This window comes from Nelumbo lutea, chromosome 1 (genome assembly GCF_056320005.1).
Source record: "Nelumbo lutea isolate HS-2025 chromosome 1, American lotus-T2T, whole genome shotgun sequence".
NCBI classification, from domain to species: domain Eukaryota; kingdom Viridiplantae; phylum Streptophyta; class Magnoliopsida; order Proteales; family Nelumbonaceae; genus Nelumbo; species Nelumbo lutea.
In genome coordinates, this window is record NC_142684.1 from 59,077,386 (window position 1) to 59,136,391 (window position 59,006).

Sequence of the window (59,006 nt, forward strand, 5' to 3'; positions counted from 1 at the left end):
GAGTGGTAGTTTGGAGAGCTCGGCGACGCCTTGTTGCTTCTTAGCTAGCTCGGCGTTGGTGCTGCTGTCCTCGGTATTACTGAGCTCGATGGGCCTAGGGAAATGCCTGGACAGCTGTCGGTAGATGCGAACAGAGGGACCTTGTCCCAGGTCGTCGGCCAGCACTTCGAACCGGTTTTTTGCGAGTGGAGGTCCGAACTGCGAACACTGAGTTGATATGGGCCTAACCGGATGGGAAGCCCCTGACCTAACTGCAGGCCGCAAAACGGGGGTAGGGGGTCTTTCCTTTCTTCCATGAGATGATACCGAGGTCTCTCCTCGACGGGAAGGAAGTTCGCTTCGGCGGTGAGGTTTGGTTGGCTATGCAGCTGAATGCCGAGGAGGGAGTGAAGGAAACTGTTGATAATAGTGGTATTGGGAAACCTGGTGCAACACTTGCTGCTGGTGAAACTGGAGTTGCTGGAACTGTTGCATCTGAGCCTGCATGGATCGCATGCACTGCATCAGATCCTCAAGCTGATCTTGGCTGGCCACTGGAGGGAGGATGGTGGGTTCAGTGAAGGTTGTTCCGACTGTAGAGGGAAGTGGAACAGTCACGGGTGCCATCATCTGAGGCACATTTAAACTAGGAGCCCCATCCGCAAAGAGGGGGACGGTGAACTGTCTGATGCAGACGATGGGTAACTGGGGTTGTTCCTCAAGGGTGTTTCGGCGCCCAGCATTGCTAGAGGAAGCCATGGGTGTCGGTGATGCTGATGAGTTCTTTGGAGAAAGTTGCACATAATTTAAAGGAAGTCCTTTTGAAGCATTCCCACAAACGACGCCAAATGATGCTACATGATCTGGGCACTCCTAGCTGGCTGAAACTTGGCTCTTAGCTGTGACAGACGACACTTGAGATAAAGAGGAACGTGAAGGGTTCCCAAGGAGCTCTCCCAGCGGGAACACTCCGATGGCTAAGTTAGAATTTTGAGGAGAACTCAAGGAAAACACAGAGAGAGTTAAGAGTGCTGAAAGTGCTAACTTCAATACCTTTGCTTTGCGAGGGTCGGGGTCCTCTTATACCGGAGCTCAGTCACGTCAGGCGTAACCGCCACTGCCCTAGCCGTTACTGCCAGGGCTGAGATGGCGGGTGCAGGTTGTTGCTGCAGGGTACGGACCCGTCAGGCGTGCCATGCTTTTCAGAGATGACAGGCATGACGCCGCCTAGCGAGAGACGTGGGTGCTGCCACCAAATCCGGCAGGTACGGATGTCAGGCGGATCTTCCCTACAGGTTGCCGAGCTACTTTGCACCGAACTGCCTGGGGCTGAGTTACCTTGCTCCAAGGTGCCGAGGTACCCCGAGGTGCTCACACTGGAGGCGAACCTTAAGCAAGTAAGAACAGGAGTGTCGACAGTGCTGTCCCGAGGTACTTCTCCCTTGGGACACTTAGCCAAAATCTGGGGTGCTCCCTTCTTAGGAAGGGAGAGTTCAGAGCCCCTTAGGAGGAGCTCAGGTCTCAGGGGGAGCTCGGGCCCCTTTGCACGGAGGGAGCTCGGGGCGCTCCACCCTTAGGCTTGGGGTGAGCTGGGCCTTGCCTCTCGGCGAGTTGTCACACTCGCCGAGCCGTTCAACCGGGCCTCGAAAGCTTGTAATGCCGAATTGTCACTTATGCCAGGTCATGCCCACGTGTCCCCATGCTACGAGGTTGGGCCAAATCACCCTACATTAAGAATCATAGAACAAGAAGCATAAGCCAAACCCAAAATGACAAGGATCGGATGGTGGAGATGACAGAATCAATGATGAAAATGATAGTGATAGTTCAGGACCCAAAAGCCTCAATGTTTACTTGAAAAAGCATAATGAAGGCCAACTTAGTGCTTATTAGGAGTTCGAGCTCGAACCTTATAAAATAATCTCAAACTTGATACTATTCGGCTCGACTCCGCTCGAATCCACCCCTATATAAAACTTAGGCGATACCACAATAGTTTGTGCCACCCTTTTCAGCCAAAGAGGTTTGTCTATATGGTCATATGGATGTAAGTTGAGATAGACAAGCTCCCCAACCTGGAATTCCACCACTTTGTATCTTTTATCATAATTGGCTTTCATCCATGATTTTGCTCGCATAAGCTTGGCATTGCGATTTTTGATGATAGTATCCCTTTGAGATAGTTGTTGATATAGTGCCTCTACTACTGTTGAGCTTGGCTAGCTCATAAAACAATATTGATGGTGGGTCACGTCCATACAAGGCTTTAATAGGAGTCATGCCCGTTGCACTATGAAATGCAGATTTGTACCAAAATTCTGCACATGGCATTCACTAAGCCCATGTCTTTGGATTTAACTACAAGAAATATGACATTTAACTACGGACAAAACCATGGCTAAAGGTGAAAAAAATCGTAGCTATAGACTTATAGCTATGGTTTAGCTACGGACAGAAAACCGTAGCCTATGTTTGTGTGGCTATAGTCTACAGTTATGGTCAATTAATCCGTGGATACCGTAGCTATGGTATTTGTTCATAGCTAAAGGGTGAACACAAACTATATAAGCCTTTAGCCACGGGTTAAACCGTAGCTAAAAGATGCATATACCTACAGTTTTTAAATTGTTTGTAGTTTACATACCCAAATCTATAACCACAGATTTTTATAAAACCGTAACTATAATTCTTCTATTTATACCTACGGTTTGCTACAAAACCATAGCTAAATATACTAACCTATAACGACGGTTTTTTTACTAAAACCAAAGTTAAGTACTCTAACCTATAGCTACGGTTTCTTGACAAACTGTGGCTAAAAGATGCAATAAATGCTCACAATTTCTTGGAAAACCATAGCTAATTGTTTTCAATCTATATAAAAACTGTGACTATATTGCAAATAAAATAGTAAAATAATGACAATTAGGACTGTCATGGTGCCACCTTAAAGCAGCACCTATTTTATTCATACATCACATAAAAACTATATAATAACTTCTAGCAAATACTTATATTATTGTAATAATTCAATATGTGCCATATAATTTGAATACATCCATTGTTCTACCAAAAAAATACATCCATTGTTTAAAATGTATTACAAATGTCAAGTTTCCCTCAATACATATTAAAGTCTACATGACTTTCAAAAAAAATAGAGAAATTTTAAATATAAAAGAATTATCCATTGTCTTCAGCTATGCTTTAAGAATCACTTGGTGCATCTTTAACCTTCAAAGAAAAAAAAAAAAAAAAGAAGAATGATTACTTTGATGATCTAATTAAATATGCAATATACAATGAAAAAATGTGAAGAAAGATAGGTAACAAAATCCACTAGTATTTTGTTTAATGCAAGATAAATTTTGACATAAACTATCTCAGAATATTTCAGGAGTAATGCTTTCTTATCTATCTTTCAAGCATCTTTCATTTTCAAATTGGTTTTCAACGAATTATTCTTTTCATTGATTGTGAAGTCATCACTACTTGCAATTAGGAAGTGCTCTACACATGAGGGAATAATTTTAAACATAATCCCACTATTCAAAAGAGCAAGCACAAGAATAAAAGGAATTAAGAATAAAGCCATATGTTTCAGCTGAGTCACATATGTTTCTTCATACAGTTCTCACACAGAGGAAAAAAATAAAAAACTGAGAATGAAAAGATACAACCAATAACATCATGAAGTAAGCTTAATAACAATTGAGGTAAATCTCGTCACAGTTAATGCTTCTATTTGAGTATATCTGCAACTCAAAACTTACTTTATAATTTCCTACGGATCCCTCAATATTTGTTTACTCCTTGTAGATTTTTGTTTTCGGTAAAACAATTAATTCTCAAACTTGATTTTTATTTATGGCTTCACACCATATCATGTGCTTCCATAACATCTTCAAAGACAATAGAATCATTAAAAATCAAGAAAATCAGCATATAAGGGATTATTTATTTAAATGTAATAGTCCATTAATCCTTATGAGGGGAATATTTTCCTTAAAATCACTCTCTTTTTGAATTTGTACAAGAATGACCATGACTAGGACATCCAAAATAGTCCATCCTCCCTGATGTTTATTTTCTAGGGACACAACATCTTTCACTCTCCATTAATACAATAGTCTCATCAAAATGTGTAACCTTTGTTGATTTCACTATATGATTAGTATATAAAGGTACACTCAATTCTATTGTTATCGAACTTGCTTCTTTGTTGGAAAAATAAATAAATAAATAAACAGGTTGGAGATATATTCTCCATTATTTCTCTTCAAGAGATTTTATTTTTCTCCTTGGCATTTTATTTTGTATTTTATCTAATCAGATTTTTCTTTAATCAAGTACACATATGCAAGTCTAGAATAACCATTGATAAACACCATAGTATACACCCTTTCCCCATGAGTTTTTTCATTCAAATAGCCACACTCATTTGAAAGGATAATAGATAATGATTCTTTTGATATCTTTCCTTTCTTAAAAAGGGGTTTAATTAATTTTCGCTAAGACATGGTTCACAAGATTAATAATGCATTCCCATTTTGGGCATTCAATTATTATAACTTATTCTTTCTATTTTATATTTATATGCAAGAGTCCCAATAGGCATTTTCATCTATATCACAAATACAATGAGCATCTACTTTATTAATAAACAAAATATTTATTCCCACTATCCTTGTCCAACATGAACTAATATGGATGGTAATTTCCCTCTTAGTTTTTCTTCGTATTTTAAACTGCAAGATTATGATTTATACTCCTAATTTTACACTTCTAAGGAGTAAAATGTATCTTTATGATCTAGGAACTAAAGAGTGATTTTCCAAATAAGGACTAATCAATAGATGTCTGAATAGTTCAGGAACTATGTTGCAGTTATAGCACAATTGAGCATCACTCAACAAATTTTCAAAAGGTCATGTATTAATACTAATAAAAAAAGGTTCACAAAGGCGGGACGAGTTCAGGACTCGGCATAAACCTATGATGAGCTTTGAGTCTGTACAAGCTTGCAATGAACTCAAAGCCTAAAACAAGCTTGCGATGAGCTCGAGACCATTGCAAACCTACAATAGACCCAAAGCCATAATACTAAAGACAATATCAGAGCCATCACAAACATGCGATGAGCATAAAGTCATTGCGAGGTTGCAATGAGCACGAGCCACCGTGAGTCTGCAATGTGCTCAAGTCCATTGCAGGCTAGAAGCGAACAAAGAAACACGTGCTTCACCAACACCGTACATGACAAAATGCCTAGTAGGGTTAGAAAATACATGTAAAATTAGTATCGATGTCATCTGTGCCACGTCAGTCTAAGAGGTTCACAAAAGAAAATAGCATATGTGTATTATAAGAATCCTCAAGCGAAAGGAAACCTCGTCCTTGGGATATCTCATAAGACACATAACGAAACCCTAGCAGTGCTCCCTAACAACCGACACCAAATCAAAGATTCCTTTTTCTAATGGGAATTAAACACTTTTAACTCCTTCCTTTCAGGACTTCGGGATCTCTCCTTATAAATATAGGTCTAACTCATAACGAGAACATCATTCTATCATTCCATCATTCTACCATCTCAGAGTCCTTCAAGGAAACCCCGTACATAGTCTTACCACCACACTCACAGGAAGGATCCAATAATGTGGGCCTAGCAACCCAAACATTTTTTATTAATTATAAAATAGGCTCTTGAAATTTGCAAGTACCAAATAGTTTTAAGTAGAAAGTTCACTAGATGTCTCTACAACTTCTTGGGTTTCATGGAATTAGGTAACCATGGCAAAAATAGATCCAATTTTTCATTTCTTTATTCAATTCAACACCATGTTTTTCCCTTTGAGACAACAGACTAATTTCAATCCAAAACACTAGGCCTTTGTGAAGTTGATCAAATAGGTGAAAATGATTTTGAAGTTTGTTTTTCCTGCTTTTCATTGTGCCTAAAAAGAAATTGCCATGATTTATGGTCCATTTGGTTCGTAGTTGGAATCAGAATCAGAATCGGAATCGAAATCCTTCGGAATCGGAATTGGAATGGTCAATTCCCATAATCTGTTTGGTTCAGATAGGAATGAGAATGAGAATTAAAATCAGTAAGAATGGAATTTCATTCCCAAGGGAGGGGCAAGGAATGGCCATTCCGATTCCGATTCCAGACTCTTATTCCTACAAACCAAACGGACTCTTAGTATTGAAAACAAATAACCATGATTTGTTGGTGACTCTTGACAGATCAAATTGAAAGCAGAATATTATTCACCAATAGTCAGAGCACGAACAAGATCCATCAGTGAAGTGGTGGAAACGATTGCAATCTCTGATGATCATCAATCTATTGTAGTACTTAGAGACCATCTTCATAAAGACATGGCAGTCATCACAAATACGAAGATTTTTTACAATACGAATAGGAGTTCCAGGATCGGTGCTTAAAAGTCCAAAAGCAACAGCCAACTTCTCGCTGTGATGCACAAGTGCTTGCTCCTTTTCATTGACATCCACATCATGCAGTGCAGAAGATGTCCTTGGGAAATACCCTTCACTCTTCAGTCTTGCAATCATACCATCCAACATGTCATAAATCTCTTTGCAGCGGGGATGAGCTCTATCCCCTGCAAAGAATTCATAGGCAACGCTATCCACCTCTATTGAGCTACATCCAGGCTTTTTAGTTACCCCCCTATGTCTCATTATCTTTCGCATCTTTGCAGCTTCGTCCCACTTACCAGCCTTAGAGTATATATTTGATAGAAGGACATAATTTGCACAACTTTGAGGCTCCAATTCTAAAAGATGAAGTGCTGCTTCTTCTGCTAATTTGAGATTTCCATGTATCCTGCAAGAACTAAGGAGAGTAGCCCACACCACCGGATGTGGCTCCATGGGCATGTTCTTGATGACTTGATGTGCTTCCTCTAAATGGCCAGCACGACCTAAGAGATCAACCACACACCCAAAATGTTCCACTCTCGGTGTCAACCCAAATTCTTCATTCATCAATGCAAAATATTTCATTCCAGTGTCCACCAAACCTACATGACTACAAGCCTTCAACAGCCCCACAAATGTGACATTGTTAGGCTTGATCCTCCTGCTTCTCATATAGCTGAAAACCTCAAATGCTTCCTTCGCCTTTCCATGCATAGCCAGTACCTCGATCATTGTGCTACACAAGAAGGTATCCTTCTCTACCGAACTACTGAAAATCCGCTTTGCATCCTCCACACTCCCACATTTACCGTACATGTCGATCAATGCAGTGTTTACATAAACATCCATCTTGATTCGGCTCCTACGTATATAAGCATGCACCCATCGTCCCTGATCTAAAGCTCCCAAATGTGCACAAGCCGGAAGTATTGCGACAACTGTGACTTCGTTGGGTTTAATGTCTGACAGCAGCATCATTCGAAACAACCCCAACGCTTTCGAGAACTGTCGACTGTGCACGTAACAAGTTATCAGCACATTCCAGGACACCACGTTTCTCTTGGGCATTTCATCGAAAAGTCTCCTCGCGGCCTCACATTTACCAAGCTTTGCGTAACCCGAGATCATTGCGTTCCAAGAGATAATATCTCTCCCCGGCATTTCGTCAAACAGGCATTGGGCGGTTTCCAAATCATCACATTTGTTATACATGTCGAGCAGAGTATTCCACGACGAGACATTACGCACGGGCATTGCATCAAAAAGCTCCCTCGCCCTAGTAAACTCCCCACACTTAACGTAGCCGGCAATCATTGTGTTCCAACAGATAATATCTCTATCGCTAATTCTGTCAAATATCAGGCGCCCGTGGTTGGAGAAACCACAAGCGCAGTACATATCGATGAGTGCAGTCCGAACGATGACCCTCAAATCAAAACCCGTTTTAATAACAAGACCGTGCAATTCTTTACCTATCCCGATCTTCCTTAAACTGGAAACCGATCTCAGGACAACAGGAAACGTGAAAGAATCGCAGGTGACGGAACGGACACGCATCATGGAGTAGAGGCGGAGCGCTTCGTCATGGTCTCCGGTTTCAGAGTATCGTTTGATCATGGCGTTGTAGAAGAAGAGTTTCGGCTGATCAATTGCGTCAAAGATTCGACGAGCATAGTGCATGGAATCTGAAAGGGAGCAGCACAATAGGAGCTGCCCAACGACGAGATCGTTTCGAGTGAGACCGGTTTTGATGATGTGTGCATGGAGGGCTCTGAGTTGAGGGGGTGTTCTTGGGGATTTGAGACAAGACAACGTCCATTCCTCCGTGGACTTTAGGGTCGACCATGAATTCCAACTTTGAGGTAGGGAAGTGAATATGGTTGAAGGGGCCAATGCATTGGCCATTTCAGTTAATAGTTATCACCTGCGGCGGATTTCAGCTCATTCAATCCCTCCTCCTCCACAAGGCCCATTCGTTACCATCGCTCTCAGTCTCAGATGAGATAACTACAAAACGAAAAACAAAATGGATTTCCTGCTCGAATGGGAATTGTTTAGAGAAGAGAAAATACTAAACGATCATCGCTGATGGGGGCGATGGGTGGTTTGGTCCCGAATGCTATCATCAATTACAGAACGAACAGTGCTCCAACATAACAGTTAGAAAAGATTCTCACGATAGGTGCGTTCGGAATCCGATACAATATGGCACGAACAGTGTTCCGACTTCCTGCTCTTTCCCTTTTTCCATTTCGAGCATCCGGAATTCTGGATAAATTGTTCTAGGGTAAATTGATGAAACCTCCCCTGAAGCTTCTCTTTATTTCTGATACATCCCATGACATTCGATAATTTCAACCACCTCCCCTGAATTTTGCGACTGATTATGAAAGTGATTTATTATCCAAATTTATCTTTTATATCAATCACTCCAACGTAAAACTATAACTTTAAATTCTCTTTTTTAGTATTATTGTTTTTTTAGAAATAAATCTTAATACTAATTGCATAATTATTTTGGATATTTTTATCCTTTCTCAGTGGATTATAACAAAAGGTCTATTTGTAATTATGTCAAAAGTTTAAGAGAGATAATTGCAATTACCAAACTTTAAAGAAGGTTTCATAAAAGGTTAAAAACTTCAAGGGAGATAAATACAAATATCCTTGCAGCCAATTAAGGGATGGCTCAATTGATATGTTAATTGGTTCGTTCCACGGCCCTCATACTATTAAAATGGTCTAGGTTGACTTAACAACAACAAAGCCTTGTTATTGACCCTCGTGATTAATGAATAAATTCTGTAATTTTTTGTTTTTTAATAAGTTTATTTATTTGAGAATGACAAGAGCTTAAAAAAGCACATTAAAATCTATAAGTGAAACATCTTTCAAGTAAAATAGTGGATTTGAGACTCTTTCAAGACATTGTTCATTGTCTTCTTCAAAAGGGTAATTTTTTATTTTTGAAATATTACAAATCGCATATGACATCATGTGAGTTAGATAACTAACAAACTACAAATCGCAGGTACTAAATTTATAATTTTCGGGAGTTAAAGTACTACAATGGCATGTTTTGAAGTTTGGGTACTAAAGTGAAGCAGTCCCAAAGTACAAGGTAGTAATCTAGAATTTACCCTTAATAATAATAATAATAATAATAATAATAATAATAATAATAATATATAAACAGTTGTATGCGTCAAAATTCATATGAAATAAAATTGGACAAATTAGTGAAACTAGGTTAACAAAAAAAAAAGGAAAAGACTATTTTATCCATCATTTTTCTTTAAATTTTCAAAGATTATTTTATATTTTGTATCTTTCTTATCTCTTTGAATTCCAGAAAAACAAAAGAGAAGCAACAGAAAAAACCCTAGATCAGTAGAAAAAATGTAGCACCAACAACCAAATTTCGATTCCAACACCATCCTACTTCTTTATTTATTGTTCATTTTTCCCATCAACAACAACCGTGAAACTCAAAAAGAAAACTTCAACAAATTCGGATTTTGGCTGTTTCATATAGATCCAACACCAAAACAAGCAACTAACACGAATAACCACCGAAACCAACTACTCCAACTTCAACCAAAAATCCTCCCCATTTCTACCTCTTTGCCATTCACACGGCCCCACAAATCCTATTTACAATGTTATACATCAAAGCGAAGAGAGTTTTTTCTGTAATTTCCGAAACAGAAAAGAAGATCGAAAGAACTAGGAAAAGGGAAAAGAATGCGAAACAAAAGAGAAAGGGAGTGAAAGGCGAAAACAATTGATTCTTAACCCAAAAAGTTGAACAGTTTTCTAGTTGGTGATCAAAACAAATCATCATTTTCAGTTCTAAAACGTGTTTATTGCTAAGTGAGAATTAAAAAGGCATGGTATGCCCCTCTATGGAATTGCTCTGTTTACTCTTTGGGTGACAATTTCGGCCCCGGATTTATTTGAATTTGTACAAAGTACAAACAACATTGTTTTCCATGGGTTTAGAGTTTCCATACCCACAATTGCTAAGTGAGAATTAAATGGTTAGAGACTTTCCACAGCCACTATTTAGGTTTGAAAATTTGAAGAATAATGAAGGGAAAAATCCACACAAAAGAGTAACTTTGGGTTTTAAAAAAATTATATGGCGTGTGGGGTCACATGTGAATGGATTGTGATAGAATGCTAAGGGTAAGGGAGGATTTAGTTAATTGTCAAAAATCTTAGGGGTACTTAAATCAATTTCCAAACAGTAGGGGTGAGTAAGTCAATTTCCTAAAACTTAGGAGTAGTTCAAAAAAATTTGCCCAATAAAATTTTAAGATTTTTTTTTTAATTTCATGTTTATCTTGTTAATTTATTTTAACTTTCTCATTAATTTTTCAATCTTTCTAAAAAAATTGTGCTGCCCATAGCCTAGATTGCGGCCTAACACGACATAAACCTACTTGCACTTAGGGGTGTTAATGGACAAGTTTTGTGTTGGACTCCGTCCAAATCAAAATCCATTTGGATGGATTGGACGGACCAATAAGACATATTGAATTTGGATGGATTGGATAGACCAATATGACATATTGGATTGGACCTAATCCGTCCATAATGAATTTATATTGGATTGAACCAATATCTGGTCCATCGATAGAAGATAATGATGGAGCGCAATCCAGTCAGTCCTAGTTGTCAACGATCTTGCCTCTGACTAGAGCAAGAGGTGCCTGAAATGGGGAAAAAAGCGAGTAGTCTCCGGGGAGGAACCCGGGGAGAGTGCTCCAAAGCTCAAGTTAGTATTTTCGCAAAGGCAAGATAAAAAACTAGATGGCACAAAGTTATCACATACCTCCATTCTTGGGGGGAAGAGGGACTTTTATAACCACTTCACGCACTCATTCCCAAGCTCCTATCAGGTTGGGTATCATTACCTCTGCACTTCTGTTAGTTCGGGTGTCGTCACCTCTGATGGGGCAGACAACCACCACAACTCTCTTTGTCGGAGCCGTCTCTGTAACTAGAGGTGGCGGTGGCAGGTGGCCGTTGAAGTGCGACTGTCAAGCGTCAAATCCTAAGTCAGTCAAGCGCGCCGCCTCAGGTACGGTTGTTCAGTTCGGCAGCCTGGAGACGAAGTGCTGGAGTGGTATGCAAGGTGAAGTTTTGAATTCGGATAGAAGTGTGGCCCAAACTGCCCTGGGGTGGGCCAGTTCGGGATGTTGCCCTTTGCGCTCCTCATAAGGCTCGGGGTCAGAGGGAGAGTTCGGGCTCCTTTTGGGGAGTTCGGACCGCTAGTTCCTCCTCTCGAAGCTCACGCCTTAAGCGCACTGCCGTGCCGAGCTGTCGCTCCTGCCAAGTCACCCTCGGTTGCTTCCACATGTTGGGTGGCCAAGAGGTCGGGCCAAATCTTCCTCCATCAATTACCCCCCACTCCTCGCGCTAAGGGTCTTGCCCTATCGCGGGGAGTTCGCGAGGTAACGGGTGGATTTGATCCGTACTTCAAACCGGCTGGCTAATGGCATGAAGTGTAAATCAAGAGATTCCTGGATTCCTCGAGTGCCAAAAAGTCAGAAAATGCACCAATCCGTCTTTAAATGTTGGGAGACGTGATGGCGGGCATTATTTCAAATTCAAAAAACACGCCACTGCTGCCTTCAATGCTGGGAGACGTGCGCCGGTGCCACTTCAGTTTCCAAAGGCGTGCGACCAATCATGTCTCAGTCTTAGGAGGCGTGCGGTTAGCTTGATCGTGAGCCATTGGATTTGCTTCGATCAGAGTCATCGGTTTTCGGTCACTGTGGGTATAAATAGTGAGGGACCCCCAATCGCTTTCCATCGCCATTCTCCTGCGTTCGCTTCTTGAGCTCGCATCCAAGTTTAGCTCGCGTCAACCTTCCGTAGTTTGTTAGCTTTTTCCAGGTGAGTCAGTACTTTCTTCCTGGTTTTCCTTTCCTCCCAATGTCTAGCTCGGACAGCTTAGACAGCTTCTTGAGGGGGTCAGATGCAAGTTCCACGAACCGAGCTGCAGCCCCCGACAACCTTAGCGTGCTCGATGTTGAGCTCGAGGGAGAGCTCGAGGAAGAGTTTGAACCTGTATGCCGAGTCACCTCGGGTAGTTTCGCATCCTCCTCCCGTCGAGGTCAGACGTTAGACAAGTTCAGGTCCTCAACCATGACGCCTAAGGGGCTTTACTCCCTTATCACACAGTTCAACCTGCCCGGGGAGTATACTTACTTTATACCCTCGAGCAACTTCCCTTGGTAACACGGTTCGGACGAGATTATGATATTCTGGGAGCAGCTCATCGCCGGGTTGCGCCTACCTTTCCACCCTCTTATCGTCGAGGTTATGAACAACTTCAGCATCGCCGTCGGTCAGCTCCACCCAAACTCTATCCGCAATTTAGTTGGGACTATCTCCCTCTTTTGGAAAAACATTTTTCCTTTAGACCTAGAGATCTTCTTTTCTATTCTCATGCTTAAGAAGCAAATGGGTCCCTTTCCCAGGCGTAGGTGGGCGTACTACCTGTCTCCTTGCCTGGGGTTCAAGCTTTTACACGATCTTCCCAACAAGGTCCCGGCGTGGAAACGGGACTACTTCGTGCTACGAAGTGCAACAGGGTGGTCGTTCCAAACCAAGTGGGGGTTGGCTGCCCCTGACCCCGATGTTACGCTAGATAGGGAGACAACGAAGAGCCTCCGGGACTGGGCCCGGCTCTGGCTAAAATGCCACCATTATCTGACGGAGGCCAAGCTCATCCAGGCTGGCCTGAGTTCGGGTAGGTTCCTTGCTCAGAGGCTTGCCTTTGTTTTGCTTTCCATTCTTTCATTTTCCTGATGCCGAGCTCTTTTTGCAAGTGCGATGGATGCAGAAAAGACTCACGGTGGGAACCTATTTCATGCCATGAAGAGGAGGAAGCGAGTCGCCAAACAGACTCGTGCCGAACTGCCCCGAGATGCAGAGCCCGAGGTACCGAGCTCTCCACCAATGGATCCGCCCAGGGAGCCCGTGATGGCCCCTCCAGTACAAGAAGCAGCAGGGGCCCCTTACGCCGAGGCTGCTTATACCCGGGCTGGGCCTTCAGGCTCGGGAGGCCAAGGCGAGTTCAGGAGCGTGCTGTCGCCGAACCATGCTCTTCAAAAAAGTAGGGAGGCCGTTTACCCTGAGGAGGTCGCGGCGTGGACCGGGCTTCTTTGAACCACGACTTCTTGTCGGGCTCCTTTTCATTACCTTTCTCGCTATTGCTCTTTTAGCATTGTCGTTATTTTTCCTTTTGGTAGGTGAACTCCTCCATCCATGCTTTAGCGGCCCAAGCGGAAAGGAGCTCAAGGCAGGCACGAACTCCGAAGAGGCTTCCCGTGCTGCACAGGCCAGGCTGGCGAGGTATCAGAGAGACACCTAGGCCATTGGAGTGGTGGTGAAGCACATGGCGGACCTGAGGCTGGACTTGCAACATCAGGTCAAATACCTTCAGGAGGATATTAGGGAGAGGACTGAGATCTTTTCTCAGGGCATCGAGGATGCCAAGAAGAAGGCCGTCGATAACTATATCACCTCGCCGCACTTTGACGACCTGATGGTGAGCTCGTACAGAAGGGGCTTTAAACTGAGCTGGTGGATGATCAAGAATACGTACCCCGAGCTCGACATCAGCGCCATAACTACTTCGCGCATTACTCAAGAGATGGCCAATGCGGCTGATGGTGAACCGGATTCTGAGGATGAGGCAAGACCTTCGGGTATTATTGAAGTGCCTTCCGAGGGCGAGGAAGATGTACCTCTGGGCCTGTGAGCTTGCTTCTGATTTTTTTTTTTTTTTTTTTTTTTTTTGGAATGTACGTAGAATATTCTGCAATGAAATGTCCTCCTTTTGGTTAAGTGTTGTTCTGTCACCCTCTCTTTTTTCCGAACTGACTATATTGTCGAACTGACTATATTGCCGAATTGACTATATGCCTCTGATGATGAGATGCTGAGGTCCTTATCAACTCGTTGTTAGCACTTTGCTTGTCAGCTTGGTGTTAGCATTTTGCCTTATGGTTCTGAGGTCCTTGTTAGCTCAACATTCTAGTCCTTAGGCTCTGGTAGCAACTCCTAGTCCACTTCGCTTGGTGATTTATAGGTAGTATCGCCTTAAGTTGACGACGTTCCATGCCCGGGGTACTTGTTTTCTCTCTAGGGTTTCAAGCTCGTATGCTCCCCTGAATGTTTTCTTTACTCGGTAGGGTCTTTCCCAGTTCGGTCTGAGTTTGCCAATGTCGAGCTCGGGTGCCATGATCTTATGGAGGACCAGGTCGCCGACACGGAAGTTCCGCTTTTTTACTGGCATTGTAGTACCGAGCTACTCTTTGCTGGTAAGCTACGGTCCGGATGTACACGAGGTCTCTTACCTCGTCGAGTAGATCAAGGTTGGTACGTAGCTCGTCTCCATTTGTCTGATCGTCGTATGCTTCTAGTCGCAATGTGGGTACTTCAATCTCTGCCGATATTACTGCTTCGATGTCGTAGGTGAGGTTAAAGGGGGTCTCCCCCATGGCGGTTTTCTCCGTAGTTCAGTGGGCCCATAGAACAATAGGTAGCTCATCCGCCCACAGCCCTTTAGCTCAGTCTAGTCGCACTTTCAGCCCGCGGAGGATAGCTCTGTTCATAACTTCTACTTGCCCATTTGCTTGCGGGTGCACGACCGATGTGAAATTCTGTCGAATCCCCATACCTTGGCACCATTCTTGAAATTTGATGTCTTCGAATTGCTTGCCATTATCGGAGATCAGGACCTGAGGTAACCCGAAGCAGCATACTATGTTCTTCCAAAAGAAGTTCTGAATGTTTCAAGCTGTGATTGTCGTGAGAGGTTCGGCTTCTACCCACTTTGTGAAGTAATCCACCGCCACTACTAGGAACATCCTCCCACCTATTGCTGGCGGGAATGGTCCTAGTAGGTCAATGCCCCATTGTGCAAAGGGCCATGGACTAGTGAGATACTTGAGGTCGGTGGCAGGCTGATGGTGGATATTGGCATGCTTCTGACACTTGTTGCATTTTCTAACGAGCTCAATGGCCTCTGCCTTCATCGTTGGCCAGTAGAACCCTTGTCGAAGTGCCTTCTGGGTGAGGGCTCTGTCCCCCAAGTGTCCGCCGCACAGACCTTCATGAGTGTCATGGAGTATGAGCTCAACTTCGGTAGATCGCAAGCAACGCAAGTAGGGGAGAGTGTAGGATCGTCGATACAGTCGTTCGTCTATTATGACATATTTGGCTGCCTGGCGCTGCACCCTTTTGGCTGAGTTGCAATCTGCAGGGAGGGTCCCATCTAGCAAGAAGCATGCGAGTGGGTCGATCCAGCTCGACTCTGCTTCAAGGACAGGAGCAACTTCCTCTGCCCCCCAAGAATGCTAGGCCGAGGTAAGTCCTCTATGTACACGGTTCTCATGGCATTGTGACTGGTGCTGGCTAACCGGGACAGGGCGTCAGCCTCAGTGTTCTCTGACCTAAGGATTTGCTTGATGAAGTGTGACCAGAAGTTGAGCAGAGCATTCTTTACCTTTGCCAAGTAGGCGATCATAGTTAGCTCGCGTGCTTCGTATTTTCTCATAACCTGGTTGACCACAAGCTGGGAATCGCTGTAGATAACTATGTGTTTTGCTCTTACCTCTTGCGCTAGGGCCAGCCCGGCTATCAATGCCCCGTACTCCGCCTCGTTGTTGGATGTTGCGAACTCAAAGTGTAGCATGTATTCTAATTCCTTGCCACCCGGGCCGCGCAGGATTATTCTGACCTCGCTGCCCTGTTGGTTCAAGGAGCCATCTACGTGAAGGATCCAGGGCTCCTCATCCCAGTTCGCGTTTGGCCTATCTAGGAGAGATGCCACCCTAGTTGCTACCTCACGGGGTTTGGACTATTGGCTTGGGAGCTCCGGGCTCACCCAAACTAGGGATCTGGGGCTCAACCGGCCTGGGGACATCGGAGTTGAACGTGCACTCAGCGATGAAATCTGCCAAGGCATGGGCCTTAATAGCAGTTTGTGGCTTATACTGGAGGTCATGCTCGCTGAGCTCGATGGCCCACTTCGTCAACCGACCGGAAACCTCGGGCTTGAGTAAGACTTGCCTCAGAGATTTGTCAGTCAAGACGATGACAATGTGAGCTTGGAAATATGGACGGAGTTTCCGAGCTGCAATTATCAATGCGTATGCAAACTTTTCTATCTGTGGGTATCTTGTCTCTGCTCCCTACAAAATTTTACTAACATAATAGATGGGTCATTGGACCCGATCTACTTCTTTTATTAGTACCGAATTGACCACCTCGTCGCTTGCCGAGAGGTACAGTTCTAAGACATCGCCCTCCTCGGGCCTGGTTAAGATCGGCACACTAGCGAGGTATTTCTTTAGCTCGCCGAACGCGAGCTGGAAGTCCTGGGTCCATTCGAACCCTTTGCCTTTAATTGCCTTAAAGAAAGGTAGGCAGCAGTCTGCTGACTTTGACATAAAGCGGCCCAAGGCAGCTATGCAGCCATTTAACCTTTGGACCTCCAATTTCCGTGGCGGTCTCATGTCTATGATTGCCTTAATCTTGTCCAGGTTGGCCTCAATGTCGCGTCGGTTAACGATGTGCCCTAGGAACTTGCCCAATGTGACACCGAAGATACATTTGTTCGGATTTAGTCTCATGTTGAATTGTCTCAAGATTTGAAATACCGAACACAAATCGTGTATTAATTCATGTGAGAATTGTGTCTTGACGACCATGTCGTCTACATAGCACTCTATCTTCGTGCCAATTAAGGGTTGAAATAGCTTATTCACAAGCCTTTGGAAGGTTGTCCCAGCATTTTTTAATCCGAAGGGCATAACCTTGTAGCAGTATAGGCCGAATGAGCTCTTTTCCTCATCGGCCGAATCCATTCAGATTTGGTTGTAGCCCGAATAGGCATCGAAGAAGCTCAACAACTCGTGCCCCGAGGTCACGTCTACCAAGCAGTCAATTCTGGGCAGTGGGAAGCAGTCTTTTGGGTAGGCCCGTATCAGGTCGGTGTAGTCGACGCACATGCGCCACTTGTCGTTGGCCTTCTTTACCAGAACGGGGTTGGCTACCCAAGTCGGGTAATGGACTTCTCTTACGAAGTCGGCTGCAAGAAGCTTCGCAACCTCCTCGTCAACTGCTTTCCATCGCTCCAGGGCTAGGTTGCGTTTCTTCTGTCTAACAGGCCTAACTTCAGGATCAGTATTAAGTTTGTGAGTTATAAGGCTAGGGTCAATACCGGGCATATCGGCCACGGACCATGCAAAAATATCTAAATTTTGAAGTATGAAACTTACCAGTTCGGATCGTAGAGGTTCTTGGACAGAAGCACCGATCTATAGCGTCCGAGCTGGGTCCGCAACTGAAGTTGGGATCACGACCATTTCTTCTATGGGCGCAGCTCGTTCTTCGCCTTGCTCCGTAGGCCGCTCCAGCTCGAGGTCGTCGACTACCTTGGTTTTTCCCTTCAGGGCGGCAACATAGCACTTGCGGGACTTGAGCTAGTCGCCCCGCACTACTCTCACACCGAAGTCTATAGGAAACTTCATTGCCAAGTAGTAGGTGGAGACCACTACCCGTAGGACATGAGTGATTGGCCGCCCTATTATGGCCTTGTATGGGGAGAGGGTCGCGACCACTAGGAAATCGTAGTTGAGTCTGACCATACAGGGCCATGTGTCGACCTCCACAGGTACTGTCACTTTCCCGAGGGGCCTGACTTCCTCTCCGTTGAAGCCCACCAGAGGAGTGTTTGCGGGCTTCAACTCACTTCTCCGCAACTAAAGCTGGTCAAACGCCGACTTGAAGAGAATGTCCGTCGAGCTGCCTAAATCAATAAGCACGCGCCTGACTTCGAAGTCGTCGATCCTTAGTTTTATGACAAGCACATCATCGTGGGGGTAGTGGACCCCTCGCGCATCGTCTTCTGTGAAGAAAATCGGTTCCTCCATCTTCGGCCTCTTCGGAGGGTTCTGCTCTTCTCGGGCAGCTTCACGAACTGACGCCCAGGCCGCTACCAAAGTACAACCCGCTACTACCGAACCTCCCACTATCACGTGGATGGTTCCCCGAACTGGCCTCTCTTCCGGAAGTTATCTTTGCGACTGTTCGGCTGGCTTGCTGCTAGACTCGGGAGCATCCTTACCGTGCTCCCCTTGCCGACCTACCTTATTATTATTATTATTATTATTATTATTATTATTATTATTATTATTATTATTATTATTATTATTATTATTATTATTATGTTGTTGTTGTTGTTGTTGTTGTTGTTGTTGTTGTTGTTGTTGTTGTTGTTGTTGTTGTTGTTGTTGTTGTTGTTGTTGTTGTTGTTGTTGTTGTTGTGGTTGTTGTTGTTGTTGTTGTTGTTGTTGTTGTTGTTGTTGTACAAAATTTCTTAAGTACCCGCGACGAATGAGTTCCTCTATCTCGTCGCAGAGATTATTACAATGTTCAGTACTGTGACCGTGGTCTCTATGGAAATTGTAGTACAAGTTATTGTTCCTCTCGTTTGGGTTCCCTTTTAGGCGAGGTGACCACTTTACGTACGGGGGCGTCTTTGATCATCATCAAGATCTCAACCCGCTTCGTGTTTAAGGGTGTGTAGTCTGTCCGACCTGCCATGGGAGTTCGAAACGGCTGGTTTGGTTTCGGCGCTCGAGCTGGATCCTTCCAGTTGTCTCCTTGATTGGGGAGTTCTTCTCTCTTCCTTTTTTCAAACCCGCCCCCAGTCCTTTGGATGATCTCCTCCTCCGTTCGCATGAACTTGTCCGCGAGCTTAAGGAACTCAGCAATGGTCGCGAGCTAGTTGGCCACTATGTGCCACTTGAACTCCTTGTGTGTCACCCCCATCTTGGCCACCACGAGCTGAACTGCAGGGTCCAGGCGTGGGATTTGTAGGCATGCGTCGTTAAACCGCTTGATGTAGCTGCGGATGGGCTCCCCTTCCTTCTGGACCATGCCGAGGAGGCTCTCCTCGGTTCGGGGGCACCGCTTGCTGGTGACGAAGTGCGCGGTGAAGACCTGCACGAACTGGGCCCAACTCCTTATTGACCCGAGGGCCAGGTTCTTGTACCAGTAAGAGTCATTCCTCTGAAGGTGGTAGTGAAGGATACGCACATACAGGACTTGCTGGCCCTAACCAGGTGTATATGGGACTGGAAGGCATCGACATGGTCACTGGGGTCAAAGGACCCATCATACTTGTCGAGTGGGGGGAGTTTGAAGTCTCTGGGCATAGGAACTGCAAGGAGTTCTGATGACAGGGGGAAGGGACGGAGAGGATAGGGGCAGCCTTTACCTCATCCAAGCTCGCTTCTTCTTCACCTCGGAGCTCGGGCAGGATGCGGGTTGCAGTTTGGCGGCTTCACCGGCAGCGCCTCTGTTGCTTGGAAGGCCCAGCGTTGGCACTACTTGCCTTGGTGTTCCCGAGCTCGATGGGCTTGGACTATTGGAGGTAGTTCGCGGCTAAGGCGTTGAATCGGTTTTTGGTGTGTAGGGGCCCACCCTGAGAGCGCTGAGGTGATGCTGACTTGATGGATCGGGTTTCTAGTCCGCCGGCGCGTGGCGAGGCGGGGGCAGCCGCTCCCTCTCTCCTATCGGGGGATGAAGCCTGGCTTCTAGAGGGGCTCCGAGACTGGGAGGCCCGAGCTTGGGAAACCTCCTGGTGGGGGTGTTGAGGTGGGAGCTGCGGCTGACTTTGAGGCAGTTGGGGGAACTACTGCTGGTAGTGGTATTGGGATACATGGTGCAGCATCTGCTGCTAGTGGATTTGTTGTTGAAGTTGCTGCATTTGGGCTTGGATGGCCCGCATGCCATGCACTAGGTCATCGAGCTAGTTCTGGCTAGTTAACGGGGGAACAATGGTTGGTTCAACAAAGGTGGTTCCAACTGAGGGAGGAAAGGGGACGTTTATGGCGGGAAGATTTACGGGCGCCACTGTTCGTGGCGCATTCAAGCTGGGGATCCCATCCACCGAAAGGGGGATGGTGAACTGTTTGATGCACACCACGGGGACTTGAAGTTGTTCCCCAGTGGCGTTCATCTTCGTGCTACGTCTGACATTGCTAGAAGAAGCCATGGGTGTTGGGGTTTTTTGGAAAAAGGGTGCTATGAAAGTTTTAGAGGGAGGCTTTTAGAAGCATTCCCACAGACGATGCCAATTTATGGAGCGCAATCCAGTCGGTCCTAATTGTCAACGATCTTGCCTCTGACTGGAGCAAGAGGTGCCTGAAATGGGGAAGAAAGCAAGTAGTCTTCGGGGAGGAACCTGGCGAGAGTGCTCCGAAGCTCAAGTTAGTATTTTCGCAAAGGCAAGATAAAAAACCAGATGGCGCAAAGTTATCACGTACCTCCATTCTTGGGGGGAAGAGGGCCTTTTATAACCACTTCACGCACTCACTCCCAAGCTCATGTCAAGTTGGGTATCATTACCTCTGCACTTCTGCCAGTTCGGGTGTCGTCAGCTCTGCTGGGGCAGAACACCGCCACTGTTCTCTTTGTCGGAGCCATCTCTATAACTGGAGGTGGCCGTTGAAGTGCGACTGTCAAGTGTCAGATCATAAGTCAGTCAGGCATGCCGCCTCAGGTACGGTTGTTCAGTTCGGCGGCCTGGAGACGAAGTGCCGGAGTGGTGTGCGAGGTGAAGTCTTGAGTTCGGATAGAAGTGTGGCCCGAACTGCCCTGGGGTGGGCCAGTTCGGGTTGTTGCCCTTTGCGCTCCTCGTAAGGCTCAGGGTCAGAGGGAGAGTTTGGGCTCCTTTTGGGGGCTCGGACCGCTAGTTCCTCCTCTTGGAGCTCGCGCCTTGAGCGCACTGCCGTGCCGAGCTGTCGCTCCTGCCAGGTCACCCTCGATTGTTTCCACGTGTTGGGTGGCCAAGAGGCCGAGCCAAATCTTCCTCCATCAGATAAGAACATAGGTATCAATGGACCAGGTTCGAGTTGAAACCAATCTAAATTAATAGGAATTTGAACAGATTGGACATTCACTGGACCGGTCCAAAATATTCATTGGACTGGATTAGACCAGGTCCATTTGTAATGCACTTACGTTGAACTGGACCAGATTGGACCAAATCCAGTTCAATTGACACCCCTACTTGCACTAGTACTACAGATCATGCCGAGCTTCCATTTTGAGGGGTTTCAGGCCAGGAAGGCATAGCCCACCCAAGCCTACATGTAGACATGGCATGACCCACTACAGGTGGGTCATTACACCTCTAATGGTTTCTTCTTCAATTTTTTCCCAAAGAATTGATTTTTGTAATTTGTCGATATTATTCAAATTGATCTTAGGGAAGCAAAAGGATCGCATTAGAAATTGAGAGATCATTCCAACATTAACTTTCAAGAGTGTTCCTCTACGTAAAATATAGGCAATTTTATTTCCAACCACCAAGTTCAAGGCAAATTCTTTACCCCACTTTACTAAAGTGATATTTAGGGTTTTCAATGGGTCAGTTCTGTCAAACTATACGAACCAAATCAATTATCTTTGTTATAGTCCATGCTTTTTCTAGATTAATAATCGGGTCAATTTAAGTTATTGCTTGTCTCGAATCAATTATATATATATTATACGTTTAGGTTATTATTTAAATAAACATATAGTTTTCAAAATAATCAAATTTACCGGGTAAAACCCGATAGGACCTAACTATTAATTGGGATGGTTTTGAATCCGTTATTTTGTCCTGATTAATAATCGCTTCGGGACTAGTTATTCCTTTGCTATCAATGAAAGGACCCCCTGTATGCGAGTCATTTATTTGAAGGAATTTTAAGAATTTTAGAAATGATTCTTTTGAAGTTTTCTTGATAAATTTTTTGAACAAATAATACTAGATTTGGAGAATTTGGCTTTTACACAGCTCTAATAAATTTATTCATAATTTCATTGGTTTTCACGATAATTGTATTTATACTTGTTAAAGTGTAGACTTTGTACTTTGTACTTTTAAAAGTGCCAAAGTAATCACATGTAATACTTCTACTTTAAAATCCATTTGAATAAAAAAAAAATTAAAAAGTATGTTTTTTAAAATAAAAGCACCATTAACATTTAGAAAAAGTATAATAGTAAACATGTATGACACATGACTGTCATGTATAATAGTAACATGTGACAGTTATATAATAATTTCACATCTCAATTTGTATTGTTATAATAACACATGGCAATCAGAAAATAGCAACAGTGATATATGGCAATTATAGTATGTGTTTGATATAGCTTTCATTTATTAAATAAACGTTGGTACTTGATTTGTCTTCAAAATCAAGAAAAATCACTTGATAAACTGTTTATTGACAATTAAGCGTCATTAGGTGTTATATCAGTGGAATAATGAATAAATGCTTAACCGTTGAAAAAACTGTTAAAATGAAGCTTCCCCCAACATTAGCGCAAACATAAATCAAGACCAACTTTTATCAATACCTACGTGTATAAATCAGCATGATGCGATAAATGTTGATTTGATGATGACATGACACCGTTATATAACAGTAACAAATGTCAATTTGTGTTGTTATATAACATGTGATAGTAACGCACTTATAATAGTGATATGTGACAACTACATAATGGTGGCACTTGTATGGCCATGCCACATGACATTTACACATATATTAATAGAATGTGGCAATCACATAATAGTAACATATATATAATGATTGATGACTAGACCTGTTCACGGGCTGGGCTGGGACGGGTTTAGGTTGGGCTTTGCCTTTACATTAATAGAAAATGTTTAGGCCCGAGCCTGAGCCCGGCCCAACCATTGGGCATAGGTCATGAGCCCGAGCCCGGCCCGACTATAAAGCCCAAAGCCCAGGCCCGAGCCCTAGCTTGACTAGAAATTTGGAAAAAAAAATATTTTCCTTTTTAATTCAATTAAAAGTTGTTTTATTTATACTAAAAGAGCTCAAAACCTTAAAAAACAATGAAAAGTTTCATTATTACTTGAAAAAAGAGAAGAAAAATATATTACATATATGCTTTTTTATTATATAAAATATATTTTATTAATATAATACATTATCAAGTTGGGCTCGGGCTCAGGCCAGGCTTTTTTGAGAAAGACTAAGCCCAGCCCAAAAGAAAAGTCGGGCCCAATATATTAGGCCCAAGCCCGAGCCCACGGGCCTGAAATCTTGTCCAAGCCTGACTTAGATCGGCCCGGCCTGGCAGGCTACCCAACCCATGAACAGGTTTATTGATGACATGTGACAAATACATAACAATGACACTTATATGGTCTGAAATACATATGGTTGTTACATGACATCCACATTATATAGTATATATAATATACTATATATTTATATATTAATATTATATATATAATATATAATACAATATATATAATATATTATAATAATATAATATATATTATAGGTTATAATATATGATATTTTATATATGTTAATGAAGTTCTTTTAATCAAAAATCGAACTAGAAATTTTGATTTTGGTTGGGTTTTCATTTTTTATTTCAGTTTTTAAAATTTTGGCTTACTCGGTTCGGTTTTTAATGAAATAAACGAATGCTCACCCTTACATGAAACTAAGTGGAAATCATATGATGCAAAATTTGTATAATTTTTGGAATCCACTTTTCTCAATAAAGGTAATAAAATATTTGTATCTCCCTTAGTTACAAATGAAACAGGGCCCTGAACATCCAGTGAACAATTTTGAAAGGAGAAAGTACTCTTTTATTATTTTATGAGAAATTGGTTCTACAATGTTTATTGAATTGACACATTTGACAAGAAAAAAGGCATGTTGAAAATTTTAAGGTCTATAAACAAAACTTTTAACAACTCAAAAATAAGTGAGCAAGACGATAATGCCAAATATAAATATCATATTTATTAAGACTCACTAACTAAATGACAAACATATCAAACTTAAATGTCATTGCACTATCTCTACTCTCTAGTGTGTATAATCCATCAACCATGTACCATCTACTATGGATCACAATTTCTACCCTACCAGGTGGGTATCCACCGGTTTTTGGGATTCTACAACCCATACAAGTGTGAGTAGGGTAAGGTATTAGGCTAAACTTGACCCACATATTGTTGGAAATCATATAAACTTAATGTATTAGGTGTTGAATTTAAGAGTATTTTGAATTTTACATAAATGATAGTTGATAGTTTATGTGTTTTCATGTCTTAATCAAATAATTAGAAAATCTTTTGTTTGTTTGTGTTATATTACTTATTTATTGTTTATATAATAAGAAATTAGATGTGGATTCTAAACCCAACCCACCCCTACCCTTAAATACGAGAAGGGTAGGGTCAGGGGTTTTGCATTTTCATGTGTATAGAGGGATTCTCAAAATCCAACCCGCTATGGGATTTTGGGGTGGGTATGGGTTGGGAGGTTTAGGGAAGTAAGTAGGGTCTAAAATTTACAAAACCCTCCCTGAACCCTTTCATTACCATCCCTACCTTCTACCAATCATCCTCTTTTTAGTCAAATCCTGGAAAACACATTAGTGAGATAGAAAGTTATAGAATAATTCAACGGGTTTGCAATACTACCAATAAATATAAGATTGATAGGTAATTTAGGCACATGAAGAACAAGTGATAAATCAATACCCTGTTCGCTTTTCGGTAAGTTATTTATCCAGGTAAATCCTTACTTGGGTAAATTTTTCCTGAGAAATGCTTACCTAGGTAAGTGCACTTACCCATGTTCTTTTATTTCTTATATAAATAAGGAAATGACTAATTTATTCATAAAAATCAATTATTAAAAATGGCATTTTGTTCCATTCAAGTGTTGGCAACTTTTCCCTTAGGTGGAAAAGTTATTTATCCACCTAGGAGATGGATATTACTTATCCGGGTAAGCGATACCTAGGAAAATAAACTTTCCTTGGTCCCCACATAAATCTGAAAAAAGAACATTGGATTCTTGGTCAATGGGAACCAAAATCACATTGACCAACTTTCCCCCCTCTCAAAATCTGAAAAAAGAACTCCCCCTAAATAGTTGATTTCATCAAGGAAAATGATGCGCCAAGTGACAATCACGTAACATACCATCACTTCATGTAAACCAAAAGTACATTTGAATTAAAAGCAAGAAGTATGAAAAGTCTATACTTCTGATATTTTTTGTACAAAACACTCTAAACAAATGGCAAATGATGCTTTTTGCACTTTATTTTTCGTACTTTTAAAAAGTTTAATGCAAATTAGAATATTGAATTCAAACCTAGAATAGAGATGCATCAGATCCAATAAATTTGTTCAGATTTAATTCATTTAAATCGGCATCAGATCCAACAAATTCAATAGGTTGCCAGTTAAGTGGTTATTGTCTTAAAACTTTTAAAAGATGGGGTGGCTACGGGGAGAGAGGCTACCTTCTCGGAAGGTATTGGGTTCAAAGCTGAGCTCAAAAGATCGGAGCAACACAAGCGTCTGACCAAAGTTCACAGGCAGTGGCGCAGCCAACCACTTGGCAATCACTTTTGTGATAGGAAATCAATCAACTCAGCAAGAGCTGGTCTTGTGTTTCCCCAGCAATGAATTCTGAGCAAGAGCTGGACCTCCAGACTCCAATAAGTGGAACATGCTTCTTCTTTGCTTCTGCTTTCTAATTGAAAATTGCATGTCAAAGAGAACTATATCAATAGCCATCACATTGAACTCAATGAACTGATTTAGGCCTTCCAATTGGTAGTTGACTTGGGCCTCATCCTGCAACCTGATTAAGAGGACAGGATGGTGTTGTTGCCCTGGAAACAGGTTACTCAAAACAATACGCATGTAGAAATGTGGCAGGCTGGCAGCATCATGAAAAATCCTTCCTCCTGTTTTTCCCCAAATTCATCTGACAATGATGTCCAACAAAGCAAAGATACAACTAAAAACAGAAAACATGAGTAGGAAGGAAACACTAGATCGTATGTATTGAAAGTGTAGTCATTTACAATTAACAAAAGAGGTTGAGATTTGAATAAGGCAATGTTGATTAGCAGTTGAAAAGTGTTACTCAGTCTAAGGTAGGAAACTTGTTGCATTGTATAAGCACATGTATGTACAACCCCATCTTCCCATTTTGGGAGAATATTGCCACTGCCTTGGCTGCAACTGCAAGGCTTTACACAGAGACCAAAGCCACTAGAATCTTTCTTTGGTCACCCACTCCTTGGAAAATGAGCAAGCTTTTACATCACAATGTAGAGGCATTAGAATTTAGGCATCAGCCCACATTGCAGCAGCTCTTCATAGGTGGAGCCCTATTACCCGTCCCCATAACAAGTAATGGTTTGGAACTTTGGATTGATATAACAACACTGCTATTTCAGAAAACAAGGCCATGCATTATTGTGGAGAAGACCTTCAAGCATGCACACCAATGTTCCATATCCGCAAAAGAAACTAGCAATATTCATTGCTAATCAGTTGTGAAACTATCACTGTTCAGGTGCTTTCATGGAGTCCACAAGACAAACTTCGGCAACGCCGTTTCTTTGAGCTTACCTGAAACTAGCAGATAATCCTATCAGCAACGTCCATTGAATGTGTATGAAAGTACACAAAAGATTCAAAGGATAAGTAGAAAATTTTACCCAAAAAAATACAAATAAAATGAAAGTGCAGAGTATTGCGTAATTCTTTATCAGAGAAAATGATTAAAAGTTTTACATGAAACAACCAAGGGTCAACAATGAAGGATATAGGTAGATTTCAGATGCCCAAAAAACCAAATTGGATCAAATAAGTACCAACACCTGCAAACCTATAGAGATCAAAAGGATGACTTTATTCATCATTTATGATAACATGTTTTACCTAATAAACAAATTAGAAAACTACAATTACAATTATTTCTTGTCAACCCTTTTTCTACAAAAATGGAAAAAACATGCTTGGTGGTGTAGATTCTCCAAATTTGAAAGCCTTTTGAGCAGGCTTTCCTCTTTCAGAAAAATAAATAGATAAATAAAAGGGACAAATAATCCCATTGTAAGAGAATATACCCAACAAGTTCCTGAAACTAAGGTCTCAGATAGAGTTTTAAGATAAATGGAAAAAATATGCTTGGTGGTGTAGGTTCTCCAAATTTGAAAGCCTTTTGAGCAGGCTTTCCTCTTTCAGAAAAATAAATAGATAAATAAAAGGGGCAAATAATCCCATTGTAAGAGAACATACCCAACAAGTTCCTGAAACTAAGGTCTCAGATGGAGTTTTAAGATAAATTTTGGAAGGATTAAAGATAACGAAGATATATGGGGGTGTTCAAATATGAGAACAAGCAAAGATGGATTGGCAACAAAAGACAAAAATGGTTGAAACAAAGAAATTTTGGGTTTCAATGCAAAATAAAAGAAAACATTTCTGGATCAGTTTTGGTACATTATGGATGTTGAATGAATTCTTTGGTAAATAATTTGCAGGTTGATGTTTGTAATGGCTGCAGAGTTAAAGAGAAGTTCAAAAGAGGAAAAAAAAAACCGGGAATCACTTAAAGAGTAAAAGGGGAACCTAAGCAAGTGAAGCAGTTACCACTCTTATCATAAGCTATAAGATCATAAATGAACTCAAATTATTTATTCCTCCACATGTTACAAAAATTACAAAATTGCCACCATCATAAGAAAACTCCTAACCTACATATGCAATGCCTATGAACCTTTTATATATAAACCAATTATAACTAGATAAATCGAAGTACTAAGCCAAACCCCATAAAAACGTGTTAAATGACCAAAATACACCTACAATCTAAATAAACAAAAAAAATACATAAAATTCTAAAAAATTTAGTTTTGTCTCTTTGGCTCAGACATCACTCTCCCCCAATTAGGAAAAACAACCTCAAGTTTTAAAGAACTTAAGGATAAAATGAAATTCCAATATAAATATATAGAGCTGAAATTTTTCAATGAAAATTTATATAGATGTTTAAGGTCATTGACTAAAGGATAAAATGGCTAAAATTGAAAGTTTTTACATTTTAATGTAAAATAGAGAAAAGGCATCCTAGATCATTTTTGGTTTACGATGTAATCATAAGCCAGGCTTAGCACTTATGATAAGGGGTACGTGAATCACACACACACACACACACACATAATCATCATCATCATCATCGTTATCATCAAAGCCTTGTCCCAACTATATGAGGTTTGGCTACATGAATCCTGTTTAACCATTCCGTTTTGTTCAGTGCCATATCCATTGTTAAATTATGGGCAGTCAAATCATTTATTATTACTTCCACCCACGTCCTTTTCAGTCTGCCCCTAGCTCTTCTAGCCCCTTCAACTTGTAACAAAATTCACTTTTCCTAACAGGTGCTACCGTGCTAGTGCTACAAATTGTCTTCTATGAACATGATCAAACCATCTCAATCTACTTTCTCCCATTTTATCACCTACTGGGGCTACTCCTAGGTTCCTTCATATGACTTCATTTCTAACCCTGTCCTTTCTAGTATTACCATCCATGACCCATCCATCTAAGCATTCACATTTTAGAAAAGAATAGGTTATGTACAGAATAAAACACAGCCCAATTGTAGGTCAGCAATGCACCAATCTTTCTTTATTGCTTAGACCACAAGCTTCACCCTTGAGAGGTAGTTCCCCAATATAACCATTTCCTGTTAGCTCATTGTTGTGCCAGTGCATCAGCCAAGGCATTGGCTGATGTGTCCATTGAAATCTTACCACCAATAGTCTTTTTACTTCTCTTATCTATTGTCTATACCTCCAAGAACCCATCCCTTTGTTGATTGAACCAGCTAATTTATACATCAGAATCTCCTTTTGCCACAATATTGCCGTAGTGCAAAGTTTTCCCAATCCTAAGCCCTTGTAGAATCACCATCAATTCAGCCTTCGTAGAATTCCCTATTCCAATTAGGCCAGAAAATAAGGCTAATATGTTACCATCCTTATCTCTAAAGACCCCATCCAATGCCTGAATTACCTAGATTGCCAAAACACCACCCATCAAAGTTGAGCTTAATGGTGTTCAGATATTGCAGTGACCAATAGATCAGCATCACCTACCTGGTAATCAATAAATGTGCCACAGTGTCATTTCCTAATATATCATCTCTAGTAAAGGGCTGAAAGGTCTCCATTATCTTCACCCAGTGGGCTACACTCATTGAAAGGCTTTCTATTATTGATTCCTTGGCATGGCTCCTGTCTCTTAGGCTGCGTTTGGAATCAGTGTAAAAATGTCATGGTGTAAAAGTACACCGATGATGTTATACACTGAACTGTCATTAAGTGACCTTTGTATTTTTGAAAAACGTGATGCAATTGGTGTAAAGTTTTACATCGATAAAATCGATGTAGTATTTACATCAATTTTACCAATGTAGTATTTACATCGATAGTCGATGTAAAACTTTACATATGATGACGTTTTACATTGATTCACAACATAAAACTCCACTCCATCAAAATGTGTGCAAAACTGAACCGGAGTGGAGCTTTACGTCGATCAGTATTACACACTCTTTCCAAACATAGACAAAACCGAACTGACGTAAATGTTTACATCGCTCTTGATTTACACCAATTCCAAACGCAGCCTTAAAATTCTCTCGTTGCTTTCTTCCCAAATCAACTATAATACCACCGCCCTAGTGCATCTCCAAAGAATCCCACCCCCCCCCCCTTCTTGTTGGGTGAAAAGAAAGAAATTCTAAATAGGCTCCCCAGTTCCATGGGAAGATCTCACCTGTCACCAAAGAGTGCAAAAAAGAATTCCAAAATTCAAGATACAAAAGGACAAGAGATTACTAGGTAGTTATTAGTTTCATAACTTGCTCTACAAAGTAAACAAATGTGAGGAGACAGGCACCAAAGAGAACTTATATTTTGAATAAGCTCAAAAATATTCCTGCTCTCTTTTTGCCTCTTTTCATCACTGATAAAGGATTTCTTAAAGATCAAAGAAACTTCAGTTAAAAAGAAGCAATAAAGAGATAAAATAACATTTGCTAAGAGGTTATATGAAAATTGAGTCATGGTACCCTCCTAATTTCGCTTTTGGTGCTTATATGGACAGACTGGATAAAACAATGTTCAGAGAACTGGACCAGGCATCAACCCGGAAAAGGGAGAGATTTTCACGGGTCAGAAGTTCAACCAGGGCCAAACCATGATGATGTAATATATAACAATAATAAAAAATATATGTTATTTATAACAATTATATATTTATATGCAATATGCATGATTATATAATATACACATAATAGAATTAATTGTATATATACAAAACATATAATTATATTGTGCTATAACATATATTATTGTATTCTAGTTTTCATTTTTTTAATATAAAAAACTTGATTTGAGGCCAAAAGCAGGCATTTTTGGCAAAAATAGTCATCACACAGACCACAAAACGTTACCCAAAATATTAAAAAAAAAAAGGTCACCCTAATTGGACAACCAAGCGCAAAGTTATGGCCTCTAGAAGCTTCCGTTTAAGTTATAAAAAAATGAAAGAAAACCGGCCAGTTTTCTAGAACCAGGACCGGTTCACCTGTTTTCTGGAACAGTTTGGGTCAATGGTTTTGGCCAGTTTTTTATACATTCTAGTTTGGGGGTATGACTGAACCTGCCAAGGGCATGGACATGGTTCAACCAGCCCAACCAGTCAGTCCGGTTCATTTTCTAGACAATGGATAAAACAACTATAGCTAGCTGCAGTTTTCTGTCAGAGATTGTCTTAGAAACCTTTTCCGGTGACCATCAGCTTGGATGAACCATTCACAAGATCAAAGCAATCCAGCATAACCTTTGGACTGCCAATCAGCTCAGCACAAAGGGTTTCAAGGTGGAACCAATTCAAAGAATAACAAACAGCCAATTTGCAGCTGCAAGCTCAGCTTTTTGTCTGGTAATGAAATTTCCACACCCCAAGTTCAATAGAAACATAATACATTCTCCAGTGTTAATGGGCGTAAACACTCTTACTTGTAAATTATTTGTTCGTAAATACTATTACCTGTAAACCATTTTTTCACTTAGAAATTCTGGCCACAACCAAAGCATGTGCACACACACACACACATACGAGAATGCACAGAACCCAAAAGATGAGCAGATGGAGGGAGAGATTTGTCAAGCTTGTCCAAATTTCATGGGAAAAGATCAAAAGGCAGGGAAAAAACATACTCTATCCCAAAGATTAGCATTATATGATCACTAAAAAATCTCTTTTGATTATTGTTTCTGATAAGAAATATCTCAGATTTGCCGAGAGTTTCATAATTTGTATCTGAAATAATTAAAATCAAGTCCAAGTGCCCAATCATTTTGATCAGCAAATAACATTTGAAATACTAAACTCGGAACAGGTAGGTCAAGCTAGCATTAAGGATTAATATTGAAACAACACACCCATATCAATATCGGTGTAGCCAAATAAACTTGGATACATACACTGATACAAGAGTTTTTTGAAAACTTTAAAAGTTCAAAATAAATGGTGGGACCCTCTAATACCTATAAAATTAAAAAATATAAAAAATATAAAAAAATAAAAATCAGTAAGTATCAATGATATCTATACGCACCGATACTCACTTGAGGGTATATCGATATTTTAATTCTTGGCTAGCATGAAACTGTTAAGAATAGGCAGGCCTAAACTGTTCTGAGCAAAACCTATTGCCATCCCCATGGATAAAAATATAGAATATTGATCAAAATACTTCTATAGAAGAAAACAATGAATAACCCTGACCTTGGGAAACAAGATGCAGGTGTGAATTACTACTTTCAGCATTTTAAATAGAAATAACCATATACCATCACTAACTATTACAACATACCTTTGAAGATGAAGGAGGTAATGAAGCTTGACGGGCAGCCCTTCCTGGTTCTTTTAACTGCCAAATTTCTCGAAGCTGGGTGACAATATCCTCCAGAAGTTGCAGCTGGAGTTGTTCCTTTTCTCTGTAGTCCACAGAAAAATTTAGCTTCTCTCTCCCTTCTTGCACAATTCGTAACCTTTCTCTAAGCCACTCAACTTCATTCTCGATTTTCCATCTTTCACTATCAGCTGCAGATATGGAATTTCTCCGCAAATATAAAGGCAAAGCTTTACCATGTGAGTCATTTGCAGATGGCATCCTACCACTTGTCATGTCTGAACTGCTCCGGTGAATGTCTGGTTCAATCTCTGCCTTACTCATGCTTGCACAGTCACTCACAACATAAATTCCCTTGTCACCAGAAGGGTCACCAAAAGAAAGAGGATACTTCCTTGAATCTCTGCTTACCCCCTTAGAATTATCATCAATGATATGAACATCATGAGGACTTGCTTCTTTCTCCTGCATAGAAATATGTACGTGACTATAGCCTAGTCCTGTATCTTTCCCATGCTTGTCCAAAGCTTCACTGTCACAATGAAAGGTGAATCCATTTCCAGTATGACCTTGATCACCCTTCACTCCCATTCCTTGGCATTTTAAAGGATTATCCTTTTGTCTTTGGTTTCCATCTATTAAAATAATAGTTTTGTCCAATAAACCATGTTCTTGAGGGCTATTCAACTTATGCAAGCTGGCATCTGCCTCTAATATCGCCCCATCTTTATTTGGAGCAGATGGATTCTTGTCCATGGAGACCATTCCCTTCTCCTGAAACTCTTGGTTGAATTCATCCATAGATCCTCGTACTTGTGAATAATATTTGTCAATACCAACTTTTCTCTGAATATTACCTCGCTTCAGAGAGTCAGCATCATCATCCCAGTCCACTGATGTTGGGTGTTCCAAAGAAACATGGTTACTATTTAGTTCCTCCATAGTTAGGGTGATGTTATCTGATGATTTTTTGGTGTTTTTCATGATTTCCTTCTTGCCAATGGATTCACTAATTTGATGCAGCATCAATACCGGATCCCCACTAAAATCAAATGGAAAAGTAGGCTTTTGTTCCAACATTTCGGCCAAATCATGCTTATTACCTTGCAACTTCTCATCTCTAGCAAGTACCACCTGCCTGTAAGATTCAACTTCCTTCTCCAAAAAGTGCTTCTCCCTCTCTCTTCTAACGAGGATCTCTTTAAGGATGTCCATTTCCTCTGCATCATAAGCAGACTTTTCTTCTATCATCCTCTGATACTGCCTAGCTTCCATTTCTATTGATGCCTTTTCCTTTTGCAGACGCAATATCATAGCCATGGCTTCATCAGCAGCAGTTGCAGCAGCACTTCTTTCTTTTTCTAACTCAACATACAATGCAGCCCGAGCAGCTTGCTCTTCTTCAAGTGCTTGTTCCAAGACTCTAATTGCGTTGGCATCCTTTCCATCAAAATCCAGTTCATTTCGATCATGGCATACAAGTTCTTCAACCAAAAGCCCACCTTCCTCCATGGACTTACTTTCACCAAATGGTTCATTCTGTTCAAAGCCGTGCGGTTTTCCTTCACCCAACCTGATCCCTCTGGAAACCCCTCTATCATCTGAAAGTTCATAAAATTAAGGGTTAGCATTTTTTTTTTTTGGATTGGTATAAATAATAGCAATTCTTGCACTGAAAGAACCAATCATGCAAAAACAGTGATGAATCAAGTAAACTTCACTAATAATAGCAATTCTTGCACTGAAAGAACCAATCATGCAAAAACAGTGATGAATCAAGTAAACTTCACTGCAATTCATTATTCATGTGAGAGGTTACACTCAAGCAATTGGAGAAAAGAGAATCCTGGTCTAATCTAAAAACCTAAAGTGGGAGAAGAAATAACAAAAGGAACTGATTTCAAAGGTTCATTTGTGTGCAAAGCTTTAGAAACAATTCCCACTCACCATTAAGGCCGTCTCCTCCATAATTCACAGGCTCCGAGATCTCTTCATTTATTTCATGGCCTGTTTCACTGACACTGTAAGGGGAGCGAGGGGCGTTCCGACAATTAAACCTTGGAGGATCGGAAGACGACACAGAAGAGAACTTCCCATGTTCGACAGCGGATCTGCGACGACGACGAAGAGTAGATCGTGGCTTCTGAGTCACAATCCCCTTCCCCTTAACATCAGACCTGCTTTCACGAGCAACAGGGGAATTTGTCAATCCAAACCTAATCATCTCATTCCTCGGTGACGGGTCCCTGAGAGCCAAGTTGTGCGATCGTCTCCTCGTCTCCGAGAACGAGCTGCAGGACGCTTCTCCTTCCATTTCCAGCAGCCCATCACAGCGGTCCCTATCTCTCAATAGTTTAACATTCAATTGGCACCCTTGGTCCTTCATCCAGAATGTATCGAAAGGGAACTTACTCTTAACAGGCATTTGAACAGAAGAGATCTTCCCAGTTGGGCAATCAACCAGCAACCTCTGCAAGCATTTACCTCCATTCGGAACACCAAAAAACCCGTTACAGGGACAGGGCAAGTACAACCCAAAAATACCCAAGAACTTCGAAGCAAAAAAAGCAAGCGCCGATCCACAGAGCAGGAGATAAGCCAGAGCAAGATCAAGAAAAGCCCCAACTAACCCGCAGAACGTCCACGAACGAATCGCTTGGCAAGCCATCCTTCTCAGATTACACCAGCTCGAACAGACCCAAAAAATTTCTTATCCCTGAAACCGAATAGATTCAAAAATTAAAAAATAAAAATAAAAAATGATTTCCCTTTTTTCCTGTCGAAATCAAGGAGTTTTTATCGAAGAGGAAGAAGTACAGTACACCCACCCTGATAATTGATCGAGAGCTTAAACTATTCGACGAAAGAACCCAACAAAAAAAAAAAGAATCAAAGCGAACTATTCAAAACCAGAGACAAGCCCTTCTTCTTCTTCTTCTTCTTCTTCTTCTTCTCTTCGGATATTACAGTAGAATTGAAGCTCAAAAACCGAGGAATACGAAAACCCTCATCAGGGCAGTTCGGATTAGATGACTGGGAACTGAAGCGTTACTTGATTTTTCTTTGCTTGTTTATATATGTTTCACCGTACAGAAGACGGGCAGAATTGAGAACTGTAGGGAGACCAATACGGGCAGTACGGTCAGGGGGTTTACGGGGTTTTGGCCGCTAAAGTAAGACTAGGGCAGCCTCCTTGTCTTCTAGTTTATAGTTTCCATGAACATCGAACACCCGGCTGTTTTCTCGAAGCAGTCACGGTCTTATCTCCAGTCACCGCCTTCTCTGTCACTGGTTTTCTGAAATTGAAAAACAAAAACAATGCCATCAATCGCCGGAGAATCTCGGGCCGGTGAACGTGCCCCTGATGAAGACTTCAACGTTGGGCCCGGCGGAGAATAATCAAAAGATTCAATAAAGCAAAGAAATGAAGCGAATCTGTGTACGGTAAGTCGGTAATAATGAAGGCGTGATACTCTGAAGAATATACGCGCTTTTGAAGTCGCGTAATACACGCGCTTCGATGTATTAACTATTAATGAGCGTAGTGAACCATATATAAATGTGACAAAGCGCGTAGAATCGCGACTGTAGTATGTAAAATGATATTATATTAGCCACGTGTAATAAATTTAGATGATGATAATCGCCTATAACAGTAGCTGTTATTTATGACGTCCGTTATCTATGGCTGAGTTTGTTAAAAGTGCAAATGCATATACAAAATTAATTGCAAGTAAATTTGTTTTTTACGTTATTATAATACAAATTGAGAGTTAAATTTGTTTAAAAAAAAAGAATCCAAATTTGCACTCAAAGTTGGGTGATATAAATTTAGAGGGGGAGGGGTGTTTGACAACATGGTAGGTTTTGTTTTTGAAAACAAAACTAATTGCCACATCATGTTGGTTTTGTTTTTGCTGACATGGCTGCTTTTGTTTTTCCGAAAACATAACCAACCATGTTGTCAAATTCCCCCTAAAAATGCAAATCCCAAAAATTTGCTATTCTAACAAAAAAGAATAAGTAAATTTCAATCTTGATGATCATCAACCCCAAACATGATAATAAATTTATCAATGCAAAAGCAAATCAAGTTTATATTTGTATTTTTTAATCAAATTTGCATTATTTTATTACTAGTTTATTAATAATTTATTATTTTATAATATTTTAGTTTTATTTTTTGTTATTTACTTATTTATTATTAATAATTTATTTATTCTTTTATGAATATTATTATCAACAATGTTTTCAACCCGTCGTTGATCTGGTTGGTCGAATCATTTGAACCGTCACCTGGCCAGGATTCTAAATTTGGTTCAGTCAAGACCCATCAAACGATCAAAACCGATGACTTGGTCAAGAACTGTTCGACCCGGTGACCGGGTCGCGGGTTGCACACTTAATGCATACAAAACTTTCGAAAGCCATAACTTAGCTATCTGATGTCCAATTGGGATGGGTTTTTTTTTTTTTTTTGGTAACTTTTCAAGAACTATGTGTCCCAAGGAGTAGTAGGCGCCTTGGTTAAATATAAAATAATACATATATCATGTCTAAAATATATTTATACATTATTTATTGCTAAAAAATATATATATATATATATATATATATATATATATATAATATGCATTTGACTTGGACAGCTGAGTTGTTTGACTCGGACAATCGAATTGATGACCTACAACCCAGAGGTAAAAATGGTCCAGCCTCTAGATTGGTTATTAAAATATTCTTTTACTTTTTAAGAAACTCTAGAATGAAAATCCCATTGGAGGGAGGAGGAGTCATTAGGGGGCTCAAAAAAAAAAAAAAAAGGTCTTTGCTATTCAACCCTTTCTCTATGTCGTCATGTTAAGTCACTACCATAGGAAATTTGCTACCATTGTTAATTCATCTCTCAATCTTGCTGGTTTCAGAGCTGCCTTGGTGTCACGGGGGTAGTTCTACAGCGGAAGAAACTCGTGCAGCATCCAGGCCAAGGTAGGCCAGGATGAGCCTTTGTGTGCTTAGAGGCAAGGAGTTGCCCGATGAGATGGCTCCACCAAGGTTAGTAGCACTAGATCATGACCTCAAGTCGCATGGCGGGGGCACTCGGCTGGCTCAGACCGGTCCATGGGAGGCACCACTTACGTGCTAAAGGGGGACGGCCATAATGCAAGGCGGCTGTGCGCCGAAGAGGTGACTTGGCACCGATGTGAGGGGTCTCCTGTATGCCGATGATAATGGGCACCTGTGTGCCATGATGAGAGGCAACCGCTTGGGCCGAAACACACCTGTGTGCTAGGGGCAACGGGATAGCTAACTCAGCTTGGGCAAGGGGCTGGCGTGGTGAAGGGTCATGCTTGAGCCAGGCCCACATGCCAAGCCTCCCTTAAGTGTCGGCAGCACAGTGCTAGTCCATGCACTGTCCCCATGAGCATGTGTGCGCCCATGAGGAACCCTAGTAGCCATGCTAGCCATTAACCAGGGTCGCCCCGCAAAGGAAGCTGGTCTAGGAGTGCCAAGGTCAGGCACCCAAGGAGGTCGACCACCCCTCCTCAAAGAGTACGTTAAGTTTTTGGTGGTCTGCCTGAAGATAACATCAATTCTCCCAAAAATCTTACAGGCGAAAATGACGGTGATGTCCCTTAACGTAAGCCTGCCAAGTGCAGGCAAGGCTAAGCTTGTCAGACCATAACAGGCTCCCCCACTAAATCCATTGTCGACCTCGATAGTGGTCTTCTTGTGAATGGGCGTCTGTGCCCCGCGCCATCCACTTATCTACCAGTTCCAGGGCTCACCTGGCCAACCCAGGTCTTGCCTATGTTGGTGTCCATTTATGGGGATGGAACCATTTCACCATGTCGGTCTGCCTGGACTTCACCCCCTGTGTTGAGGTTACTCAAACCATGCAGTGGCTATGCCGTTGAACTGTGAAAGAAGGGCCCTCGAAGAAATTGGATGTGGTGCTTCGCGGAGGTCCACCCCATGTATCATCTTACCTCAAGGCTCGACCGTCTTCTTGGTATCTTTTTGGTGGTGCTATCGAACACGCTGATAGGTCTACTCCTCATGTTGGTGATGTGTCCTGGGTACCCTTTCACCATGCTGGCCTGCAGACTTCACCTCGCTGGTTTGGGTTACTCAAACCTAGCCATGGCTTATGCCCTCTTGGCCTTCGAAACTACACTTCGCCTCGCCGACTCGAACTATCTATTCGCTATGAGGGGGTTCCAATGTTCTGCTGCCTCAAGGAGACATGACCGCAATGTGTGTGAGTGGTGGAAACCTTTACCCATGATGTTGCCGAACATGCACTGGCCTGGTGATGCGTTGTTGCTGCTGCAAGTGTTCTGCCTATGAACTGAGCATGTCCTCCGAATACCTTGCCGATGTAGGGCCGCCATGCTCTAATGGCTAGTATACCCACATTCCTAACATTCCAATATTGTGGCTTCAACGAGGAACCGTTTGATGCAAAATTGCCACTTCAGTGATATACCTTGACCAACTATCGACACCAACCAATTTCGGACTGTTGTCCCCACCTTAGTTGTGCCTCAGACAAAGCTATGGAACAATGGTTCATCTGTCATGAAACCAAGATGTAGGCGCACCGCCCAACACCTCACCAAAATGAACAACAACCGATGTCCGTGAGGAAGCATGCCACTTCCCCACTCAAACTGCCACAATATACCTTCCATGAAAAGGTTCACGTGTTTGCCCCTGCATGAGCACAACAACCAATGCGTCTATGCCCCCGCAAGGGAAGCTGTTTAGGGTCATTGGAATGGCGACACGAATAATGAAATGGACTCTTGCCAGGCCTGATCTAAAATTTGCTCGATCCTGGTTGGAAGTGCCTAGGGACGGCGCCCCAAAATTCTGATGCTTGTCAAGATTACCGCTTTCAATTGGCTCTGGGCTAATCTGCTGTGACAACTGCGACAGCAATTGCTAGCTCGCTCTGATACCAACTATCACAGGAGTAATTCTACAGTGGAAGAAACCCGTGTGGCGTCCAGGCCAAGGTAGGTCAGGACAAGCCTTTGTGTGCTTTAGAGGCTAGGGGTTGCCCGGTGAGATGGCTCCACCAAGGTCAGTAGCACTGGATCATGACCTCAAGTCGCATGGCTGGGGCACTCGGTTGGCTCAAACCGGTCAATGGGAGGCGCCGCTTACGTGCTAAAGGGGGACAACCATAATGAAAGGCGATTGTGCGCCAAAGAGGTGACTTGGCACCGATGTGAGGGGTCTCCTATATGCCGATGATGATGGGCACCTGTGTGCCATGATGAGAGGCAACCGCTTGGGCCGAAACACACTCATACGCTAGGGGCAATGGGATAGCTCACTCAGCTTGGGCAAGGGACTGGCGTGGTGAAGGGTCATGCTTGAGCCAGGCCCACATGCCAAGCCTCCCTTGAGTATCGGCAACGCAGTGCTAGTTCATGCACTATCCCCATGAGCATGTGTGCATCCATGAGGAACCCTGGTAGCCATGTTAGCCATTAACTAGGGCTGCCCCACAAGAGAAGTTGGTCTAGGAGTGCCAAGGTCAGGCACCCAAGGAGGTCGACCACCCCTCCTCAAAGAGTATGTTAAGATTTTGGTGGTTTACCTGAAAATAACATCAATTCTCCCAAAAATCTTACAAGTGAAAATGACGATGATGTCCCTTACCGTAAGCCTGCCAAGTGTAGGCAAGGCTAAGCCTGTGTCAGACCGTAACATTGGGAAGTTTCAACGCAAGTGGATTTGTCACATAAGTAACTTTGGTTGTCATTGGAGTTAAGAATCACAAATTAACATTACTTCAATAAAATGAAGCTTTATGCAAGTGGATACAACTTTTGAGTAGTTCACTGAAAAGACCTCAAAGTGTTTTTCACATTGCAAAAGCAATTTGATTTCCTCTCATGATAACTCATTTTTTAGAGGAAGTATCTTGATTATTTTTACTTTTTTAGTTTGTAGCTATAGTTGGACTATTTGGCATGGTTTGAATGGAGCAACGATCGGTTGATTTTGTTACAAGGTTCAAACTAAATTACTTTTAGCGGCAGTTTCAGCGACTATCAGTAAAACTCAAATGACTGTTGCTATAAGTCCCACCTTTAGCAGCACAGGAACCACTCTTTAGGTGACAATTTAGATTGTTAGCGGCACAAAAACAACTCTACTAAATGAACCCATAATTTATTTCACATTACTCGTTTTTCCTTCATTCATTCAAATTAGAATTAAATACAAAAGACAAAACATCAATTGCAATTAACACATAAAAGTTCATTCTCCCTTCAAAATATTTTTTAAGTCACAAATACATCTCCCCCTTCAAGAATCCTACTATATCTTGGTCTGCATGGCTTTCTTAGATAAGCACCAATTCCTTTTAGTTTTCAGCACCGTGCCTCAAAGGAAATAGAAATGTAGGCTATTCTATAAATCAGATAAGTAATTATATGGCTCTAAGCGAGGTAAATGCATTCCATATTAAGCTAAAAGTCTACAGTAATTATATGGCTCTAAAGGAGGTAAATGCATTCCATATTGAGCTAAAAGTCTACAACTGACAACTACAAGTCAAAAATTTACTACTTTGATTTTGCATTTTTCATGGTAAGAACATCTCCAACAAAGTATTACTCTCTTGTATTCTTAAGATGAATCATGAAATTCAAAAGAAAACCCCCTTCAAAGACAAAGCCAAAATGGCCTTTGATGGTAGCGTGGGGGAGGACTCACCCTGTGCAAGCGCCAAATCTGCGGCGTCAAGGGAGGCCGAAGGGTCTCCCTTAGAGGCAGAGAGGGTACCAGTTATCAAGGTCAGCCCAAGGACAGTGGTCGAATATGCTACTGGCGTCTTCTGCACTCAGAATTCGACAACGTCTTCGACTATGACCAGGTTAAGGCCCTGACTAAGAGGTATCATATCCCCCAGTCTTATCAACTAAGGGTCCCCGACGTTGGTGATCGGCCGTGGACGCTAGAAGAGGGGGAGATTTGTGTGTACCAACACTTTCTTGAGTTCGGCCTCAAGTTTCCCCTTCATTCGTTGCTCTCCGAGCTGTTGAAATGGTACAGGGTCACCCTAAGGCAATTAGCTCCCAACGCGCTCAGAGCCATCATCTTCATGCTGGTGGTGGCTTGGCTTCGAGACGTGGACCTGACGTTGAAGATGTTCTGAGCCATGTTTGTGCTGAGGAAGAACTCTTCTAAGGTTGGCATGTACTATTTCCACCCTCGCTGAGGTCGACCTGTAGACAACCCTTCTTCTGTCCATAATTGCAAGAGTAAATTCCTCTTTGTCTCCTGTCCTGAGGGGTTGGTCCTTTAAGTTGGGTTGGGGGGAGTTATACTTAGTTGCCAAGAAGCCCATGCCAATGCTTTGAGACGATGAGGCCGCTGCACTAACCTACCTCCTTGTGTTGGGGATGCTTCGATCAAGCCCCTAGTGGAGGTCGAGCTCCCTCTGGTTTTTGCGGGGATCAATTCCGCTTCGCTCGATAGGAGAAGTCCCAGTGTCAGCTACTTCACACGTCAGCTTCCTTCTTTATTTTGTACGAATTTTTTGTTCTTTCTTCCAGAGATACTGGTGGACACCAAGCGACTGCTATTGGAGAGCGCCCTAGCCTGAAAGAAGGGCTAGGCTGGGGGCACCTCGGGAGGGCAGATGCCAAGGAGGGCCTCCGAGGTACCACTTGCTAGGGTGGAGAAGGGGTCCACACCCACCAAGGGAACCTCTCGACCACAAGCCCCGTCGGAGGGGGTGATAGAGGGAAGAAGCCGGCCGAGGGAGGCTAGCAAGAAGAGGCCAATCAAGGTGCCACATGCCCCTCCCACGAAGAGATCGGTGCACAAGGACTATTCAACTGAGGTTGTTGAGCCGAGAAAGGGGCCTCCTACCACTTCGAGGAGGCCACTTGCAAAGGGGCCTACCATCAGGCCTTCATCCGCTCCTCCTTTTGCTTCGGAGCTAGTTGAGGAGGGGGAATGTCTCACCCGGTTGTTCCACCCTAAGTGGAACATCCATGAAGAGGATTCAATCAATGTTGAGAGGGTCGATAGAGCCCTTGTCAAGGGGATGATCCTTCCTAGGGATCGATATGGAATGATGTAAACAAACCCCCTCCTCATCCGGGATGAGGGGCTAGACTACCTTGTCGAGGTGAGTTCTATCAAATTTTTGCCTTGTTATTTGTTGTCTTTCGCTTGCTTTGCTGATGAAGCATCTGATGCAAGTCTACCATCACTATGTCAGCTTGGGGGACAGGGCCGGCCTCCTCCTCGAACGTGTGAAGCAGCTCGAGAAGAAGAAAAAAAGATCTCCAGGTGTCAGTAGCCTCCGCGGAGAGTAGCCGAGATGAGACTCTCTTGGCATTGAACGAGGATAAGCAACTCCAATAGACATTGGAGAACGATCTAAAGGTTGAGAAGGCTCTTATTGCCCAGGCTGAAGATCGATTGAAGAGGTTCAAGGAAGATCGGGCTCGTCTTGATGGGATTGCTCTCAAAGCTTGGAGGGAGGCCGCATACGCTAAGGCTCAAGTAGCGGAGGCCAAGGCGAACCACCGGAATGTTGTTGCTATTTGGCGGTAGACTCCAGAATGCTAGAAGTGCTTGGCGCACTATGGGTCTAAGGCCAACTTAGAGGGGATCGAGGACACCAAGAAGTCATTTTGAATCTGGCGCCATACTTCCCAATCAACAAGATGGAGGTGCTCCCCGACTCTCTTCCTCCCGAGGATGACGCCAAGGTTCCCATTGAAGTTGCTAACACGGGGGCCGAGGACTTTGTTGTTCCTCCAGCTAAGGGCTAGGCATAGTTGATTCTTGTGCTTCTCTTTGCTTTTTCTTTCTACTATTGTAAATGTGATCGGCCTCTTAGACCATTTTTTTTTTGTGAGTTGAACTCTGAATATGAAATAGAGCATTTTTTTTGTGTACCTTGTGCCTTTGTCCACTATTTCTTCTTCTTCTTCTTCTTCTCTCTCTCTCTCTCTCTCTCTCTCTCTCTCTCTCTCTCTTTTGAGGGATCCATGCCCCTCCCCTTCGAAAGGTCACAAGTTAGGCAAAAAATAGCTCAGGGTGGCTCGTAACTTGGACGCTCACTTTAGGAAGTTAGAGGGGGTGGTCGAGGCCGAGCTATGTCACTGAGGTGTAGCTTTCCTAGCTTACTTTTATTCTTTTGAGTGTCGACTTAGGCGAGGCCAAGGTGAACTACCAAGGTAACCGGGGCCACGTGCCGAGGTGAACCGCCAAGGTGGTTGGGGTTACGATCCTCTTTCCTTCGTTGCACAAAGTGTTAAGGAGCCAAGGTGGCCGCCTACCTCCGAGGCTTGGGACGAGATGAGTGATACCTCAACCAACCTGGCTCTCTCTTTTCTGGCAAGATGCTTATGCTTAGTGTTCATTTGCCATAGGCCAAGTGCATTAACCATGGCTTGTAGCTGAGGCCCCTTCCTATCCTCGCCTCCTTTATAGAGGTTGGACGGACGTTTGGATCAAGACGAGCCATATGTTTCGACAACAGTCTAGTCCGAGTGAAGGGGCCTCAAAGGAGGCTATGCACATCGGTTGGTCGTGTAGTCAAGTCGTCCTGGCCACTTAGAATAAGAGCTTATGCGTATTAAGGATTGAGCCGAGGAGAAACTTTGCACTATTATTCATTGTTCAACCAATAGGAATTACAATCATTGGTAGTACATTCAGAGGTTCTCCAAGTTCCACATCTGGGGGACTGATCTTCCATCTAAGTGCTTGAGACAAAAGGTGTCGGGGCCGATGACTTGTTTGATTTTGTAGGGACCTTTCCAGTTGGGGCCGAGCTTGCCTACGCCAGGCTCAAACACCACAACTTTTCTGAGGATGAAGTCTCCTTTTTGATAGTTCCTTTCTTTAACCCTTGAGTTGTAGTAGTGCACCACTCTCTGCTGGTTGGCCGCCACCTTGATTTGTGCCTGTTCTTAGACTTTTTCCAACATGTCTAAGTTTTCTCTGAGTGCTTCACTATTTTTGGCCTCATTGTATGCTTCAGTTCAAAGCATCAGTTGGTCGATCTTTACCGGAATGACAACCTCGGTGCCATAAGTCATATTGAACAGGGTCTCTCCCATGGTGTTGTTCGAGGTGTTGTCCAGTATGCCCATAGGACTTTGGCGAAGGGCCAAGGGATGCTAAGGGCCGATAGTGTTGTGGTTGGCCGATGGCCGATGTTGGAGTGTCTCCGGCACTTGTTACATTTTCACACCAGCTCAACTGTGTTCTTTTGGAGTGTCAGCCAGAAGTACCCTTGCCTTAGCACTTTTTGGGCCAAGGTTCTGCTACCGAGGTGGTTGTTGTAGATGCATTCATGAATTTCTTGGAGCACGTACTCTCCCTCCTCCTGACGGAGGCATCAAAGGTAGGGCAAGGTAAATGACCTCCAATAAAGCTTTCCCTCGAGTAAAGTGTAATGATAGGCCTGACGTCGGAGTTGCTTGGCCTGGTTTCTATCTTTGGCCAGCTGTTTAGTCAAGAGGAAGTTGATGATGGGATCCATCCATGATGGCTTGGCCTGGACTGGGAGCACATGAGCGTCTTTAATGGACGATCGAGCTAATTTATCCATGCAAACTATGCAGCCAAGGGTGGCACCCGAGGTGCTTGCCAGCTTGGATAAGGCATCGACTCTCATGTTCTCAGACCGTAGGACTTGCTGTAGAGAGAAGTGTTGGAAGTGGCGAGATAGCTCTTAAACTTTGGCGAGGTACTTGGCCATACTTTGCTCTCTGGTTTCATACTCATCGTTAACTTGGTTCACCACCAGTTGAGAATCACTAAAGGCCTCAATGTACTGTGAGTCGAGGTCCTTGGTGAGCTGCAATCCGGCGAGGAGGGCTTCATACTCGGCTTCATTGTTGGATGCCAGGAAGTCAAACCTCAACATGTACTCTTCTTCAGCATTATCTAGGGTGAGAACAATGAGGCCTACTCCACTTCCTTTAGAGTTGGATAATCAATCAATAAAAAGCTTCCTTAGTCGGCTAAGTTCCTTCTTCTATTTCGTCTCTAGGGGCTCGGCGAAGGGCTCAACTGAAGATGCACTCTGCTACAAAATCTACCAAGGCTTGGGGCTTTGACTACTAGCTTTGGCTGGTACTAGAGGTTAAACTTGGAGAGCTTGACTACCCACTTCATTAGGCATCTCGAGGTTTCAGGCTTAGTAAGGATGGCTTTGAGTGGTTGATTTGTGAGGGTCGTTATGGTGTGGGCTTGAAAGTATGGCCTGAGCTTCCTAGCCAAGACCACCAAGGCGAAGGCTAGCTTCTCCACCTCGGGATATCTGGTCTCAGCGTTGCAAAGGACCTTGCTGACGTAGTAGATCGGCCTTAATACTCCATCTTCTCTAATCAAGACCAAGCTGAAGGCCTCATCCCTGGCTGACAAGTATAAGTACAAGATGTCTCTTGGGAGGGGACGAGTAAGGAGGGGAGGGGAGGTGAGGTAGGCCTTCAATTCTTTGAAGGCACATTGACAATCTTCCATCCACTAGAAGTCCTTTAGCTTTTTAATGGCTCAGAAGAAGGGTAGGCATCTATCAACAGACTTCGACATGAAGCGGTTGAGGGCATCCACCCAGTCGGTCATCCTCTATCTCTTTCACTGACCGAGGTGGTGCCATATTTAGTATGGCCTGGATCTTCTCTAGGTTGGCCTTTATATCTTGTTGAGTGATGACGAAGCCTAGGAATTTGCTTGAGGTGACGCTGAAGGCACACTTGCTAGGGTTAAGCTTCATGTTCAACCTATTATTGAAGGTCTCGACTAATTCCAAGGTGTGCACTTCAGTTTTCAGGCTTTTCACCACCATATTGTCCACATAGGCTTTGACATTCCTCCCCATCTGATTCTTAAAGACTTTGTTTACAAGGCGCTAGTAGGTGGCTCTAACGTTCTTAAGGCTGAAGGGCATGACCTTGTAGCATTAGGTGTTGTGCTCGGTAATGAACAAGGTCTTCTCCTCGTCCTTGGGGTGCATCTTGATCGTATTGTATCCAAAGAAGGCATCCATGAAGCTGAGTAGCTTGTACCCTACGTTGGCGTCGACGAGGTGGTCTATCCTCGGCAAAGGAAAACTGTCTTTTGGACAAGCTCAGTTGAGGTCTATGAAATCAATACAGATCCACCACTTCCCATTAGCTTTCTTTACCATAACCACATTTGACAATTAGTTAGGGTAATGTACCTCTCAGATGAAACTGACGTCAAGTAGCTTGTCAACTTCCTCTCCTATGGCCTTCCAATGCTCTAGTGCAAAGTTCATTATTCTTTGTCGAAATGGCCTAGAGCTTGGGTCCATGCTCAGCTTGTGAGTAATGACCGAAAGGTCAATTCTGGGCATGTCATTGGCAAACCAAGCAAAGACGTTGACATTAGTTCTGAGGAAACTTACCAATTTGAATAGGCTCTTTGGGAGAAGGTTGGACTCGACGCAGACTATTTTTCAGGCTTGACCTCATCTTGGGGAACTGGGACAAGGTCCTCGGCCAACTGGCCTCAGCTCGCTAGCATTTCCCTGAGGTCGAGACCCTTAAGTGGTAGTGCTTTTTTGTTCTTGCCCTTCAATGCCGCCACATAGCACTAGCAAGCTGCTTGCTGATCCCTCTAACGACTCCGACACCGTGCTCAGTGGGGAACTTGAGGGCAATGTGGTAGGAGGAGATGGCTGCTTTCAGTGCGTGAAGGACCGGCCTCCCAATGATGGCATTGTAGGGGAGCTGATCTTCACAACCAGAAACTCTATCATCCTCGTCACCTGTTGAGGTTCTGTCCCTATTATGACTAATAGGGTGATTCTTCCTTCTGGCTGAACTACATTGCTAGAGAAGCCAATGATAGGGGCATCGGTAGGCTAGATGCACTCAGGTGCCAATTTCATCTTCTCAAATGCTTCGTAGAAGAGGATGTCGGCCAAGGAGCCGTTGTCTACCAAGATCTTCTTCACCAAAAAATTTGTAACGATAGCCGATATCATGAGTGTGTCGTCATGGGGTATTGTGACTCCCTTCAGGTCCTCGTCTATGAAGGCGAGGGCTTCATTCTGCTTCAACTTCTTGGGGGCTGGCCCCTGGATGTTCAGTTGCCTAACATCTTGCGGGCTGAGGCCGAGCCTCCACCCATGGCCGAGCCTCCGACAATGATGTTGATGACGTCGATGAGCTGTTGATGTCATTGTTACTGGTGCTACTGGGAGGACGAGACCCCTAGCCTCACCCCCGACGTACTGCTTGAGGTGACCGAGGTGAATGGTGGACTTTATCTCATTCTTCAACTCATAGTAATACTCAATGTAATGGTTGGTGTCTCGATGGTACCTGAAGTACTTCTTCGGATTTCCCTTCTTGGGGTTCCTCTTCAACTTTTCAGGCCACTTCACATACTACTCCTTGCTGACCTACATCAAGATTTGGATTTAGGTGGAGTTGAGTGGCGTATATTGGCTATAAGCCAGGGCCGAGGCTAGTGGCTTCTTATTGTCCTTGTAGTTGTTGCTGTTGTGGTGGTGGTCTCCATTCTTCCTCTTCTTTTCTGGGCCTTCTTGGTGGCTCTCGGCCTCCCTCTCTTGGTGGTCATCAGCCTAGGCCTCATCGGCTACAATGTACTCCTATGCCTTCTTGAGGAATTTTGCCTTGGACTTTGACGGGGTCTTGGCTACCGATCACTTTAGGGTCGAGTAGTGGAAGAGGCCATTGATTGTAGCGTGCATAAAGATCATTGGGTCGAGGTCTCAGATCTCAAGCCCATCCTTCTTGAAGTGGTCAATGTAGGACCGCAGGCACTCACTGCGCTTCTGCTTGACGGATATCAAGGAGACGAGACTCTTCTTGCATCGCTTGCTGCTGATGAAGTGGGCGAAGAATAGGTTGGCAAACTGCTCCCACAAACTGATTGAGCGAGGTGGGAGACCGAAAAACCATCGCTGAGCTTCCCCCTTGAAGGTTGCCTAGAAAGTCCGGCATGTCAGCGCAACAGAGTACCCGTAAAGGAGAATGAGTGCCTTGAAACTTTCCAAGTGATCGTCGTGGTCTGTCATCCCATCATACATCTCCAGCGTAGGAGCTTTAAAGTGCAGGGCAAGTGGGTCGGAGATGATGTGCTGCTAGCAGACTCAGAGGGGGGATAGTGGGTCCACAAATTCACGCTGTCCCTGATGGCCCGACACCCCGGCGGGGCAGCCACCCTAAGGACAGCCTCCTGCCTGGGGACACACCTCTTTGACACGCCAAACGAGGTGGTCCAAACGATCGAGGACTGCTTGGAGTTGTTCATTAGTGACCAGGTTCTAGGCTTTCCTGGTGTTTCATACCCTGTTATTTGGAGCTTAGAGGTGTTTTCTTGATTGTAAGTTAGATTGAGGGAAGTCTTAGCGGCGATTCCCATAGACGACACTAATTGTTGACACTCGGTTTGGTGGAGGACAACATTGTAAATTCACTCCCTTAGCCCGAGCATGACTGAGGTACCTGAGGTCCGAGGACTGGCGTAACTGAGGACTTGTAACCGAGGTGATGGAAATCCAAAGTCTGAGGTCCGCGATATCTAGTATCCAAGGTAGGCAAGGGTCACAGGTTCGGTTCTACAAGAAGGATAATGTCAGAGGCCTCGGGTGAAGACTCGAGGCGAGGACTCCGACGGTCAAGTTAGTTGAGAGGTACGAGGTGGACGAGGTCTGGGGTGCGAGTTCCCAAACGAGGTCACAAGAGAGTAAGTAATCTCAAGAGCAAGTAAGAGAGTTTGAGCCTTCAATCCTTTATCTGGAGGGGGGTCACCCCATATTTATACTTAAAACCGCCTAGAGGTAGGTGAGCTTGGACGACGGGGGTTGAGTCCGTATGCAAGGTGCATGGCCATCGTAGGCCGCCACATGACCCACGCCATTGGTCCCTTGATTCTGTCAAGCTGGGCAACACGCATTTGCGGATTCGTTCAGCTCCGGCATGTACTGCCCAGCACGTGGGAGTCCAGCGATTGGACGACCATCTGCGCCTACATCAATAATCTTTGAGGTGTGAATAGAGATAGTCTTCTTATCTTTCCTCTACAACTAGGTTATTTTAGATTTCAAAATGATTTTGAAGATATAAGAGATGGTGGTCCATGGCATGTGAATGGTCAATGGATTATTCTTAGGGTTCATTTTTTTTTGGATTCTAAGAGAAATGGAGGCTTAGATGTATATACTTGATCTCCTATTTGAAATCATTAATGAAAAATGTTGGATCAAGTTTGGATCAAAGGGCTGGTTTGGTTAGATGCTCAACTCTTTCAAACATATATTAGGGTCAAGATTACTATCTCCATCGATAATCCTCTTCCGACAAGTAACTTTTTACAGTGCTATTAACTAGGTTGTGTTTATACATGAAAATCTTACCTTTGTTTGTTACATTTGTGGCCAAGTAAGTCATTTGTTTCATCATTTCTCTTCGCCCTTGCCACAAATGGGTGGTCACACTTCTGACCAATTCTTTGCTTCTAAAGCTATGAATGAACCAGGAGGGCCTTGGTTGCACTTTAGGCTGTGTTTGGTTGTAATGCAAAAACATGGTAGTGCAAATGATTTGAGTGTAAATTTTGACTTATTCTTGTTTCAAATTTTAGCTTATTTTGTTTGATTGGAATACAAATGAAGTAAGTTAAGACATGAAGCAGAATAAAGTAAAACCCAAAACAAAATTAAACAAGAATTTGCATTTTTTACATTTGCACTCCCACGTATTTGTACTAGTGCAAGTAAATTTACACTACAACCAAACACGACCTTAATCTCTAGGTCCTAATTAAGCACATATGCATTCACGGTTTGAATAGCCTTTTAGTCCTCCGTATAACCCTAATGTTGTTTGATGTAGGTGTACTTGGCAGGCCTCGAATCATGCCATGTGGCATCAACCAAATGGAATCCTAGCCGCACATCTCTAACTGCTTCCAACCACTCCATGGCATGGTTAGCTATAAAAGGGAGTGCTCATCTCAAGGTAAAGACATCTTACTCACATTTACTCTCTTGCATTCAAAATCCCAAGAGAACTTTCCTTAGTTATCAAGGACTAAGCTCTGAGCCCTCATCTCAATCCTGGTTCAACCCCTCTTTATCACTTGTATTCTTCTCTTGCTCATAGGCCGGACCCATCAGGCTTGAACACCAACAAAATCCCCTTGTTGCCCTTTGCCCCGTCCTTGGCACCAAGATTGCTAACCCTTCTACATTAGCCCAAGATTCACCATTTAGTGGTTCAGGTTCTCAACCAATTGACCATACTATTGAGTGGGGCTCTACATATGATCAGATATAAGTACTTCTAGTCAACTGATGACTTCTTTTTCTAGTTGGAACATGACAAACACCCATTTTGTTGCTCTTTGAACACAACCTAGTTCTTATTGGTTTTGGATAACCCTAATGAGTAATGACTTTGACCTACCTATGTATGGCCATGCTTCCAGTAATGAGGAATGGTAGATAGGACTATGCATCTTAATTTAGTTTCTTATCTTTTTGAAACCTATTGTGGAGACTCCTATATTTTTCTGTTAACAATTAATTAATATTTTAAAAAAATAAATCATATCATATCAAATTCAGATATCCTTATCAGATTAAAATCCGAATCAATTTATGTGATGTCTGACCAGATCTTCAGGTCATATCAGATTCGGATATACTCAGATTCAAATCTGATCCAATAGATCAGCATTCCTATGTCTTTGATTTTTTGTCTTTTTTGTTGGTAAGGGCGATGGTGGCTAGATCACAACAACCACACTACCACCAAAGAAAATTTGTAGTTGGAATCACCATGAAGTTGCTTATCCCAAGGTAGTTCAAGGAATTAGGGATTTAGTTTCTAAATTTATCTTCTAATGTGAAAATAAAATCCGCATTCCTAAAGTAGATTCTTTAGGTAACAAATTTAAATATAGTAATTCATATTTAATCCCTCTTGGATGAAGAGTCAAAGGATTAGTAATTTTCTAGAAGTTAGGTTTGCAGTTTATATTTTTTGCCATTTTCTAAAAGACATGTATTTCTTAAGATAAATGCTTATCCTATTCACTCTGATCGGGTTTTAGGTTTTATTTATGGAGAGTCATACAAACATAGAAGGAACTATTTTTGGGAAAATTTGCATGCTTGGTTGAGAACTCTTCAATTAGCTTTTTGTGCTCATTAGTGATTTTAATAAATCTATGGTTTTAAATTATTCTGGCCCTTAACTTCTACCCATTTATCTAAAGGGTGTAGGTAATTTCATAATTTGGTTTTTACTTTATACTTAATGGAGATTTCTATTAGGGGGTGGAATTACTGTATAAGTAGGACCCTTGGTTGTGCTTTTGTTTTGGTTGATTTGCTTGATTTATTTCTACATTGCATATTTTCTATGTCAACTAAGTGGGGCTCTGGTCATAATTCAATTACTTTGGATCTTAGTCAACCTCAAAAAAGTTTGCCTATACCTTTTAGATTTTATGAATTGTGGTAACAGAACAAATGTAGGGACTTTATCAATAATGTTTACGATTTGAAGATTCAAGGCTATGCAGCATACAGGATATGTGTCAGACTAGATAGAATTAAAAATTACTTGGTCTGATGGAACAAACAAGAGTTGAGAGAAGGAATTTAATTGATGATCTCATTTGTCAAGATGAAATCCCACTTGAGGATAATTATTCTCAATTATCTTTTCCTTATCAAGACAGATAAATTTGTAATGGAATTATAAAGATTTAAGAGGCAAAAATCTCATCAATTATGGGTTAATTGTAGGGATGGTAATACTAAATTTTTTCATCATATTACTCAAGTTAGTCAAAATTAAAAAGAAATATAGTAGATTGGGTGAATTCAATTGTTAATTGGGTGTTGGTCACCATGCAATTGCCAATGTTTTTGTATAGCTTATTTTCAAAATATGTTTTCAGAGCCCAATAATTGTAACTGCTTAAGGGTTTATTCTTTTTTAGTATGTTATGGCAAAAGAGGACTATGTTATGTTAATTGTCATTCCTTTTGCGAAGGAGGCTAGAAATATTGTTTTAAGTGTTGGATGTTTAAAAGCACTTGGTCCTGATGGTATGCCCGCTTTAGTCTACTAGGAATTTGGGATTCGATGGATCCTAATATAGTTTTGTACATTCAAGAATTGTTTATAAGGCTGCATTTGGAAGCGATGTAAGGTTCGGTTTTGTAGGCATTTGGAAGGAGCATGTAATTATGATCGACGTAAAACTCCACTCCGGTTTAGTTTTGTATGTGTTTGGATGGAGTGGAGTTTTACGTCGATAATCAATGTAAAACCTATTAAACATAAAGTTTTACATCGATTATTGATATAAATACAACACAATTTTATCGATGTAAAACTTTACACTCTTCCATCCATCACGTTTTTCAAAAAGCAATGATCACTTTCACGGTTCAGTGTAAAACATTACCAATGTATTTTTACACCGATGGCATTTTATATTGATTCCAAACACAGCCTCAATGAAAAAAAAATGAGAAGATTGAATCATACTCTTATTTGTCTAATTCCTAAGAAACCTAATTGTGCTAAAGTACAAGACTACACGGCTATAAGTTTGTGTAATGTGTTTATAAAATGATATATAAGATTTTAGTTTCTAAACCTAAAGGCTTGTTGGATAAATGCATTTCCTCAAGTCAAGTGATTTTATCCTTAGATTGGTAGATATGTGATTGTTACTCATGTCTGTCATTATTTGAAATAGAAGAAAAAGTGATTAGGCCCTTTAGCTATGAAATTTGACATGTCCAAAGCATATGATAGGTTTGATTGGTCTTACTTTATAACTATTTAGAAAGCTTTAGGGTTTTATGAGGGTTGGTGTTAGCTTATTTTTAGTGTATTTTTATGATTTCCTTTTCATTCCTTATCAATGGTACTATTAAAGGTCATTTCACTCCTTATTTTTGGGTTTGCAACAAGAAGATCAACTTTCTCCTAATTTGTTTATCATTGTGATTATGGGTAGATTCAAGCCGAGCCGAGTCAAATATCTAGCTATTTGAGCTTAGCTCGTTTATAGACCATCAAGTTCGAGCTCAATTCAAGCTCAAATTCGGCTTGAGTCAAAAGCTTGTAAGTTCGAGCTTAGCTCGACTTAAACTCAATTGTGATCCAAACATTTTATAAAAATAATATATATATTATTATTTTATTATTATTATTATTATTATTATTATTATTATTATTACTATTACTATTATTATGTAAAAGCTCGATTAGGCTTGTGAGCCTCAAGAGCCGAGCTTTATTGGGCTCAATCTTGGTTTGATTAGCAAATGAGCCTATGTATTAGGCTCAAGTTTGGCTCAAAGCTTGGATTAGACTGAGCCAAATCAAGCTTTTCATGAGCCGGGCTCAAATAGCTCATGAAAAGCTCGGCTCGTGACCACTAGTAATTGTGATGGAAAGGCTTTCTAGACTCCTCTTGAAAACTATAGAGGAGGGCGAAATTCAAGGTATTACAATTTCTAGGAATTCTCCTTCAATCTTACATCTTTTTTTTGGATGATGTCATGATTTTTCTTAGGGCTCGTAGATGAAATAAATAATCTAATTAAAAGGGGTGATTGATCATTTTTACAACTTTCTAGTCAGGTTGTAAATTGTGGGAATTTAGATGGGGAATTTGGATTCTAAATCTAAATATTTAGGATTCTTATTATTTGGAAAAAAACAAAAACATTATTATCTTTCCTTTATTATTGGAAATTTGAAATCCAAAATGAATAAATTGAAGGCTTTTCTTTGTTTATGGATGGTAGACAAACCTTGGTTCAAGTTGTTCTTCAAGCTACCTCGGTACATTGTATGGTTGTTGTTCAATTTCCTTTGAGAACAGTAAAAGAGATAGAGAAGGCTCAAAGAGACTTTTGGTGGAACTCTAAAGAATGTCAAAACAAGTTTCATTGGTGTTCCAATAAAATAAATAGTGGAGGTCTTGGTTTTAGATCGATGAAATTAATGAACACAATTCTTTAGAAATGTTTGGTGTGGATAGGGATGCAAATGGATCGGATCAGATTTGAATCAAGGTATATTTGAATCTAATTCGATTCGATCGGATTTGATACGACTCGATCTGAATTCAAATCCTATTGGATCTTCAGACTTTATTTGGTCTAGCTTGTTTTCTTTAAAATTTAATAAATTATTAAAAGAAAAAATAAAATATACAAATTTAAATAAAAAAACAAAAAATGCTAGTATTTTTTAATTATTTTCATCATATACATACATGTTTTTTATAAATAAATAAATAATATAACAAATTTATAAAAATACAATATAAAAAATATATTTATAAATAAATAAATAACAGACATATATGTATTATATATATTCATATTTAAATATATAACACATCAAATTGGATCTTCTCAGATTGGATAGGGGTGATCCAAATCTGATATGATTTCTGATTGAATCATAGGATCTGATCTGATCCGACCAAGGGCGATCCGAATTTGACCAAATAGGATCAGATCTTGAATTGAATGATCTGATCCATTTTCACCCCTAAATTTGGAGGTTTTTAAATGAAAAAATATCATGAACTTTGGTTGTTCCTCCGAAAGCAAAATGAACAATGTGAGTCTTTTTCCTTTTGGGATTGGAGGTTCTAATTATTTGTTTTGGAAATATTTTGCTCCAATTCTTAGAGACTTGTTGTACGAGTTTGGTTATTTGGTGAATCTGAATTCTCATATTGGTATTTCTATTGTTCATTGAATTCATTGTGATAATTCAACCGATGAGTAGGCATTTGTGGGACTTGTTGACTAGATTGCTTCGAATGGTCAATGGGCTTGAAGAATAAATAATTTGTTGGATAAAGGTATTGTGTCTTGTATTCAAAGTACTCATATTTTTCCTTGATTCTACTATGAAATGGATATGAAATAAGGATAGACTTGGGCATTTTTCTAAAAAGAAAGCTTATTCTGTGGAAAGAAATAACTTGAATGTTAAGCCCTGTTTGGTTCGTAGGAATAGGGGTTTGGAATCGGAATCGGAATGGCCCAACTGTTTGGTTGGACAGGATTGGAATCCCAGTTCCATTCCTGATGGAATGGCATTCCTCCATTTGAGGGAATGACCATTCTTTGCCCCTCCCTTTGGAATGAAATCTCATTCCTGTTGATTCCAATTTTCATTCCCATTCCTATCTAAATCAAACAGACTATGGGAATAGACCATTCCAGATTCCGAAGGATTTCGATTCTGATTCCAATTGTGAACCAAACAGACCCTTAATCTTTCTCTTCACCTAAAGTTGTGTTTACATAGAATATGGAAATTGAAAATTCTTGGGAGATTAAAACTTGCTTTATCGAGAAAGTTGTACAATGCTTTTCCCAATTAAATCAAAGATTGACCTCTCTCGTGATAATGCATTATAGTCTCTGCATTAGCTTCTTGGTTTAGTTCACCATGGTCTTTACAATTGAAAAATATTTATAATCTCTCATTGTTGATTATCTTCATACTTTAATTTCTTCTCTTCCTAATTTCTATTGGGATTTATTTTATTTGGTTTACTATGAATGAAATGGTTTTTAATTGCATGAAGGTAGGTATTTCTTGGACCACTCAACAAATTAATTTGATTTTCTTTTTTTCTTCTCTTTTCTCTTTAGATGATGATGGCCTTCCTATTCCATCTATTCTACCTTATGTGTCTTTTGTTGCTAAATTATCTATTCATTCAATAGTGGATAAAATAATTTTCCATGGTGGTGGTTTGATATCTTGTTATCGTAGTTCCTGATTTGTTTGTATTTATAAGGATCTTTCTTATCTAGATGTTGCAGGAAGATCTTTTTGTTCCCAAGGCTGCATTTGGAAATGATGTAAATAAGTGTATTGTAAATATGTAGAGTATAAAATGGTCTATATAAATTGCAAAGTTGGGTTAGTTTTGCACTAACAACTTTACCTTCTTACTAAACAAACGTTTAACTGTAATGGATGCAAACACGGATTCCAATAAAGCATGTCTTTTTTTTTTATCACAAGTCCAATTGAATGCAAATTTACTTCTTTTTTATTGATGTACTTTTACATCTTATTATCAATATAAATATGAATTGGAAAATGTGTTATATGTTATTTGTCAATTCATAAATGTAATGTTGCCAAACATAGGCAAAAGTGAACCAGAGTGCAAATTTACCTTGAACCAGGATTTACACTCCATTTGCATCGTTTCCAAATGCAGCCCAAGGGATGGTTAAAGAAGCTGAACTTATGGCCATTTATAAGGGATTGTCATGGGCATTTTCATGTACGGTGGAAAAGTGTTCTTGGTTGTTCTATCCCCTTACAATTAATAGTCTAAATCTTCTGGTTGCTCACTACCTTGGCAAACAAGTCATCTCCTTTTTAAAATCATCAATTAATGAATAAGTTTGAAAATGTTTATGTAAATTGTGAACTAAATATTTTGGCTCATGATATGACACAATATAGCAAAAGATTTAATAGACTGAGGGTCCATTTGGTTCACAAGAATAGGCACAAGGAATTGAAATTGAATGGCTCATTCCAATTCTAGGCAGAATGGGATTCCCCCATGTGGGGGAGTGGCCACTTCACCCTTGGGAATGTGATTCTAATTCTACATTCTTTTTTTTTTATATATTTTTGACAAAAAAATCACTATTTTGACCCAAGGTTCAAAGTATCAAAAACACAAAATGTATTGAAAAGGTTTTAAGAGAAGTATTAGGTACGCTTTGGATACACATAAATACGGATGAAAAACCAATATACATATGTATATGCTATGAAACTTAAATAAATCCTAAAAAGTATATTAATATAAGAACAATGTGTATATGGCCATTAATAAGTTATTGAAACATAAAAAACTTACTTTAATGATTTATATGAAGTGTGAGAGATTCAGGGACCAATCAATAATTGTTGAAAATGACAAAAAAAAAACTAAAAGGTGTACATATATACCTTGATTTTCCAAAAAATCAATATAATTTGTCTTAATATTTGTTAATATATAAATTTTAGTAATCGATTTTAGCATTTTTTGGCAAACATCCAGGGACAATCATCCCGACCTTACACGAAAATTATGGGTTTCAGCCTGGATTTTGTGTTCAAACTTGGCCCAACCCATATGTTTAAATATATGCATTTTATATATAAATATTATAATATATTATGATAATTTATATTATATAATGTACAAAAATTATATGCACATTATATATATAAGGCTTGGGTCTTACCCGAGCCATGATAACCCCTATAAACATCCACTAAAGAAGTTTATTTAATGATTAAAATACATAGAGTTTAAACAACAAAATAGATTTGGGTATAGTGGTGGACACACGGTCATTAAAAACTAGTGACTAGGGATAAAAACTTCTTATAGACTACTTTAGTTTTTACACCCAAAATTATGTTACAATGGCATGCCAAACTTGATATTCAAATTCAAAACTTGCCTTACTAACTAATTAATAATTTGTATAAGCCAATACATTACAATATTTTGTACCTTGTTTTGACTCACAACCTTACTTGACCCCAAGTTCTCATAGTCTTACACATGGTTTTTAAAAACAACGCAGACCAAACCGGTCAGGGATCTGGTTACTGGAACCAGGTTGAACGGTCCAACCATTCGAATCGAACGGTTGGCCCGTTCTGACAAAAAAATAAAAAACAGTCAAAACTATTTGAACGATTAACTGCTCGGGTCAGCGGTTTGCTAACCAAAATCAACAGTTTTGGGGAAAACTGAAATCGATCACCTAACCGGTTCCTGGTTTTTTTGGTCCAACCGTCTGGTCTGCTCCAGTTTTGAAAAACATGGTGTTACAGGCCTTCCTCCATCCAGGTTAGTCATTGCTGACCACCATCTCTAACAAGATAAGATTGGTCACTTGCTAGAGTTGTACTTCCCTTGTATCTCCTCTCTCCTTCCTATTCTTCCTTGTCTTACTCCCCTCTTTTCTCTTCTTCTACCCCCTCTTCTTTTTCTCCCTCTTCTTCCCTCCCCTTTATTGTCGCCACCATTGCTAATACCACTGCCAGTCGATATTAACAAATCCTCTTCTTCATCCTCTCTCTTTTCTTATTTTTTTCTTTCTTCTTCCAAATCTCTACCTAGCTAAACAAATCATGGAATCCATCCTCCTCCTCCTCCTCTTTCTTCATCCATATCTTTATTATTACCACTGTGAATGGGGGCAAAACCAGGAATTTTGACTAGTTTTGATTTCGACTTCCTGTTGAACCAAATAACAACAATTAGAATCTGATTGTGATTCTTGTTCGAACCAAACAAGCATAAAAAAATAAGTGATTCTAATCCCGAATCCTAGGGATTCCAATTCTGATCCTGACCACGAACCAAACAAACCCTTTTACTCTATATGGTTAGATCATCAACCTTCTACTCTATATGTTAATATAGACCTTTTATTTAGCAAAATAAATTAACTTTGTTTTTTTTCCTACCTCCGATCCTTAGTTTTTAGATTGATTATAGATCCATACTTTTATGTTCTTTGATTTTCAATCTTCTATTTCCAATGGTGAAGCAAATATCTGATCCTCGATCGATCTTACAATTTTTTTCATTGATTTTAGA

General features: G+C 41.5%; 1 protein-coding gene and 1 pseudogene across 3 annotated transcripts; both read right to left on the reverse strand.

The window, feature by feature from the left end:
• Positions 1 to 6,219: 6,219 nt before the first annotated feature.
• On the reverse strand, positions 6,220 to 8,742 carry LOC148874744 (pentatricopeptide repeat-containing protein At3g62890 pseudogene; annotated as a pseudogene). Its single transcript, XR_016098512.1, has one exon. The product of XR_016098512.1 is annotated as a pentatricopeptide repeat-containing protein At3g62890 pseudogene (transcript).
• A 17,608-nt stretch (positions 8,743 to 26,350) lies between these two features.
• Positions 26,351 to 35,712, reverse strand: LOC148874745 (uncharacterized). Of its 2 annotated transcripts, none has more exons than XM_088965620.1 (4): positions 35,144 to 35,712; positions 34,263 to 35,031; positions 32,277 to 33,916; positions 26,351 to 26,950 (listed from the first exon to the last, which is right to left on the reverse strand). In XM_088965620.1, the coding sequence occupies exons 2-4, from the start codon at positions 34,981 to 34,983 to the stop codon at positions 26,891 to 26,893; spliced, it is 2,421 nt and encodes an 806-aa protein (XP_088821746.1). In that variant the 5' UTR covers positions 34,984 to 35,031; positions 35,144 to 35,712; the 3' UTR covers positions 26,351 to 26,890. The 2 variants fall into 2 exon arrangements, with proteins under 2 accessions (XP_088821746.1, XP_088821745.1); XM_088965619.1 differs by having other exon boundaries at positions 26,351 to 26,956; positions 35,144 to 35,705.
• Between the last annotated feature and the right edge of the window lie 23,294 nt (positions 35,713 to 59,006).

Excerpts from the sequence above, each read along its gene's own strand:
- LOC148874745 (XM_088965619.1), bottom strand. The coding sequence starts at position 34,983 with ATGGCTTGCCAAGCGATTCGTTCGTGGACGTTCTGCGGGTTAGTTGGG. Across the intron at positions 33,917-34,262 it reads TGGAGGAGACGGCCTTAATG|ATGATAGAGGGGTTTCCAGA; the intron begins GTGAGTGGGAAT and ends ATGAACTTTCAG. Across the intron at positions 26,957-32,276 it reads TACCTCCTTCATCTTCAAAG|TTTCAGGTAAGCTCAAAGAA; the intron begins GTATGTTGTAAT and ends ATTATCTGCTAG.